This window comes from Pomacea canaliculata, linkage group LG14, assembly GCF_003073045.1.
Source record: "Pomacea canaliculata isolate SZHN2017 linkage group LG14, ASM307304v1, whole genome shotgun sequence".
Classification (NCBI taxonomy): Eukaryota; Metazoa; Mollusca; class Gastropoda; order Architaenioglossa; family Ampullariidae; genus Pomacea; species Pomacea canaliculata.
In genome coordinates this window covers 14,848,292-14,920,380 of record NC_037603.1, presented here as the reverse complement: position 1 = coordinate 14,920,380, position 72,089 = coordinate 14,848,292, and the positions used below count along the sequence as shown (strand labels likewise).

At 40.0% G+C, this 72,089-nt stretch overlaps 1 protein-coding gene and 1 long non-coding RNA gene across 3 annotated transcripts in view; one reads left to right on the top strand and one right to left on the bottom strand.

The window, feature by feature from the left end:
- The window catches only part of LOC112555838, a 9,501-nt gene extending 3,313 nt beyond the window's left edge, over nucleotides 1–6,188 (top strand). Inside the window, exons 3-12 of the long non-coding RNA XR_003097541.1 lie at nucleotides 327–437; nucleotides 1,116–1,215; nucleotides 1,347–1,445; nucleotides 1,742–1,867; nucleotides 2,011–2,153; nucleotides 2,421–2,686; nucleotides 3,022–3,069; nucleotides 3,854–3,914; nucleotides 4,211–4,304; nucleotides 5,730–6,188. This is a non-coding gene — a long non-coding RNA (uncharacterized LOC112555838). The remainder of the gene's footprint in view (nucleotides 1–326; nucleotides 438–1,115; nucleotides 1,216–1,346; nucleotides 1,446–1,741; nucleotides 1,868–2,010; nucleotides 2,154–2,420; nucleotides 2,687–3,021; nucleotides 3,070–3,853; nucleotides 3,915–4,210; nucleotides 4,305–5,729) is intronic.
- Nucleotides 6,189–21,577: 15,389 nt separating this feature from the next.
- Nucleotides 21,578–52,935, bottom strand: LOC112555695 (growth hormone secretagogue receptor type 1-like). 2 transcript variants are annotated; one of them, XM_025224185.1, is made up of 4 exons: nucleotides 52,165–52,935; nucleotides 24,368–25,109; nucleotides 22,335–22,920; nucleotides 21,578–22,272 (listed from the first exon to the last, which is right to left on the bottom strand). In XM_025224185.1, the coding sequence occupies exons 2-4, from the start codon at nucleotides 24,638–24,640 to the stop codon at nucleotides 22,136–22,138; spliced, it is 996 nt and encodes a 331-aa protein (XP_025079970.1). In that variant the 5' UTR covers nucleotides 24,641–25,109; nucleotides 52,165–52,935; the 3' UTR covers nucleotides 21,578–22,135. The 2 variants fall into 2 exon arrangements, with proteins under 2 accessions (XP_025079970.1, XP_025079969.1); XM_025224184.1 differs by having other exon boundaries at nucleotides 21,578–22,920; nucleotides 52,165–52,932.
- Nucleotides 52,936–72,089: the final 19,154 nt, after the last annotated feature.

Below are 72,089 nucleotides of genomic sequence, written 5' to 3'. Positions count from 1 at the left end.
CTCCCATTCGCTCTCTCTTTCTCTCGCTCTCTCTCTGGTATCCACCTCTTCATCTCTTCCAATCCTGTCATTTCCTGTCTCTGGAGTTGAACGACATCTATATTTATTTCCTGTAGATTTTACTAATGACACCTATAGCCACTCACAGGTGTACGATAGTTTGTAATGTAACCTGTGTGTGTGTGTGTAAATGTAACATTATCTCACATAGCTGTAAATATGTAAATATATTTTCTTAATGAGCTGCAATGTAATGCATTGTAATGAGATGTACACACATGGATACAACAATTGTTTTAGAGCTTATCCACTTTCTCTTTTAATAGCAAGCCTTACATCAGTGGAGACGACAAGCCAGAAACCTTCAGCCACTCACAAGACTACGACGACAACCGCCCTGACGATGACACGAAGGTCACGGTAGTTCCTCGACATGTGTAGGTGTATGTTCTACAAGCCTTGTAATATTAGTCCTGTGACTTCTGTAGGTGTATGTTCTACAAGCCTTGTAATATAAGTTATGTGACTTCTGTAGGTGTATGTTCTACAAGCCTTGTAATATAAGTCCTGTGACTTCTGTAGGTGTATGTTCTACAAGCCTTGTAATATAAGTCCTGTGACTTCTGTAGGTGTATGTTCTACAAGCCTTGTAATATAAGTCCTGTGACTTCTGTAGGTGTATGTTCTACAAGCCTTGTAATATTAGTCCTGTGACTTCTGTAGGTGTATGTTCTACAAGCCTTGTAATATAAGTCATGTGACTTCTGTAGGTGTATGTTCTACAAGCCTTGTAATATTAGTCCTGTGACTTCTGTAGGTGTATATTTTACAAGACCTGTACAAGACATATGTAGGTGTCTGTTCCATAAGACCTTAACCTGTATTGAAATGTGTAATAATGTAGATATATGTTCTACAAACTATATAATTGCATATAATGCAGTACCTCAGTAGGTGAGTAGTTTTAGAGAACTGTACTGTATGGCAATGAATACAATTTGTACATATGTAGATGAGTTTCTAGATAAAATGTATATGTATGCAATGTAGTCTAGTATAAACACATACCACGGTGAATGTCTACAATAATTCTATTCACTTTTCTCTTTTATTAGCGACCTCTTTAGCCTGTCAAAAGGGAACTCGTATCCCTCCGCGCCCTACTCTCCCGAGTACAATAAAGAAGCAGACGGCAGCAGTGACGTCGCAGTATAGGTAGGTACATGTTCTACAAGACCTGTAATGTCATGGAATGTAATGTTGTAGGTACTTACGTAGATGTATATTATTAGAGACATGTAATGGAATGTTCTACAAGAGTTCTGTCCTTTTCTTCATTTTACTAGCGACAACTATGGCGACTACAAAGACGACTCCCGGCCTTCCCCGTCATACTCCTCCGAGTATAAGAACGAACGAGACATCAGTGAGGTTTCAAGTTACAGGTAGGTGTATGTTCTACTACACCTGTAATGTTCTACTACACCTGTATGTTCTACTACACCTGTGTTCTACTACACCTGTATGTTCTACTACACCTGTAATGTAATGGCATACAATGAAGTCTGTACTTATGTAGATTGTCTTCTACAGAAATTTATATATTCAAATGAAATGCGTACAAATTTAAATATTTCTTTCACAAGAACTTAGTATTTTAATGCAATGTAATGTAGTATATACACAAATATCCACAGAAAACATTTCAGATGGTTCTGTCAACTTTTTTTTTTCTCATTAGCAAGCCCGACGTTTTCGGAAGAAAGAAGCCAGACATCTCTAATCCTCCAAAAGACCTCCTACCCATCCCTGCCATACCCTCCCGAGTACAAGGACCCGATGTCATCAAGGATGTTCCTCCATTTATGTAGGTGTATGTTCTACAAGAATTGTGAAGCAATGAAATGCAATGCATACTATCTTCAACAAGATCTTAATATAATTCAGTGTAATGTTGTATATATATATACGGTGAGTATTTTACAACAGATGTCTACCTTTTTTTATTAGCAAGCCCTTTACCAGCAGAAGAAAGAAAACAGATACCTACACCCGTCCTCAGGAGAGCTCCTACCCCTCCTTGTCATACCCTCGAGACTATGATAACTTTCCTGATAACAGCAGGAAGGTCGGGAAATATTTACGCAACCTAGGTAATTCTTTCAACAAAATCTGTTATATATTGAAATAAAATATGTACTTATGCATATGTATATCCTACAAAAATTTTATTTGTAATTAATCTGTAATTTTACTCATAAATGTACAGGGAATGTTCTATGAGACCTGTGTCCATTTTCTCTTTCATTTCTGCGTACACCTACAACTGTATTCTACAAAAGATTTAATTAAATGCAGTGGAAGGACACATGTACATTGAATATTTTGGAATAATATTATTTTCTTTCCTCCATCATCAGCGGAAAGAAGCCAGATGGTTTTAGACGCTCACAGGAGACCTCTGAGTCCTTCCAACCATATCCTCCCACATACGATAAGAAAGAAGACGACAGCAGCAGACATCCTCGACATCTTAACAACGGTCAAGACTATCGAGAACAGAATCCTTCAGGCTTCAAGTACAACAAACCTGAGTATCCCTTCTCACGCCTCGTCAAAGGAGCAGGGACAATATTTCAGGACATAGTCAAGGACCACATTCCTGCGCTAATCAAACCCTTTTTGAGTAATTATTTCAATTTACTTTGAATACGAGTGTTGATGTATACGTGTGGTAATATTATTCTTTTCATTTACACTAAGTATAACGTGATCAATTATTTTTCTAACCCCTTTTCATTTTTTCCCTCTCTCTGCTATCTTCTCTCTCATTAATATCTTTACCTCTTCTTATAATAAGTGAAGACACCCTACCAAAACCTCATTACCCATCCACTCTCTCCCTCTATCTCTTTTGTGACGACAATATCACGTGACACCTGTTTAATATATCCATGTTTACTATATTAAGAAAACATTTATCCATCAGTATTACTTTCTGTCCTCTTTAATCATCCATAGATGACAAGAGAGCCAAGAGACCGTCCGGATATTATGAAGATGACGAAAGTAAGTTTTTTTTATTATGTTTAGAAACATTCACATGTGTTAGCCTGTTTCTGCAAGAACTTTTAGATAACATGTCAATATTATTTAACACCTAGAAATATTTTTAAAAAAGCCCAAAACCAGTCGAGCTTCGAAACGTGAAGGGTGGAGCTCTCCTGCTATAGAAATAGAATTAGTTACGACACCGAGGGTGCGAACCTTCTTTCGTGTGGAGGGTTTGGCGTGCTAATGAATAGGTTTGATGGCTCAGAGATAACAGTTGGCAGACGCCTACTCTCGGCTGATCAGATGACTGGACAATGGAGTGCAAGTCTGTTGACAGAGACAAAGCTGTCTGCGAGAGGTTAGCTCAGCTCTGGAAGGTCCTCGTAGGTCTGCTTGTCCTCTGTCTCCTCGTCCTCCATCTCTCCATTCTTCTTGACAGATGGAATCTGTACAGCTACACACTGAATGAACGCGTGGACAACGCACGAAGACGATGACAATAATTCATTTAGAAGGATGATAGGACAAATATGTCCGTGTGACTATAAATAAGATAAAATTTTAGACTGCTAAAATGAAAAAAAAATAAAAGGTAAAAAATAAGGCAGAGCATATATACAAATCAGAGGAGGAGAGAGAGAAAGAGAGAGGGAAGTGTGTGTGTGACGGTTTAATGAAAAGCCTACAGCCTTTACCTACATTACTGCTTGTGTTCCAATTTTTTCCACCCTGTTATCTTAAAAGATTTCTCATGCTTTAAAAAGTCGTTTGACCAACATAAACTTTAACCTGCTGACAGAGAGATACGAAGACGATGAGAAGGAATACATCCATCCTCTGCCGATGGCTATAGAAAGCCTGTAAGTATTCGTCACCTTTTCCACAATATTGAATATGTTTGTATATATTAATGTATCTTTATATCTTCTTTCAGCCTATTATTATCCGGATGTAGGTTTTTCCCACGGTGTGTTCTGATCTGGGGTCTAGATATATCTACACCCGACTTGAAAATTGCTTTGATGACACGCCTATAAAGATGTAAAGATGTGCAAAGGACAGTGAGCGATTGTCTTGTGAGGAGTGAAAGGAAACACGTTTTTCTTTATTTATTTTTACTAATAATACACTCATACATCTGTATGCCATCTTGCAGGCTGAGAAAGAGAACTATCAGCAGTTCAAGAAAGGAGAATATCCTTTCAGCCCGCTAGAACTCATCAGAAACTTTTTCCCCAAGTCCAAGAAATGTAAGTTCAAAACGAAGGGGACGGTAGATGCCTGCATGGCTTAGAAAATGTAGAAAATGTAGAAAATGTGTCTTTTGATATCAAAACAGGCGTAAAGTGAAATTTTCATCTACTTTATCAAATATTCTTTGCATAAAAATATTCAGTATCAGTTAATTTTTTACCAACCGCCATTTTCTATTCGATTAGCAAATCTTCATAGAAATGTCTTCTTATGTAAAAGATTATTTTCAAAGTGGGTTGTGGAGAGAAAAATCATTAAAACATAAAAATTCATGAATTTTTGAATATTTATTTAGTCAGGTAAAGAATATAGAAGTCTACCATTATGGTATATCAGTTAAAGTTTGAGAAACTTTTCTGAGAGAGAGATAAAAAAAAAATCTCCCATCTGTGTGAATAACAAAACGAAAAGAAAACTTTTCACTTTCTAGTCTTTTCATCTGTCTATATTTGTTCATCCCTGTTAAAACTTGCGGAAGCAGAAATGGAGAGAGATGTTGGTAGGTTCGTCTGACCACGTGCAGAGGTGTCGTGAAGTGCAAGGGATGGGGATGGAGGGGATGGTGGGGATGGTGGGGATGTGGGGATGAAGGGGAAAGCAGACAGCAAAAGAATTAAGCTCTCTAATGACATCACCAGAACCTCCATCGCACTACTGCTCCGTATTCGTTCGCGGAACTATTTTGTCATGCTGACAGAGCACATCTAAGCTGACGAGGGTCTAAGGGAGTGCATCCCTTGTACTTTCATTCTGTCTCTCAAAAAGTCATTGAAAGTTCATTAAGTACAAGTGCTTTGATTTGACCCTCGTTAGCAGACAGAAGACTTTGGTGTAACGCAATTTACCCCCGTGTAATGTGTGGTAATGAAGGTAATGGAATGAAATGTTGACCAGCGTTTGAAGATAGTGTAATTGTAATTAGTCCTGATGAGGATGTCGAATGTACATGAATAGTCTCCTTCTGTTTCTCTTTCGTTCTTTCTTGTTTACAAGACAACGGTGATCTCCATCATGTAACCAAGGAAACCGAAATCATTCTTTATTAATTTCCTGAAGTTTCTGTAAAGCCACTGATGGACTTAGTGGTTAAAATTCGTAAAATGCGTAGAAGTGAAATCTCTCTTGTTAAAGTCTTTTCATTGCTATCACCTTTATCTTTCTCCTACCCTCATCCCTTCAAATTACAGACAGAAAAAAAACTGACAATTTTCTTTGAAAACCTATATTGATGCTGTCAAGATTCTTTGAAAAGAATTTTTTGAAAACTGATTACTTTTTTGTACGTAAATTAAAAATAAAGAAATTTTGAAAACTGAGATGTAGAGGTGGAATTTAAAAATGTTCTTAAAAGGTTCCTAGCTGCGCTGGCAAATTTCTGACATTTGCAGTGAAATTAAATTTCCTGTTGTTCTCTGTAACAGATTAACGTGGGATGACCTGGTGACGCAGTCTACATCAGAAAAAAGTTGGTTTCTGTCACTTCCATGTTGGAAACCAGCTAAGGATCCTTTACAGGGTGGCAACATTTCTTAAACTCGAAAAGAGGCATCAGACATATATACAAGTCAACGGAAATATAACTGGAATGCACTTTGATATCAGGACTATAAAAAGATTATAACACTAGGAATTTCAGCAAACAAAAACAAACAACTCATGGCCTGTATTTCATTATTCTAATGTTATTTAAATTAAAGCTTTTTCACTTTTTTTTCCTCATAAAACACACACACACACACACACACACACACACACACACACACACACACACACACACACACACACACACACACACACATCTATAAATTGTCTTTAAAAAATGTATTTCCCTCCTGTAATTCGAGACCATGTACAAGAAAAAGTAAATGAAAGTTATTCAATAGCGTGTCGTGTTGATTTTGTTAAATGTAATGAAATAAAAGGAACACATTTTTGCTAAGTTCATTCACTCATCTGATCATGCTCTGAATTATTCATCCCTTCACAGCGTGTCATGTTAGCTCTATAAAGAACTTCCATATCGAGAGAAAAATGATAGTGGTCGGACACGAGATTCGAACCAAGGATTATAAATAATTCGTGTTATGGGGACGTAATGCCAACAGAGGTCTGTAGAGATAGTCTACTGGAAGTCTGCAAACATGCAAATTAATTTTCTATTTAAATTTCGTTTATAATTCCGTCAACTGAGAAGGATCAACATTTGTTTTTAAATTATTGGTTCTTGCAAAACTGAACCTGGGTCTCAACCAGAGGAATGCCAAGTAGTTCTTGGTGCAGACATTGGCCACTCGGGTGTATTGACTTGCCACTTCAGTGTCAACAGTTGGTTCCCAGGGCTACAGCAGCTGTTGAGACCACTTGGCTCAGTGAACCACTTCCTCTACTCGCTGAGCCTTAACTCAACTTGATTAATTCCCCTTTTTTCACCTGAGTAGAAGGACCACTGAGGTGGGAATGACCAACACACATGGACTCACAAACGCGCGCACAACCCCTCCTATGAAGGAATATATATAATATACTTATATTATATAATATGCATTCAGGCTCACTCACACAAACACAAATATCTCATGCACGCAAACTTGAAAAAATGGCCACAAACTGCCATGGCAAATATTGCGAATTGGCACAGATGCTGAAATGTCAGACAACGGAGCGGACCTGCAAACGGACGAAGCATTTTCATTTGAGTCCCTGACATCACCGGAAGTGGGTTAAAAGCATGGCTAGACACCGTTTGTTCGCCGTTTCCACTCGCGGACCGCAGATTATTTCCAGTATATTATACCACAGCGAGAGTAATGTCATATTTTGTTGTGAGAATGGCTTGCACGGTTGGGTGGACAACAAAGCAACAAAACATTTTTTTTTTAAACTTTTGCACACACCTCTTTTCACGATGCAACAGAGTCCCAAGACATAATTAGTCCTGGTGATGTGGACATGTTTACCTGATTGTGTTGAAAAATAAATAATAATGACACATGAAATGAGATGCCTAATCTATTTGGGAAAGCTCTCCCTCCCCGATGAAGACAACCGCGACAGTGGCTTGATATTAATGGCTGCTGTCCAGACCGAACTTGTGACCCAGCCATGCACCACAGGTGATGATGTATAACTTGCAGTTTGGCCTTTAATTTGCTGAGTACCGTTCACACATAAACAGCTTTTCTGCTTCTGTAGGTGCTGCAGGTCTGGGTATCACACACCCTCCCGCCATGTTTGGTGAATACCGCCATCAACGCTCGTGACGTCACCACTGTACTTTTAAAGTCCTGTATTTACCCATTAAGACAAATAATACTCTTATATACTTATATACAAGTCATTTTCGCTGTATCTGTGTTCACTTTGCTATATTTACATTCGCTGGAGCTATATTCGTTGTAGCTGTGCTGACTTTGATATATTTGTATTACATGTTTTCTATGTTCACTTAAATTGTGTTCACTCTACTATTATGTTCAGATATGTTCACTGTGTTGGCTTCTTGTGTTCAAACGATTTGTCACCTCGCCACAAGAACTGTACGACTTTTCTGATCGATATTCTCCGGATAATGTTCACGAGCTGTTCAGGTCTTCACCTGGACGTTCAGTTTCTGAGTTTGTGTTTTATACTTTGTCCCCAGATGTCAATAAAATCATTTTCACCCTTTCCGAGAGTTAAAAAAAAAGAAATGCATTCGAAATAGCTCTCCTGGGAAATCAATGAATAATTTGGCCACTAAAATATAAATGCGAAGTAATATAAAAATAGAATTTATCCGCAGATCGAGTGAATGTTGTTTTAAGGGTCTAATATAGGAGTGAGCCAGAATGTTCGCTGATCAACAGTCTCTCAAGACAGACTGTACACCAGATGGCGTGATTTTATGTGGCAATGATGTGGGTAGCTACTGGCAATGAGATGGACACCATCAGCAAACAGGATAACCAATAACAGCTTCCACGAACATCTCCATGACATTCGCATTCAAGCCGATTTCCGATAGTTCGGGAACCTTCTCAGACCTTAAAATATTTTTTTTTAATCCAATGCCAACAAATAGATAATTAGTCAAAGAATTTCTTTTGACATGAGATAAGGCCAGATGACAGCTAGCTGATAAGACGAAGGAGAAATCGTTCATTATGACCGGAGACTAACGATCTGGCTTCCCGCTGTTGCCAAGGCGACCTTGGGAGTCGATCCTCTGACATCCGTACACATGCCACCAACGCGCCAAGAGTCGACTCTCTTACATCTTTACACGTGTGACTAACTCACCAAGAGTCGATCCTCTTACCTTCTTACCTGTCATCAACAAGACCCTGGGAACTGTAGCTAACATCAAGAAAGTTACCTCCCTTAGTCTCTTGTAACTGTCGTAAACGGGAGGGAAGTCGATTCTTATAGATTCTCGCAACTGTCATCGTCATGATAGATGAGTCTTCTTCTACCCTTGCAACTGTTCTCGTTTCCATACTTGTCCATCCTGTCAAAGCTTTGCAAAAGGATTTGATTTTAATGTCGATGTAAATATGTCTTCGAGCTGAATTACCACGACGAGAACAGGACCCAGACCCCGTGGGTACTGATTTACACCGAGGACCGCAGTTTAAAGATACCCTGAGGTTAAAAAAGTGTAGGTCAATATCCACGTACTCTAGGATTTATACAATCAAGTTTATCCACCAAGAACACCTCATTGTAACTACCACGTGACTTATTCTTGAGTTTCCCCGGGGTAACGACTTACCCTTGCTTCATGACCATTACCCTGAAAAAGGAAACGTTTGAACCGTTTATTGCTGCTAAAACCTGGTAAAAATCGCAAACATTATGCAAAATAGCATTCTAATCCCAAGATGTTGGAAAAAGAAGTTTCTAGGGCAATCATGGTGTTAGTGCAGGCTAACACTGACAGCACCTGACAACCTGGGTGGTGTGTGTGTGGGTGTGGGTGAGTGTGATAAAGAAATAGTGCTCACACGCTTGGCAGGCCTTTGTGTGGCTTCATTCTGTGTACATAAAGCTCAATTTGCATATATATTAAATTAAAATATAAAAATATATTTTTACTGGCTTGCACTGTGAGCATGAAGTGTGGTGACCACATCGCGCAGCAGTTAGCCCTCCCTAAACACAGAACAGGAGGAGGATGTTTTCGTCTTGTTCCTCCGGATATCCTCATTAATGACCTCACTACCTCGTTAGCGCCCCCTAGGGAAATCGAACTAAAACAACATTCGTTTGATTTCCTTGGAGGCAAACACCTAGGGAAGAAACAAATTAAGAAGAATGGACAAAAGTACGAACAACGCCCTATGTAACGAGTTTAATTTCAAGAACATAAAGATCCTCCTGTCAAGAATTGTACCTTACTACAACATACCACACAGACGTTCACACACACACATACACACACTAGCATAAACCCATACACATACTCGCATAAACCCATAAAATACTCGCATAAACCCACACACATAGTCGCGGACACACGCGCGCGCGCCGGCATACACATATATGTTCGCAAGCGCAGGCACGTATCCAGATGATTTGTCCTCTCCTTCCAGTTTGTTATTTTGTCTTGTCTTTCTAAATGATTAACCAAATAATATTTGTCTAGTTTTTTTCTTTCTTTTCCTCCCTGGTATGTCAGCTCGTTTGAACTCCCGTCACTTGAAACGTTCTTTTGTCGAAAAGTTGAAGAGAAAAGATTTATTTTTTATTTTGGAAAGGGCGATTCTTCATCTGAAAAATGTCAATTCTTTATAAGAATCAATACAGGGACAAAAAATCAGCTTTTTCTATCTTATGTATTCTTAAGAACTTCTTGTTTACAAGGATCAATAATGAAAGTTTGGCTCGGACCAGCCTGGCTGTTGTTTGAGGACTGAGACTAGGAAGATGAGGAATTGAGGTCACGTGCCATACAAAAAGCACTCATGTGTCCTCCCTGCTGTCCTCCAACTCATCGATCTCATCACAGGAATGTGGTGATAAACTAATTGAACTGGTGATGGAGAGCAAACACTCCTTTAGTCTCATGCTGCAGGTCGCTGTGTGCGCCTGGGCGCATCCCGAACAACTTCCACAACCACAGCTTTTGAAATAAGATGGTGAAGAGCCTCAGTCCCTTGGCATGGTCCACAATCAGGCGGAAACAAGCGGTCGTCGGGAAAGTTATTCTCCACAATGGTCTCGGCACTGACAGGTCTGGAAGGGTCTGAACATCACTTGTCTATTGGTCTATGTGATTGGTTTAATTGAGTTTCGAACGTGAGAACTGTAGGATTCTGTAGTCTTCATTTATCTTTGAGAACGAAGTCTGGGTACAATTCTATTTACGATACAATATAACTACCCATATTTTCAACTTTTTTAACATTATTTTTCTGTATTCCTCTATCTCTATCGCATCCCATACATGTTACTGTCTTTATTATACATGACAGAATATCATCGGAATACAATCTCTAACATATTTTCTCTATCACAGACACATAATATCTGCCTTGCTTACTCTCTCTGGGACTGATTTTAATTAGGAGTGGGAGGGTAGACACAGACCAGACTCTCCCCCTTGAACTAAAGCCCACATACCCAGGTAACACTAATTGATTGAACGTTTGGTTTGTTTTTGTAAGCCAAGGAAGAAGCCGAGTCAATACCCCGGGGAACTAGTCCTGCTCTGAAAATACTCTCCACATTCAGAGAGAATTTTTGTCAGAACTGAGATCAGTGTCCACAGTCCTCTAGCCTCCATTGAACAACTGATATGTTCTTTTTTTCTTCTTTTTTCTTTTTTTTTTTTTGTCATTTCTTTGCAACTGGACTGCTGTAGTTGAAGGTTGTCTGGAGCCATCTTTTGTAAAAGCTAATGTTTCGGCTCAATCAACCGTAAATATCTTTTCTCTACAGTTATAAAACTATTTTCAGACTACACGGGCTGCCTTACCCACAAGACCATAGTTATTAAACATTAGCAAAGATTATTCAGGGTAAGGTAGGACAAAACAATATTCTCATGGTCGAGATAGTCCGTTGTAACTATGGAAACCAATTTTTCGTGATTTTCCCATTTTACCCCTGGGCAACGATTTACCTTAACTGAATGAATATGGCTGCTCGTAAATATTAACAACCACCTTTCAAACTTTTCGCTGAACCCGATATATATATATATAACCCATGAGTTATTCCACCTTGTCTGACTGGTGTCAAGTGTTCTGCAGATCCTGATGCCATTCCAGCCGTCTTCAGACTGGTCTGGTCCATCTCCGGTTCTGCCAAAAAAGTGACCGGATAAAGTTTAATGTGATGTGTAGTATTAAGTACCCAGATATTAAGGCTACAATTACATCAACAGAGTCGTTGCCATAAGTTCATTGGACAATGTACTCATAATTCAACTTTCTCTTGAAATTCTAAGCGAGACAACACACAACACAAAGCATCAGCTACAGGCGAAGATTCTCCTAGTCATGCTGTGCAAGTCAAGAAAGAGTTGCATTCTACATGTTGTTATTGTTGCAAACTCATACGAGAACCATGGAGACAACTCTGCTGTTCTAGTTATCAGAGAGAAGACAACAGCTGCCTTTTCAATACCAAGGTAAAGGTTGACAAACTGATGGAGTAGACAAGCACTCCATTTAATTTGAAGACTAGCAGACTTACCTGGAGGTCATCTTCTATAAACCACTGACACTGACCATCATATCACCAGCACTGGAGAAAAACCAGAAGAGTTTCCATAATAGGACACTATGGATACAAAAAACAAACCAAAGGTTCAATCAATTGCTGTTACTTATGTATGGGGGTGGGCAAAAGAAAAAGAGGACTGAAAAGTGCTTAAAACGGTTTACCAAGTAACTGTAAGACCACACCTTTAGTTTGGGTGGCTTGACAAGAGCCAAGACACCAACAGAACCTGGACAAGGTACCAATCACTCAAAATAATTACTGGAGCCTTGAGATCAACCCCAGTAAAAAAAATTTGAACAAAAACAGCAAAACATTCAGCCTTCGAATTTAGGCGTCCCCCTCTGATGAAAGCAAAAATCATTACACTTTTGGTTAAACTCCACACCAAAACGAGAAAGTGATATTTCATTATCTTCTTCATCATCTTTGTGATACAGAGCTTTGGTGCCCCTGCGTCTTATCTGATGCCGGAATGAGGGTTACGGGTATCCGATGGTACCCGACGGTAATTACGTTTCCGGCTGCTTCAGCTGCCGAACTTCATTTTTGAGCCGCAGTACGAGACAGCTTCGCGCGGCTGCTGACGAGGGCGAGGAGGACCGTCTGGTGGTCGGAGCCTGTTTCCAGCGCGAGGCGTCCAATAGGTTATTGATTCTCGGTATTGAACCCTCCAGGACGACACCATCATACCAGTCAGCCTCCTCTGCGCCCGCCAATGCTTTTTCCCCTCACACCTTGATGAGTCTAGTTTTTGTCTCAATTATCAGTCTGTCAGATTTATTCTCTCTGTCTTTTTATGACTTCTCTCTGTCTCTCCCTTATATATTTACACATACAAGATACACGAGCTGCTTTTATTTTTTCTTAATTTTTCTTATTTTCTTTTTTACTCTATGAACTTTTATATCTTTCTTCATTGTTTTTTTTAACGTTTTTTGTTCTCTTTTTCAATCTTCTTTCAATCTATCATTTAACTATCGATCTCATAGATGATCATTAAAGAACAAACAGTGGCTACGCCACCACCGCTTCGATCTCGAACATTGTCACGACCACATAAATATCCAAGATGTCGGAAAGAATGAGAAAAACAGAAAAAATAAATGAGTGAAGTAAACAAGGAGACACAAAGTTGTAAACAAGTGTGGCAGAATGTCGAGGGATTAAGCGCTGAGACAGACTTAGCGACTAAACACGGCTTTGGCGGGTGGCGAAGACCTGGACTACCGTCCTCTGGCCTGGCAGCCATTAAAGGATGTCATTAAAGGAAGACCTTAATGAAGCTAAAGCAAGTCGCACAAGGATTATAGTCGCTGTCATGTGTAGACACCAAGCTGAAACTGTAAAGCTTCTTGCTAGCAGACCGACTGGTATCTCGTGTTATTTTCATACACAAAATTAAACTGAAGACTTGCTTGGAGTCTGCTCTTGAAGTTTTCTCGAAGTTTAATCCATCAGACAGGATAAACCTCTTAAGCAGCCTTGTAGACCCGCTTTGATTATCTTGTACCTCTACATACTAACTTTTATATCAACGTCTGATCTTATTAATTGTAGATGTTCTTGCTGTCTCTTACTTAGGGTTAATGTCGATGTGTGTGTGTGTAAAATCCTATCACAGTCAATTAGTCAGGGGAGAGCACAAATAACAATATGGTCGAGGGCAGAGAGGGGAAATGTATCTCACTTTTTTACAGCATTATAGAGATTTTTAACAATCATTAGCAATATTTAATGATATTTCGCCATTTTACTTATCTTAAGGGATGGTGCTGTAATTTTAATAATTTCCATTGATGTGATAGATCTTGATCGGTCTTTAAGGACCTTCAGCAATGTTTTAGCGATCTCTAATGATCTTCCAAAGGACATTTTTTTTCTTTCTTGAGGAAGGATAATAAGGATAAGTATCTACAGGATAATAATGAGTGGAATAATGCGTCATGAAAAAACATAGAGAAACAAAAGTGGAAACAAAAAGTAAAAGTTGCTGAAATGTGACTAAACTGTTGCAATGTACCCAGGCTTCTGTAATGTCACCCGATACCGACACACATAAACTGTGTAGAAGAACAAAAATTTCATAACAGTAGTCAATATCTTGTCTCGCGACCTCTCACCTACTGCGAGAAGTTCTCACCTTTCTTCTCAATATCACTTCGGTGCGACGACAGATGTTTTCTTTCCGATGAGAGTCGAGGATGTAAGATGTGCTATCCCGCCTTTGGAAGTATTTGTTTTCCCATAAACTTACCACTTCGACAACCCCCTAAGACATCCTAATCGTTCTCCAAGCCACACTTTGGATTTCTTTTTTTTTTTTCTCTCTTCCTTCCTCTCTCTTATATATATCTTCCCGACCATCTTCATTGCCTCTAATCTTGAACCAAACAAAAACTAGGGTCAGACTTGTATTTAAAAGAATTTATTCTCATCAATTCTTCTTTAGTTTATCTTTCCTCTAACATCCATTTTCTCTTCTTGTTTTCCTTGTATTTTTTTATCCATTCTTGACTTATATTCAGCGGGCATTTGATGCTAGCTTCTAACATATAATATTTGTCTGGAGTTCTCGAAGTTTATTGGAGTACGGTGTGACTTTCCTCTCACAATCATATAGTTTACTGTCTGATGTCATTGTAAATGCGTTTTCAAATCTTTACAGATCATAAAAACTGTCTTTTCAAAGTTTTTCAGCTGACCAAGGCATCTTTCGAACAAAATCATTAGGGAGCTGTAGGGAGTCGCACAGGGTGCTGCTGATGTGAGAGTCTTGTTTACTACATTCCTGTTGATTATAATAACAAATAAATTGTTCAGGAATATTGTTTTTCTTGATGTGCAATATGGCTTGTGATTAAAACCGACATTAATACTCAGCAGCATTGTCTCGAGAACAGAAAAATTTCGTAACTCGAGCAGACATGTCAGGCAAGTTAATATTTATTTTAAATTTTTTTGACATTCTGCTTCTTCTCCCAAAGTTGCGAGTAAACATGGCGGAGCAGTTTCTCTCCATGTAAAAGTGTAGCTTAGTTTGAAAGACAGGTAATTTGATATTGATTTGTTTCTCGAAATTAGAAGTTTTGTAATAGAGGCATATTAAAGCGCTGATTCATTTTAAATTACTTGCATAAAACAGTGAAATGAGAGATAATAGCTTCCTTCGCCTAAAAATGTGACATTCAAACATAAAGTTTCTTTCGCTTTTCTGCGCAGTAAAAGGACAAAAAACTATTAAAGACAGTGAACGGAGGAAATAATAAATTATGTTCATTTGTGTATATTTTTTACGTGTAGTGCAAACCATCTGTGTGAGCTTAGGGCATGCAAAAACCTTACTTTATACTTTAAAACTGTAAATTAAAATTTGTGAAAAGATATTGGTAAAACCTGTTTAACTCTTGTTTAAACAGGTTTTTACCAATATTTTTTCAGAAATTTGGACAAAATTATATTGAGTATTATATGTAGAAAACAATGTCAAAATAAGCGTCAAGAAATACTTCAGAAAAAAAGGACAAGCAAAACCTTCAAAGCAAGTTTCTGATGGGATGCCTTCTTGTCGCTCTTGTTAATAAAAATGTTTCAGTGGATGCACTAACGGGTGGAAAGTAACAAAAAAAAAACCTCTAGCAGTCAAACAGACATCAGACAAATCGATAGGTAGTAATTAATTTTACACAAAGACCTCTGATGAAAACCTTTGAATGATTTGTGTTTTGCAATTCTAAACTTGTGGGCATGAAAGAAGACCCCTCTCTCACACACACACAGAGTGATGAAAGTAGTTGAATTTCTAACATCTTTTACAGGTGCAGAAAAGTATTGCTGTACCCTGTAAACCATTTTACATGACAGTTTTTAGCTACCTCAGGCCCCTGAAATTGCTTTGCTATCCTCAGAAGCAAATTAATCACCAACATTATGTAAAATCTCTTTTGTAACATCTGAGGACGAAAATTAAGGATTAAGCAGATTAGAAATTGTCTGTCACGTGATGCATCTAAATAGACGACAGACGGGAGCGGGACCCACGAGTGAAAACTTCAATAGACTGGTAACTGGCGTCATGGCAACAGGAAATGATCTCAGTGAGTTGGCCGAGGGCTTTGCCGGCAAAAAAACCATAATGATAATTTTTCGTAATGCTACTTCAAAGTGTCTACAAAACTTATTCAAAGATAAAATATTAAAACCTTAAAGAAAGGAGTGGAGCGAGAAGGAAGAGAAAGAGAAAAAAATAAAGAGAAAAAATGAACTAGCTGATCCCTCCGATTTTTTTTAAAAATTGCCAAAGAAAAAAGCAGCATTGATTTCTAATCTTAACATTTTACACACATATAAAAGGACATGATTATGATGATTACAAGATCTTAGGATCCTCTGAAGCAACAAATAATCACAAACATGTCAAGAAAACCTCAAGCTCTTGCTACAATTTGTAGCTTCAAGAGGAAGGACCTGCTGATGTTCTTCAGTGCGGATAGTTCAGGGCCCGTGTCCCTACAATTATTCCACAATTACACCAACTCTCTTGTCTAATGTCTGTGGAAGGTGCTAAGAGCTTAATTAGACATTAGAGAAAATAATTATTTTTACATTACTTAGATAATATTAGTGTAAATCTCTTGATTTCAATATTTCTAGGAATCGGATGGCCTGCGTCTCAGGGCGAGGGCGCATACACCTAGTTGACCCAGCTATTAAACGGGTACCTGACCCCTTAAAGGGCTTAGGAAAGGGAACATAGCGAGGAAAGGAAGACACATAGAACTAACGAGTTTGTACAAATGAAAATTCTTTATTTACGAGGATAATAAAATAACCAAAAGTTGTGTTTTTTTACATCTAAACCTCGGACAAGAAGTACAAATAAAACCATTACAGTAATTCAAAACAAGGCATGAAAATCATAAAGAGAAATTATGATATATACAAATATGGTGGTCGACAGTTTGTCTGAACTGACAGTTTTTTTTTTTTTTTTTTTTTTTTTTTTTGTTTTGTTTTGTTTTGTTTTGAGGGGGAGGCTAGAGCACTAACAATGTGGTACATTTTTTTTCTGTCGGTGCCATTAATACATTATTAATTTGGGTAGGAAACCTCTGTAGATAATCAAAGGTTTCCTGTTAGTATTTCAGAGACGAGAAAACGTTTGTTGAATTTGGTCTGGTTAGTAGGGGCAGAACCCTAGCGACAAGAAATTTCTGTCTGTACTGTTGGTTTGAGGGACATCCATCTGATCGCCTTTCTATGATCGCTACCACGAGGTCTGATTGAAGTATCGCTTGAAGAGTCCCGAGGGTGAAAGTGCAATCAATGTTGGACTGGATATAAACTGTGTACAACAGTTTCCATGATGTAGGATTTAAAGTGTTTAATTCTTGAGAGGAGAAAGGTTTTTGGTGCCACGGGTAGGGTATGTGTGGACCAAGACAAAATTTTGTCAAAGGTATCATCTAGAATTGTTCCTCTACAATTGTTCCTAGGTTCCTCTACTTCCAACAGTCAAACGACTGCTGGTCTTAATGGCCACCTGACCCGGTACGACTCCCTGTCAAAGGAGGACTGACTGAATGAATACGAGAGTAGAACACTCGACTTAGGAAAGGTTTGAATGACAGCCTTTCAAATTTCCGTTTCATGGAACGTGACAAAGGCTTCTGATTTCTGTCAACGATATTTTACAAAAAGTTTCTCTTAGTTCTAAGTACAAAACCCCATAGATTCTCTACCTCCAATAAGTGAAAATCAAATCACTTTGATCATATGCTGTTTATGTGTTTTCAAATAGACCAACAGACTCCAGGCATGAATAATGATCTTTATCCTGCGTGTTATTTTCAAATATCACCGATCGCGTGAATACAAGTCGTTTTTTTGTTGTGGGTGGGTCGACCTATCCTTTTCCTGTCGGTATGGAACAAGACTACAACTTAGCATCGACTGGTCGTTAAAACACAATCACTAACATCTCCAACCCCTTCTTTCTGGCTGAAAGCAGGAATCTGTCCAAGCGTTCCCTGTTATTTATTCAAAACATGCGTTTCTTGTTTCTCATTGCTGACAGAATGGAAAGTAGAGGACTGGTATCGACAGGCCGCGCCAAGCTTTATCACCCGATTTTAAAATACATTAATTTTTAACTGTTTGGCTACACGCAGAGTCGGAGTGGTGCTCCCACTGCTTCTAGTTCCTTCTAAACAGTCTAATTCTCATTCTGTTCGCAAAGAGCATTTCAGGAACTGCTGGCCGTATCTAAAAGCAAAAAAAAATTTCATTTGCGTTGTTAAATTGAATGGACATGTTCAAGAGAATGAGTTTCGTTGTGGAAAAGACAGAAAACAAATACTGTGAGAGGAATTATTATGCAAATGTAGTCTTCATCCTGGGTCAGGCTGCTGGAAGAATGTTTACTATCATCATCGTCGTCATCGCCACCACCACAACCACCAATGTATGCTTTGCTTCGAGAATGTTTGTATCTGGTCAGAAAGAAATGGAAAATTGTTATGAGCAAAAAAAAATGAAATCAAAGCCTATTAATTTTTTCTGATATTTATTAATGGTGCCACTGAGGTACAGACCCTGATCCGGGCGAAACACTGGAAGAAAATAGTTGCAACAGTAAACAGCATCATTGACCTTTTATACAAACTTTATGGAAACACCGTAAAACCGAACTTGTGCACAAATACTGTTTGTGTACCAAACACTTAAAGAATTGTATTGTTTACACCCCGAGACATCACAACGTGAGAAATAGCAAATAATAACATTCATCAACAAGGCATAAAAGATCATATGTACAAATTAGGCAATTTCATCTTTTGATGAAAAGTCGAACAGGGAAGAGTCAATGAACCTTTCTGCATCCTGGAAAAAAAAGCAAGCATTGTCTTTCCTTTATGTTTCCCTCTCAATAAAAGTTCTCTTCCCAAAATTGTTGTAACTTTCAATGACTCAAAGACAATGGACAGGAGACAGACATCTACAGAGGTAGATGTGGCCATGAAAGCAGAGCGGCTACCTCAGAGGCAAGAAGGCGAAAACCTCGGTGGTCTTGCATTACCTTCAGTTTATAGCAGCCTCAGAGGTATCAAGGCATTAGGTGCATGCCTCCAATCCCTGTCTGTTCCGATGTTTACAAAACTTTCAACCGCAAACTTACATTACTTTCCCATTGTTTACACCTTTGTAGACAATGACAATATTAGTGAGTGTATTCTTAAAACTTTAAAAATGATATTAAAGATTCAGATTCATCAAACTGGTGTATGGAAAGCTGATTACATTCGTCCAGAATCACAAACATGGCTTTCAACTCAATCTGCAATATGTACAGTATTTTATTTTTTCAGACATAAGCTGCTGGAGAAATATAAATGGAGAATAAAGTGACATGACAAAACACTGAGATGCACTGACAAGACACGTGTATGTTAGTCATACATGTGACAGCATCTGGAATATATTCTGATGGCCAGAATGTGTTTTAGTCACAACAAAAGATTTGTTTTTGAAGATCAGCAGACACTTTACCGTACAGTACATCACAGGCTCAACATGACGATGGGAAAAGTACAGAAGAGGTAGAAAAAGGTCGCCAACAGTAATGAATGCATGCCAACCCCACAGTAAATTCTAATCGGAATGTCAGATCCATTCTGTAGACCACGTGACCAAACTTCCTGTTCTACTCGAAGCACCTGGTAATCACCCAGTCGTGGGTCAGGTCAAGAATCATTAACGAATTTACACAGCAGCCAATTATAAAGCCATGATGGCCAACGGGACAGAGAAAGGCCTTTAAGAATACAACATTCTAGAATAAAGACCGGCGAAAACAGGTAACCGGAAGTGAAAGCCGAGGTCATGGATATCCCGAGATTTTCTTGTCACTCAGACCGTCGTTTGTCGATATTCGTGTTAATGGCGACGGCTGGGTGAGAAATGTTTACCCGGTAACAAAGATCGAGATTCCTGTCGCCATTGTAAAACGTTTCCCCGCGTTTATTTTTATTTTAGTGTTTTTCTTTTGGAGGGCATGGCTGGCTGGTTTTATTTTGTTTTGGTTGTTTGATTTGATTGGAGACATAACCGACAAACAAACACACACACCTACATACACACATACATGCACTCAGACACATATATACACACACAAACACACATATATATATATACACACACACCCCTACAAACACGCAAATATAGACGTATATATATATATACACACATACATACACAAACAGATGCAAGTTTGTATACACAAGTACATACACACACACACGGACACAGGTGCAAAAACGTAAAACAATTTATCCTTTTTTTGCATCGTTTTTCCCTCACTCTTTGTCTGACAATCTTTCTTCTCTTTACATCTTCCCTTCTCTGTCCTTTTCTTATTCTTCCCTTCTCACTAATCCTGTTACTCCTTGTTGTTTCCTGTTATATCATCTACCTCAAGTTTTTATATCTTCAAGTTAGTTTGTCTATAAGAAGGCTGCAGCAGCTGTTCACGAAGTTGTCGCCTCAGTCGCCGATACAGAAAACTCAGTGAGCGTCAAGACGGTCAAACTTGCATCTGTGAACTTTGACCCTCAACAGCCCAATAATGGTCAACCGGCTTCCTGCCGACTAATGGCGCCGGCAGTCTAAGCTGCTATTCACATACAGAAGTAAAACAAGTTATGCTGCACTGCCAATCATCATACATGTTTAGAAACACATTACCAAATAATATTATGATAATGTTTTCACAACAGGAAATTATGATCCGCCAATGGTGCGCCGCCTCACACAGCTCATTACCATGACTAAGCCCGTAAATAATAACTGTTTACAGCACAACGACCAGCGGATTCAGATTTCGTTTGGTCAACAATAAATAAACAAAAAAAATCTTAACTTCGAATCTGAAAGTTCTCGAGTAAAGAATATTCATCATCTTCATACGCATGGAATGTGTGTGATATAGTTGCTATTCCTCTGTACCTCCGACGACATGATCACGTCAATATTTCTGGTAAAAGGAAGTTTTCTGACCACAGGCCTCGAACCAGCGACATTCCAACTCCACAGTCGACACAGGAACCACTAGCTATTTATCCTGCAAAGTTTCTTCCATATGTTATTTTACGATAGTTTGACAAATGATGAAGAATTTGAAAGGTAAGGTTGGTTGTTGTCGCGTGTCAGCGATTGTGCTGTCATCCTTGTGGATTTGTGTAAGATCAAATTAGAATTTTAGCGAATCTTATGACTAGTCCGATGGTCAGATATATGTATCGGTGTGAAAATATTATTTTCGAAATTGAGCAGTTTCAGGACACGACTGTTGATTGTAAGAATTGTTTTATCTACAGGCTTATTTTTCGTTCTTCTTCACTCTTCCACCTGTTGCTGTTTTTCGCTCTTCCTTCGTGTCACCGTGTCTTCACATCCTTTGTTCGCATTGCTGTCCGTCATCGTGTCGAGCGTCCACCCTGCACCATCATCATCAACTTGTATTACTGGACTGCTGGCAGACGATTTTTTTCCAGTTAACTAATAAAACGAGGCAGGAGTGTACAAAGCTTCCGGTTTAGTCATATTTTTTGCTTAGGCTCGCCGAAACTAACAGAGGAGAACTTCGCAAGAGGCTAAGCGTTGGTCTTGGCAGACAGCGATCCACCTATATACATCCATGGTTACATCTGGACAAACGTACTGGGTGGCAAGTGTTCGGTTAATTTTCAAAGCTGGTCGGGTGTCAATGTATGCAAACCACGCATAATTTCAAAAAAAGTTCCTTTTGTGCCTAGAGATCTCAAGAATGACACAGATTGTTCCAAATGTTTTATATAAGTAAATAAAAACACACACACACAAGGGCTCTGTTATAATTTTCTCACCCTCGGAGAAGTTTCAACATGATATTTTCAGAACAGAGTCTCCATTTTCTCTTTGTACACTCACTTGGCAAAACATGGATTACAAACCAGAAAAAGATGCAACCCATCCACACTAGGGTAGGAAGAAAATTTAATGTAACAACTGCCAGGAGGAGCAGTAGGTGAGTAGTGATGAGATGATCCTAGTCTACACAGCAGTAGGTGCAGAGTTTCTCTTCTGGCTAACCATTGCCTGTACTGTCTATACACGTTTCTCTGATGGAGCGCCGGAAGTTCTTGCTGAAGGTGAGGAAGAGAATGAACTTGACGGCGTAGTACAGATAAGATCCGAACAAGAGCACGAGCTGCACCAGACTGCCTCTTGACTGATCAACATGTGGCTCTCACCCGCTCCCACCACAGTCCCACCACCACCACCGCCGCCCATAGTGTGGATCATGTCATTGATCATGTAGTACAGACGACTCACGTGACTGGGCAAGTTCATGATGACGTAGGAGAGAGAGAGGGCAAAGAGCATCTTGGCGACTCGAACCTGCGGGATGTCCATCAGCTCGGCCCGACGTTTCTGGCTCCCGGGGCTGGAGCGCCGCCAGCGGTAGGTGTTGATGATAGACAGAACTATGGCTACCAGCATGATGGTCACGCAGACGAGAGGCAAGAGGAGAGTGACGACAGAGTCGAAGATGGACAGCGCCTTCATGACGCTCATGAAAGGCTCCCCCTTGCGCTCGCACATGCGCTGACCGGTTTTGTCCGCGCGCACCTCCGTTGCGGCGGCAGAAGTGATGTAGACGACGAGAGAGCCGCAGGCCAGCAGCGTCACCACGATGAGGGCACGTGAGCGCGTGCAAAAGACGTTGACCTTAGTCGGGTGGCAGATGGCGATGTAGTTCTCGATGGTGATGCAGACTGTGTACCAGACGGACAGGAAGCTGCAGGCGTAGGACAGGAAGACCAGGAACTGGCATGCACCCTCCTCGTGATTTACGCGGATGCCCAGCACCTGCAACACCAAGATGGAAAAGTCTAGAATTCACTTCCGTGCATCAAGATGTAGGAAATGAGATTTTTAGAAGAAAAAAAAACAAGAAAAACGAAGGTTGGACGAGAGCTTCCATTTTAGAAGAGAGTACTCAAGATGCTCATTAAGAACCTAAAACACCTGGTATGTAACTCTTAATCAGAAACTCATATCAGCCTAATCTAAACTATTTTCAAATAATCTAAATGAAAACAGGTTTGTATCACTTTGCTTTCAAAAATATCTGCAAGGCTTACTTTTTCGTTGTTGAGGTTTTATGGAATGAACAAGTAAGCATAAAAAAAATCCAGACTGTTATCGAGTTCGCTTTGGGACAATGAAAGTCCATAAAACTTAACTCCACTTAAAAATGCATTCCTCATAAATGAGGTAGGACCACAGTTTTCATTTCTTTGTTTTTCTATTCTTCTTTATTTATGAGAAGGTTGTCACGTTTAAACCAATGTTTCAAAATATTCGCAAAACACGACTTCACTACCCTAGTGCGTTTTGGTCCGAGGTGTCAAACGTTGGTCATAGCCATAGTCAGACACTACTCCATTTTCATTTTTGTATTCCTACGCATGAGTTCTAAAAATAGACTATTTCTAGGGGTGGGAATAGGTTTTAAATTGATACAAAAAATGGACACTTTCAAGGCAACACTTGCGCTAAAACTGACTGTAAAACGTTTGGCGAGCGATTTGTCATGCAAACCAACGACCCACTGGACTAATATTGGTATCAGAAGATACTGAATTTTTTAAACTACGAAACTAGCAGGTGTGTTGACAAAATAATTCCCTCGCGTCGGAATCTGCTAGGAAAATAGGCCGTGGTAAAATTACATTAAGCTCCATTGCCAATCGCCACTTTGGCTGACAGCGTAGCTGAGATCAATGTTGATGTCATGCCAATTATTACAAAAAAAAACATGCAATTTATATGAGGTCACGTGACTTTCACCTTCTCACTGGCTTGGAAAACAAGAGGTGTGAGGTGAAGGGAAAGGATTTGTAAAATAAGAGAAAAGACATGTTTTTATTCTTCACTGGGCACAAATGCATAGTTTTTGTTCTAACAAGGCTAACTTTCTATCTTCCTTTCTTTCTTAGTTACTGGCCAGTTGACATGTTTGTGCTTGTTATTCACCCAGTTGTCTGACTTCTTGATAGGTGGTAAGCATGGACTGCAGCAGGCTAAAGACATCAACAGTGCCCTGAAGAACTGCCCCATCACCAACAAGCTAGCAGAACAATAATTTTCAGTTTCGAGTATAAAATTATCCAGCAATTAAAATATTTTTAAAACATAGCTTAGCAACTATTTGAACTATAAAACACTTGCTGTCACGAAAAAAATATGTTTCTTGTAGTAGCATGGCTGCTGACAAAGTATAGCGAGTCCACGAGAAGCCCACGAGCCTTACCTCAAGCCAGAGAAAGAGAAGGTTGATGAGGAAGCCGATGTCTGACATCAGCACGGCCAGCACGTAGACCGAGGAGGAAAGGCGCCGGAGGTCACGGGTCAGAAAGACCAGGATGGACACCACGTTACCCGGCAGTCCCGTGATGATGATGACCGGAAGGACGTACTTCATCAGGATTTTGGCCACCGTGTAAGTCCAGTGAAGAGAGACGTTTGGGGTGTCATGGTCCAGGCTGCCAAACGTCCCATTTGAAGTTTGGTTTTGCATCTCCATCACGTGATCATAAGCTAGGCTCCACGTAGAAGATGAAACGAGGGTTGGAGTCACCAGACGAGGGGTGGAGTCACCAAGGATCAGTTGGAACGCCGAAGAGTCTTCACGTGCAGGCGATTCACAAAGACACAGACCACCATTCTAGACACCAAAAAAACTCGCTGACTTAAATATCTGAAAGTCTGGCATCAAAGTCTGTCCAGCTTCCAGCCGCATTTTAAGGGGCATGTCCCCTATGAAAGTTGCAAATAATGTCTGTACGTCTAAAGAAGCCAAACATATGCCATCAATCAGACGGTTAGGATGCTGAAAGGAGGTTGAATTCAGTTCATAAGATTGGTCGAATCCAGTGTCTACAAGTGACCATTGGTACAAGTGCCATTCGTCTCCAAGACTGGAACACTGATGCCACAGGCGCGAAGTCAGAATACCATGAAAACTTAGAATCTCTTTTTTCCCTCATTCAACTCTGAAACACAAGTTCAAGCAAATGAATTTTTTAAAAATTCTAATCAATGTACCATTTGGCTTACACAGATAAAGAGAAGAAAATTGTAAAGTATCTTTTGCTTAGCTAGGTTCATACTTTTTTTCTCTCATTCACTCAAATTTCTCCACCTCTGGTGTTTGCCGTAAAGAAAGCTGATCATCAAACCTTCTCCTTGTAATCTCTGCCTGACAGGGTGCATTCTCTCCTGTGACACATTGCAGTTGTTGATAAGGTGCAAGCAGAGCTGTAGGATCAGAGTGCGATAATAGTTTGCCAAACTACTGCGGAATGTTCCGGCGATGTCACGTGCCATTAACTTCCACACTCAGATGATGCAGTTAATTCACATTCCTCGTGCTAACATTTGCCTGTCGTCTTCTAGTTGCCAGCCCTCGCCATTCTTCCGACTGAATAACCTGCTATCTCATTAATGTTTGGGTGTGTGTGTTCGTGAATATGTGTGTTTGCAATAAGGATATGTATGCATGTGTGGACAGAGAGGACCAGGGTGAATTTCTGTCTAAACTTTTTTTTTCAAATGCTGAAAGATGTCTTGTGATAAAATGATGTCTGCTGCATGGATCCGCTCCTAATTCAGTCGAAATTAAATTATATATTTCTTGTGGAAAGCCAGACTAATTTTTTAAACTACTCGATGTATTCTGAAGTATGTGTGAGGTTTGCCTTATACGCAGCTTAGTTGCTTGGTCCTGTCTCATGGTGTCCAGCGGGGATTTGTGAGTCATCCCTCGCCAGCCTCCTTAGATTAGTCGCTGGGAAACGGGACCTGGTTCACACTATATCAGGAATCGTGAAACATAGTCCAAGTTTATGTAAGAGGGGCTTCATTTAATCTTGTCGTTTACAACGATCAACGACTTGTACTTCTGCTGCGATCAGTGTTCTTAGAAGGTTTCTTGAACAGAGACGGAAGGCACGTGCGCTAAAGAAAAAAGCTAACGATGTTCACGATAGAGAGAAATGAAGGAAAAAGTGTCTGTGTGTGTGTGTTTGTGTGCGTGTGTACCAATTAAACACACTCCAGACGCACTAATTGACCATTGCCGTGTTCTGCCATGTTTGCCCGGGGCCGCGCCTGCGCACTGGAAGGCGCAAAGACAAACACAATGCCGACGTCAGAACATGATCCTGGACACACCCAGACCTCGGGTCCGGCAGTAATCACGTGGATCTGTTTGGTTGTCGTCAGAAACAGACGTCTGTGTCAAAAGAGAAAAGTTGACGCGAGATCTAACGAGAATTTACGAGGTATTTGTACGCCGTCACGTGACAGGCGAAATGTACTGCAATCGTAAACAAGTTTGGTGGAAGAAAAACAAAACTCCACTTGTATCAAATCAAGCAAAATAGCCTCAGAAAAGATGTATGCTTGAAAAGCCCTTGAAGACAAAATGAAGCTACGTGTTTCAATGCCATCAGGTGAAGTGCACTACAACTACAATCAGCATTCGTCAAAAATATCTAACCTTAAAAATCCATTAAAAACTCAGAAAAAGAATTTGCAAAGAAAAAATTTCTCCTGGAACATAAAAACGCTTTACGTACGCTTTCGTAGATTCTTACAGCAAAAACAAAAAAAATTAAAAGCATTAAAATGTCCTTCAGAACCTTATTTCAGGATGATTATCTTTCACGAAAGCCCATCTCCAGAACCCGTAAAATCTTCAACAAACAAGCCGTTAGCAATAAATGACAGTCTTCATTTACCCTACTACCCACCATCCCTCTATCCTGTCAGCACCCTCCAAAGAGAAAGGATGTTGAAGGAAGGTAATGGGGAATGTATCGGTGGAAACAAGGCAAGTAACATGACTAGCACCACCATCCAGTATTTTCCTGCTTTTACTAATGAATACTCCGATGTTATTGTTTGTCACAATCAAGAGAGATAACTCAGATAGATAGAGAGATAGACCAATAAAGCCCACAGGACAAATTAAAAATAAAAGTTGTAAGAAACAGAGCTGCGCTAAAAATTATTTCAGGTCGAGGACAGACAACACACAAGAATACAAAATAAATAAATAAATAAATAAATAAATAAATAAATAAATTACTGAAGTCACGAAGAATATAGAGAAAGAGTTCTTACGAGGAATTCTCACATTTTTACAACAGTTTTCTGAAATATAGCTTCACTTGACAGTGTTTTTAGAAGACATAAAAGTTCTGCTCTCCCTTTATTCATGGAATAGCTCACGTGGGGTCAAAGTGTAAACAAATGTATATTTTAGCAGACGACTTATATCTACACTAGCAATCTATCTGAAGTCTGGAAGCCAATGCTACCTTGACAGCCAGCCTCGTTTTAAAATTTTCCATCTCATTCGTTTGGAAAGTGTGACAAATCTTCCTGGACTATGAGAGTTTGGAAGTTTGATGCTGTGAGAGTGTGGAGGGTTAAGAAAGCCTTTTAGAGTTGCCAGGTCCTGACTTTTCGCCTCCCTTGGGTGTCTAGGTCGACGCCTCCCTTCATGGCGACGGTCCCCAGAAGACTTGGCAATGGTCTGGCCACACGGAGAGGTTTTTATTTTCATCATGGAGGAGATGAGGACAGTGCGTGCACGCGACAGTGCATCACGTGATCACCAAGGCACGAGTGTTTGTGTGCGGCAGATTGATTCTGTCACGAATTATGACAGAGCATCCTTGCCTCGGACACACTCAGAGCCCTACAAAGCAGGAACGAAAGTAATCAAATATACAACGACCCTTTTATTCGTCTTTATCTGTCTATTTATCTCTCTATTACCAAGACACGCACGCTTATTCGAGAACTATATGTACATCAAATATACACCAGAGTTATCATTACTACCTTGCAGATTTTTACATCTTAATATTTCATGCAAATTGTTATAATATTTTACTGATTGGTTGGCAAATTACTTTCCCTCTTAAGGACAAGGGCTGGATGTTAAAACACGCACACAGCTTACTTAAGAAAATCTAGTTCATAAAGAATTGTAATTCCATGTCTTTCTTTCTATATATATAGAGAGAGAGATAGAATCACCTTTATTTTTTATATTCTGTAATCGCTCATCTCTGTGCTTTGCAATGGAAAATGTATCTGATATCCGAGGCACTATATTCCTGTAAGACACTCAGAAACTTCCAGACCTTTTCCTACAACATTTCTTCACATTCGCTGACAGAGATAATAAAAATCTAATCAAGAAACACTTTACCAGAACATCAGAAAAGATTATGCCCAGGCTTCTTACGGGGACAACACTCGAACCTTAGGATAGGAAGAGACGCTGCTTGGGCGAGATAACAGAACAGGGGAGACAAGCTAGAAAAAAGGGAAGATAAGCAAAAGAAAAAATGTCGAGAAATCGGAAGGACTTTCAGCAGGAAAATGAGAGGAGAGACAAGATATAAACGGATGAAAAACGATGTATTGCAAGATGAAGGAGGCTTTACGGAGGAAGAGTCACAAGCAATAGAGAGAACGAGGAGAGAGAGAGAAGGTGAGATGGAGTGAGAGAGGGTGAAAGGTGGGCGGATGAGGGATCTGAAAAGCACGTGCATGCTGTGAGAAAGGGAGGAGAGGTTCTGAAGGGTGAAGAAAAAAAGTGAGGCCACTAACTGCAGAGAGAGAGACAAGGGGAGTAAGGAAAACTCATTCATCTTCAGAATTAGCAATAATCCTCACCATGGTAACCGAGTCAGTGTCTAAGACCATTGGGAATGGAGGTGGAGGGGGAGAAAAAGAGTTGGACGAGATACTCTGAGAACAGTAAGTACCAATGATGGAGGCTTTGTCTGTCACGTGACTATACACTGTATTATACTATATGTCCACAGCAGCAGTCTAACATTTCGTAAAACTTTTTCCCTCGGTCTCTCTCCTCCTCTCTTAATTTTTTTCATCATCTTTCTCTCTCTCGCGCAAGCATTCAAGTAACATTTCTCCCTCTTTCTTCCTGAAATATTTCGTGAAAATTTCTCCCTTTTTCTCTCTCCAACAAAAACAAAACTCACCAAGTGCTCCCCTAGACAAGTTAATGGATTGAATTTATCGCATGTATCGTCTCGCCAGTAACGGCATTAGTCTCCCCCTGATCGCACCAACCCTCCCAATAATGCGGAGGACATTGCTCTGTCTCAACCAGCCATTGGACCAGCCACTTCAGGAGGCAAGGGATACAATTAACCAAACATTGTGCTGAGGATACATTTAACAGGATGGAGAACCTCGACACCGACACTCGTGGTGCTAAGACCCTCGATTTGGGGGGAGGGGTAACTCCTCTATTATTATTATTATTATTATTATTATTATTATTATTATTATTATTATTATTATTATTATTATTATTATTATTATTATTATTATTATTATTATTATTATTATTCCAAGCCATGATTGACAAACTATAGAGAGTTTTGACCTCTCAACCTCTTCTCATTCTGTCTGCACGCCGGACACAAACTATGGAGCTCACTACCATTCTCTGTTCGAATCACCAACATAAATTTTTGCCTTGGAACTTGTAACTGAAGAATTATCCACTTTGCAGAAAAAAAGGAAAAAAATCAATCAGTTTTTATCTCTGAAGGTTTAAGCTTTTAGCTGGCGCGTGTTTGTGGCAAAATGTCAGCCTATCTAATTAATCTTTATTGATCATCTCTTGGAACTATTTTTGTATAATTTATAATCTGCGTTGACTTTAATAATTTCCACAATTCGTCATGGCTGTCCAAGGTCGCTTTGACATGAAAGCAGTTTGATTGATGTGACTACCTTGATGAACGGCCCGTGGCGTGCAAAGCTACCCGGATGTTGACACCAGCATCCCGGTCCTTTCAACATGCGTGCACAGGTCGTTTTTCAATGTGAGGCGTGAATTATGCAAGCGAGCTACGTGTGTGTGTGTGTGAGTGTGTGAGAGAGAGAGAGAGAGAGTTCTTCAACTCTCCTTTCCACTTCATCTCTTCCTCGCCAAATCTTTTCCAGCAAACTTCAGGACCTTTGGTCTTCCAACACATTTTTAAAATAATTTCTTCTTCTCCTTTCTTCTCTTTTAGTGTGTGTGTGTGTAGTTTTGTTCTCCCCACACAGCTGTAAACAACTTTGGCATAAAAAGAAATCACAAGTCCTCCACAAGCTGGTCCCCCGACACAAAAAAGCTGTTTAATGAAGTTGTTAATCTTGGCATCAAACTGTGAAAGCTGTAGAGAGGGTGACAAAAACCTCCTGCCGATAATGATGCTATAAAACAAAATGTTCTGAAACAACCTGGGTTTTTATTTTGGAGTAGGGATTTTATCACAAACATCCTAAAAATCATTCAAGGGTATAATTTCGGGTTAGGTCCTATTGTTTGGGGAAAATACAGTATTTAGTATAAAAGTTTTGACTTTTACAAACAATTTTATAGGAATGCACTCGTTTCAAATACGAAGAAAGAAGAAAGAGATACACCACATGGAAGTGAATGGAGAAAATAAAACAGAATGTGAACTTGTTCTGAAAGGGCTTTTTTGGTTTTGCAGTAGAATTATGTGCTCGACAATCTGACAGTATTTTCCCAACAAATCTAATATTCCTTTCCGTATTTTTTTTTTTCATTTTGAAAAATGGCAATTGTCTTCATCCAATTTATTTGCTGCCCTTATTGTCGAAAACGTCCTCTTAACTACATTTTATTTTTCAAATTGCTGTCTCGTCGAGACAGCTTCAAGTTTTTTCGCTTTTCAGACTTTTCGCAAAAGTTTCTAAAGGATGTGCTGAAGCGTTCATTAGAAATTCTGATTTCATTTGTAACATGTCTTGCAAATTTCATTATTCGTTAAAGGTGGTGAACATGAGTATATGCCTAGGTTTTGAAACAGCAGATATTTAACTCTCCAGAAGTTACTAGTAAAGACCAGACTTTTTTCTCTTTGTTATTTAAAGTTCACGGACGTGCATAGTAAGTCAAAAATACGAAATTATTATGGTTATGAAAAAATCTCGAGAATATGAAATGAATATAGCAGAGGCTTAAAAACCCTCCAAACAATAAATTGTTATTGTTTAAAAAAAAACAAAGAACGAAGCTTCGAAATAAATAAGATAGTAATAAGATATAATAAATAATAATAAATAAGATATAAAAAGAGATATAATTACAGGAGAAGAAATGAAAAGGGACGACTGGAAGAGAAACTATTATGGACGAGGTTGACCCTAACTAGAGCACTGGGAGAGAAGGGACTGGGGTCACGTGCACCTCGGGTACCCTGCAGCCAGGAAACATCAGATGAGTCAGACGAACTCCAGCAGAGCTCAAAGGGAGGCTAGTCACACAGTTATCTCCCTCAGGCCTTTTGTGAAAGTCTTATATTTCTCTTAGTCAGAAACTAAGCCTCATCTCTGACATATTTCCACAAGCTGGAAAAGTTCTATCAAGCCTATATAATTAAAGAAAAGGTTATATTTATACTTAAAGGACTGGCGGAATACAAAAATCAAATATACTACATACTTTATAGTGCAATACACTACTTCAAAAAATCTGTGAGATTTCCATCCTCTTGTTTCAAGATAGACAACTACAATCGTTACCAAGCGTCCATCAAAGGTATGAATATAAGAAATAAATACAGAGGAGAAAAACACACAAATCACTGGCACTAGAAGGCAAACATTAATTTTAAAATTCACCAGTGTATTCTATTCATGCACATAATATCCTATGTAACCTGTGAGGTACAACAAAGTACAGATAATTGTTATTGTTATTTTGTTCATAATTTCTATCAGTTTCAATTGAACAACTGTCACAAAATCATTTAGTTTCTAAAAGTCGTCAAAAGTCATCTAAACTTTTTCTTCAAAGTACTAGGTTGTCTCTGAACAAAATATTATTTCACAAAATAACGAAATTTTCTCGAAATACAAGCCTAATATACCACCATGCACACAAAGAATTCAGAACCACAGAACATCCCAACCATCTAAAATATCCTAAGTCATGATTGACAAACAGACGGACCCAACTCTTATTTTGACTGCACCCTTGACAACCAAAACATATTCATTTTCATTTCTGAGGTCAGATATGTTGCATCCTGTATCTGGACATGGTGATGCTGCAGGACTTTTTAGTTTGAAAACAGGTGGGGATAATGCATATACATTTCTGGAAATGCTCACCCACTCATTTGAAAACGAATATGTTTTTGTGGCTGATGTTTACGTTCCAGACAGCAGTAACACGAGTGTCCTGTCTGTGAAATCTTCCATTAAAAAAAAACAAAAGAAAAAAATGTCTATAATTTAATCGAAATTCGATTCTTTGCGTTCCATTTTACCGTCCTTTTTTTTCTGACCATCGGAAAACAACTCCTTTGTTTGTTCCATTGTGCCTAAAGTCCCGAATATCAAACTAACGGGGAGTCATCCTGCTTGGACCATCATCCTCAGCCTGTTCACTTTTTGAATTCCATTTCCCACATCCATCGAATGGAATAATAACCTCCCTGCTAAGGAAATGAAATACGTGAGGCAATTTTCCCCAGTGAGTCAATAATGTCCAATTCTCTTTTGTAGTGATAGTCCTTGATATTCGTCTGGCACAAAATGAGTGAAATCAAGAAATATCACATTTATGTAATATTTAAGGGAATTTGAGAACAGAGATGCAGAAATATAAATATTTAATTCGGAGCTTACAAAGAAACAGAATTTAGTAAAAGCTGTCGAAGAACAAATACGGTAAAAAAACATTATTAGTAGGAAAAAAGTTTCGTATATTGCAAAGTAGACTTTGATGTTCTTATTAACAATAAAAAAAATTCCGGTAAAGGTTTATTTTAAATATTGAAATAGCAGTCTCGTGTATATAGAAGAGAAAGAGAGTGCTAGCATTTTTTTAAGAATCCCCATGTTTTTTTTTATTATTATATTATTATTATTATTATTATTATTATTATTATTATTATTATTATTATTATCGTTGTTGTTGTTGTTGTTGTTGTTGTTGTTGTGTTGTTGTTGTTGTTGTTGTTGTCGCACATAATCACGCTTACGAAGGAGCAAAATAGTAGGAGACATGAAGGACGGAAGGAGAAACAACTATGCCGAAAAATAATAAAAGACAAATATAAGAAAGACAAAAACATTATTATTATTATTATTATTATTATTATTATTATTATTATTATTATTATTTGAAGATTCGTAAACACAGAAAAAAACCAGTACTTACAAATTAAAAGAGGAGAATTTTAATACTCCGATTATCTGCAAGGGAGTTGATTTTACTTACAAACAATCTTTTATAATAGGTATTTTTGTAAACTCAGACCAAAAAGAAATCAACACATTAAAGATGGTTTTAAATTGATGGACAGGCTTTAACTCCCTTTGCGGAATCAAACCTTTTTCTCGCAAATTCACTTACTCCTTGTTCTTGTGCACCGCTTTATTATTGTCATGCCCTGGAGACATCCAAGCAAGCTCTTGTCTATGATGACATTACTGGTGACATGTAATAGACTGGAGGATGTTCTTACACGCGGGAATTTCTCCTGCGATGTCCAAGCTTTTGAGGGAGAAACCCTTTGACACCTACCCTTCAAACTGTCGGCGCCATTATTCTGGCATTTCAGGTTTCTTGGCCTTTTCTGCCACTAGATAGTCCTGCTTTGTTTTCTTCTCTCCCCCGGGACACAGAGTAATGGAGAGAAGGATGGCCACAGAAATGTGTATCTGTTAGTTTTGTCTCCTTGGCGTGTTCCTGGGGTATGTTATCCGAATGGTATTGGTTATCTCATGTTTATGTGTGAAATGATGCAAACCAGGACATGACTTTTGAAGCATTGGGACGTGGCTTTGTATTTCAAGATTTCAAGATTTTTTATTAATCTCTCACTGTGTAATGAGGCATTGAGATGTTCGAAAATATAAACATACATGATGACACACACATTCCTATTTATCTTTTTATACAATATCACTTACACGTAAATTATTTCTTTTAATTCTTCTAGGTCACTAGAAATCAGGTATCATCCAAAATGAGTTGGTCTGAAACATTAGAGCCTTTGGGACTTGGGATAAAATTTGTTGATTGTCAGTGGTCTCCGTTGGTCAGCAACAGCCGAAGCATCACTGTCCAGTGGGACACATGATGGTAAACAAAATTGCTATCAATGCAAATGTGATCATGTAACAGGAGAGGTTTGCCAGTCCACTTGGTGGCTGTTATGCTTTGGCACGAAAGGTAAACCAGTCGAAAAGTTTTCTCCGAATATAAAGTCGCTCATGCCTGCAGAACACTAGAATCACGAGCTGCGTATATGTCAACGATAAGTGAGTCTTTGCGCTCCACAAAACGTTGACCTTTGCCCTCTGTCTAGACTCCCGATGAAAGGGTCAGCTCTGTCTACACGATTGATAATACATCAGCAACAACCAGCTTATCTCCTTTGTATTGACTCGTGCATTGACGGAGACAAGGTCCTTCCTGAATCCATTCATCCACGAGATTCAGGTCCAGCCTCGGATGAAGTCAGCATCACACTTCCAGAGATACCAACCCTGGCAATTTTTATTTATTTTTTTTAATTTTTTTTTTTTTATCTTATTTGAATGCGTCGTAGGAAAACTACTTTCATAAAATAATCCAACGAAGCAGTAATTTTCCACTCCTGCAAAAATATTTCCTCCGACTTAATTTGTAATGAATACTAAAAATTATTTGCATCTCAAATTTTACGGCATTGTAAACTTTTGTTGCTGGCCTCTTTCTCCTTAATAACCGAGACTAAAATATACGATAATCATTTTCATATTACCTGGGGCACTTAGCACGGACGTATTTAAGTCGACAGGGGAATTGATTGTTTCTTAACATTTCCGTGGACAATGCAGGAAATTTGCCAAATTGGGGTTGAAATTAGAATGTAACACAATCGGTGAATCTATCTTTTCTTACTTCCGACAGAACAGCCCAAAGCAGTTAATTTTTCTTTATTTTGTGAAAGGAAATAGTATAGGGAAATATATATGCAAGAAGAAAAGAGAGGTAAGGATAACAGACATTCAAGACCACATGCCTGCGGAAAATACTAAAAATTTCCTAAATAGAGCTCAAGACAAAAGATTTTGTATGGAACACAGACATTTGCTAAGAAAGGTCCTTAAGAACATTCTCGAGCAACAGTTTATATGGGCAACTGTAGTCAGTCTTCTTTCATTCCAGAAGAGGATCAAAACCTCATTTTTCTATTTTTATATATACATGTATTTGTACTTTTTTCAAAGGCAACTAAGCTCCCTGCTGAGTGAAGAAATGTTTATTATATGTTGCTGTTGTTGTTTTTGTAGTCGCAGACTATGAGACTGTATTCAAACAGACTAAAATAAATAGTGCACCCAACTGACCCACCAAACAGCTGAAATTTGAATACGAAACCTGTTCATTTTGTGTATCGTGTGACACGATCGGTTTCTGCCTAATGGGAGGTATTAATGAGTGCTGTAGAAAGAGCAGTCGGGGTGGGGTGAGGGAGTGGGTGGGAGGAGTGGGCCCTGTGGCAAGACGAGAGAGGAAACCTGCTCCTCATATAGTCTCTGCGAAATGGCGAGCAAGAAAACCCACATTAAAGCATTGTCTTCCTAAAATGACAGGCGCCTGCAGGAAGTGAGCCTCGCGCTAAATAGGAAGAGACTAGTGGCAGGCTTCCTGTGCCAGTAGGGAGGTCATGACCTCGTGAGCATCATCCGCTGGACCGAGGAGAAGTAGGGAGGGAGATGAATTGAGCGTGAGGATGATATAGTAGAGAAGTGAGCATAAACAGTAGTCAGGAAAAGGTTGATTCGTATCTTGTGCTTGAGGGAAACGGGTATCCGAATGGTTAGAACATCGATGCTGGAGTTCGGAGACTGGCAACACTATCCAGTTCGATTCCCGTGTTGCGCAGCGTACTCGTCCTCTTTTCCCACCCTCCAACCTATTTGAAACACAGCTGTTGAATGGATACCTGGCTTCGAAGAGGGTTGGTGAAGAGAGAAAAAGATGCAGGTGACTGCGTGTGCAGCATCAACTGGGTGGGCGTGAAAAAAAGGTGCGAGCTCTGACATTCACACACACACCATCCTTCAACGACCGAACGGTTAGGGACTACTTTTTGTTTATTTTCTCATCTCGATCGCCACTGTAAAGACCAGAAAGAAGACATGAAAACAGAAGAACATGCAAACACTTTTGTTGTAAAAGCAGATCTGCACATGGCGATGTTTATTAACTGTGAGTGTAGCTTTCTCTGCAGCCTCTCGTCATACTATCCCCCAGCCACTTCTCCTCCCAACCCATTTTCCTCCTTCCCGCTTCTAAATCATTTATTTCTTCACTCTTTCTTTCTTCTCTCACTTTATCATCTCCATTTCTCCTTTCCTCTCACTCGCTCTTTTTTCTCTCTAGCTCTCATTTCTCCAAGATAATTCAATATTTGCGTTCTTAAGCCCTGTAAATGTTTTGCTTACTTTCGTTTTAAAAATAATCGTAGACAGTAGAATCCTTGATATTTCAATATTTTATTCCCTTAACACAAGTTTTTACTTCTTTGAGAACATAATCTGAAGCAAGACCAAATGTATTTTGTAGATGCTGGTATAATTTGTGTCAACGCTGGAAAAAAACTGTATTGATTCTTGTATAATATAATATTGTATAATCTTGTATAATATTCTAGTAGTGCAAATATTCTTTTGATTCTGCTACAATACCGGTAAAATAATATCTCTTCTGATATAATATTGCAGAGAAGCCATTATCACACTGTATTGGTCCTGTTTCTGTACCAGAAGGACGAAGTTTGCCACCTTCTTCGATTCACTTCAAAAGACTGAAGACAAAAGGAATAAACAATCTTTCTCTTTTATCTTTCTTTGCCCTCTCGTGACTTTTCTCACCTTTCCGAACTTTCTCTGCCACCCGTCTCTTCTCATCCCTACCCCTTCATCACTTACATGGCTCAGCAGCAACCAAGGCCAGCCGGTGGCAGACTCCGATTACTTACCCGAGGTCTGTCCTGAATTCTTTAACAAATATTTCAAACCCGGACTCTCGACACAGCAGGCGCACTAGTAAATTACACAAGCTCTCCCCTCCTCTCTTCTTCTTCTCTCGATGTTGGTGGAGGACTGAGAGGGCTTCTTTCTGCCATCATTTCTTCCTCAACCTTTTGTTGTTTTGCGCCATCATGCTTCGTCCCCGCCATCTCTGACACTGGAACAAAGCGGCTTCGGGAAGTCTCATTACTGTGGGAAGAGAGCGCTCCCTCCGGCGACCCGCCGATACCCTCCGTGTTCAGAGCAGGACGTAAGGGGCCCCGACTCTGGTGTGGCCAAGATCGAAGGATTTTTTTTTCTTCTCTTTTTCTGCGGTTTCTGCCATTAGCGTCCTTCTTTTCTTGCGGTTACAGTCTTGTCATGAAGAGGGTTTCATTCCCCCGCCCCCTCCAAAGCCCTCCGTCGTTTTTCTCGGTTACGAGTCTTTGGAGACGAACTACAGGGGAGAGGAGAAAATAAGACATGTAGTATGCGAGCGAGAAATAGACAGAAGATATAAAGAATCGCAAAAACAGACAACAGGAAGGGAGAGAAGAAATGAGGGATAAAGTCGGAAGTAGGGAAGAAGAGGGTGAAGTGGGAATTAGCCGGGGTCAAGTCTGAGCACGACGGTTATGGAGGGGTCAGCAGGAGGGTTATCCAACTGTCCCTTCGCACAGACAAGGAGGCTCGTCATAGCTGTTACGTTCTGTCGAGGGAGTCGTAATATTTATCTTTCAAGAAATGAGCGAACTGGTCGTCGAACGCTAAACAGGGATTGGTGGGTGGGTCTGGAGGAGATGTGTGGGTGAGGTGGGTCTCTGGACCGTGGTCTGGCAGTGGATGAGTGGGAGAGTCAGTGTGCTTGGTGTGTTTGTACAAAAATGCTTGTACCTCTCAGCTTCCCCTTTCACACTACAGGGAAAGATGAAGAGGGTGAGAAACCCAAACCACCCTGAAAAATATTAACCCTTGTTGTTCATCTCTCTTAAAATTGTAACATCCACAAAGAGAGAAAAATACAATGACCTCTGATCCAGGATGGCTGTCTTTAAATGGCACTATACTAGGAATTAACCCCTCACTGCTGCTCTACCCTACAACACTGCTGTTACAACCATCACCGACAATATTCAATATGCAAGGACAGCAGGCACACACAAAGCTCTTTTGAGTTAGACAAAAAGTCTTTGTCAAAGATTTATGTTTCAACACAGCAGGTGACAATGCATGAGCCTCAATTCGCTTGTTTGTGATATTACAATCTCTCATTTTTGCGGGAAAGGAGGGCCTGGGGGTTGAGATCAAATGAATATTTCATGTGAACAATGTTTGCCTCCCTTTTCACGCTTGTGATGTTATGAAGCGCACAGACAGACCAGTCCTTTCACTTTTTGAATTTGAAAATGTTCATATCAGTCTCCTGTTTGGGTTCGCCATAAAAAAGGCTTCGCAGACGAAGACAGTTTCCGAGATTGTGATGTTTATGAACTGTTTTTATTTTTATTTATACTTTCCTCTGTCACCCCCACCTCGCCTCGTTCTCACACGTAACACAGTGTTGGAAAGTCCATTTAATGTGCGAAAATCACACTGTGAAGTTAACTGAAAATCACCTGTACTTGAAAAGCATTGTCTTTTCTGCACCAAATTCTGGCATTTTAAAAATCCCATCCTTAATACCTGGTTTAAAATTTCCAGTTAAATTTCCTTCCTACGTGAATATCAAAGAGATATCAATTGCATGAAGTGAACTTTGCGAACTCCGAGAATATTTGCCTTTCCATTAAACACCTTCGCATGGTAATCCAATGTCTGCACTTTTTTACTTTTTAGCAATCGTGTCGACGGCTTGTTCATTAGACATTTGTCATCTCAGAATGTCTCAACCGTCCACTCAACACCTCGCTAAAATAGTTATGGAGGAACAGAAAGGCATCAATCACATTTATCTGTATTTTTAAAATGTCATGATGCCATTTCATGTGCTCTTAAATAATGAAGTTCCTGAATGAATTGTGCTCAGTCCATTAAAGATAAAAATAATTATTAAGTCCAACGACAGTGAACAATAACTGTCTTCATAAATTAAGGCGAAAGGGAGGTCACTCTAATGCGTCTGAAAGGAAGAAAGGACAAAAATCGAAGGACAAAAGAGAAAAATTAAAAATGCACCTGCTTAAATTGCTGGAAGCAAAGTTCCTGTGCAGTTTTCAAAAAACTTTCACCCTTTTGTGCTAACACGAGCGCCAGTTTGTTTACATTGACAGCAGCCACGTGTGTTTTTTACGCCAACTTGTTAAATTTTTTTTCGTTCATCCCCTGTTTTCCTTCCGTGTTCCTTTCCTTGATCTCCTTTGGCCAGCAGCATTTGATTTCTGCCTTGTGTGAGCCCCGGCACCTGTATGGGGAATCGAAGCGAGGAAGTCGAGGTTTTGCTTAACTCCTTTTCCTCTACATGCCTTTTCACAGTGGATTATTTCCCATGCGTTATTTAAAACATGCCAAGGCAATGGTCTAAATCACATCAAGGACATGAAAGCCACCGCAAAAGATCCCAAATCCATCCTTAAAGACCTTGGCATTGATACTGGCAACTGGATAACCCTTGCCCTTCACCGCCCATCCTGGTGCAACACCTCACCCGGGGTACCCGGGCACTTGAGTTCATGGCAGCAAGACAAATGCACAGGTCGCAAGGCCAGAGTGTCTTCACCTACCACACTACACATCCTCAAGTAAGCTCTGCATGTGAGAGACTCTTCGGGGTCCAGATTGGCTTCATCAGCCATCTCTGAACACATCACCATCGACACTAAGCCATTCAATTTGTTTTACTTTACTTCATACACTTCAGTACTATTCCAGACTCCTTGTCCTATGCAATGGCTCAATGAATAGAACTGATTTTTCTGAATGGAATGATCCAAAGTCTTTTGACAATATGAATATCTTCCTATTCATGAATGCACCTACAAACATAATTTATAAAGTCCAAAAATTTTAGTATTCTTCTGTCAGGTTTCGATCTCCAAAGTTGTCGGTTGCTGTTCCTCGAGAAGAAAGTCGATGCTAGTCATTCCTCTCAAAAGTCATTAATGTTATGTATACATCCGATGTTAAGAAATAAAAACTAAAGTACTACTTTCTAATATTAACATAATATTATAAAAGAAAATTAAACATACAAACAGCATGTAAAGTTGAAACCTACTTTGTAGGTAGACGACACAATACTGCAAAAGAAAGTTCCTTGAAAAAAAATTGCCGACGACAGACCAAAGTTTGAGATTATATCTTGTCCCAGACCGAAAAATGTCATGCCATTCACGATCGCCAAAAGCAGCCGGAGACACTTGGACAATCCATCATCATCGCTGCTTCTGTCTACGGGTGGTTACGTAACAACCCCGGGTGTCCCTCGGCGTCTTATTAACTTCACAATGAAGAGGTCTGTCCTCTTGCGCCAGGCTTGTCAACTTTTTGTCAACTACTTTATTTTACCTTGGTAAATGGATTTCAGGTCATTATTGATAAGACGAAAAGCAGTCAAGAATTAAAAGTTTCCAATCCAGAGAAGTTTTAGAAATAAGTTATTTGATTATTGTTCCTCTGTGTTAAAAGTTTTATTTTACATTAAATGTCATAAAGTGAGTTGCCTGCTCTACAGTTAAAATAATCACAATACGCACATCGTTTGATTTCAATTAAAAGCCATCCTGATTCAGTGAAATGAAGGTCCCTGAGGTAAGGGAAAAAAAAACAACAAAATATGCTAAAAGGAAAATGTTTTTGCAGACATGCTTCGATCAACGCTCGGCAAATCCGCCATTTTGTGGACAAAAATAACATGATTTAAATGAGCAGGCCATTGAAAACTTCAGTTCCTGGAAAAACTGAAGAGATATTGGTTGTTTTGTTTTGTTTTTGTTTTCTTTATCTTTTTGTTTTTGTTTGTTTATTTTTTGTTTGTTTGTTTGCTTGTTTTTTGTCAGTAAACATAGTCGGAACTTGGCAGCACTAAGTTGTTGTTGTTGTTGTTGTTGTTGTTGTTGTTGTTGTTGTTGTTGTTGATGAGAAGATTTTGAACATTGAATGACACAAGGCAGAAAAACAAATGTCTGAGCATTATGTTTTGCAGGATGTAATGGGCTACAGAACTGATACAGAGACAGAGAGAAGGAGGAAGCGGATGTTGGAGAGTGTAAGTACTAACAAGAATTAAAATTAAATCCCACGTAGCGTCTGTGAAATGTTCTGGTATCCTTGACCTCTGTTCCTCAAATAATTTTTTTTTTCCTCAATCGTACTTTTTCTGCCCAACACCAAAGATTACATTACTCTCATCTGCACTCTAAAATTGGAAGAGAACTTTTTTAAACTTCGTCGTTAGGCCGAGTTCCAGTGTTTTCTTCTATTAAAGGTATCGGGTGGCATGCAATCTTTCATCGACCCACGGTTTTTTTCCCCAAAACTTTGCAAAAGTTTTCATACTGGTCAGCGACTGGATCACCAACTTTCTGATACTTGAACTTTATCTAACAATATATTTATAGTGAACATTTCACGCCTTTTGGCATTATATATATGATAGACAGAGATACAGAGTGATGTGTTTATGACAATAGACAATAGTGGACATATACGTGAAACTGTGTTCATCCTTCCATCATTCATCCCTGTTTCTTCCTTGCGGCGATTGCGAAGATTAATTATTAATGTCCGCCTGTGGATATTTTCCGCTCGAGTGGCTGCTAAGGAGAGCCGACAGTCCACGACTGACGAGGGCAAAGTCCAGCAGCTCCTTACAACATTACAAACTCACTCAACTTTAGGACCTTGGGGCATCCAAACACGTTGAGAAGAAATTTCACATTTCAGAGCTTTTTCCGTGCAATGACTGTTTCTAAGACAACTGTCTTTAGTGGCATCTCTTTATTGTCAGATTGTCATCGCCAAAAATTTCATTCTCTGAAATGTCATTATTGCCCTGGAAACACAGCTGCTGTTCACGAAGGATAAATTGGTATTCCATGCTATTTTCACGGTAATAGAGTAGAAAAATGTAGTCTATTACTCTTTTCTAATTTCTCCAGCTTAAAGAATTTAGGACGGAACAATTTTCTGTTACTCTTGTAAAAACAACAAATTTAATTTTCTATTTCCGTTTATAACTTTCTAATAGATGGTGGGTTCCAGTTTTGTACTTACAGATTGCATAAATATTCATTACCTCAAGGCTGAATGAAATGTACGGTTTGTTCATAGATTAAAGACAAATTCAGTTCTTGCTAAACCCTTTTATATACATAGACTGTTATAGCATGTAAGTGAATGGTCATCCCAGCAGATAACAGCATTAAACTCAAGATTTAAATTGTCCAGCGGATCACTTTGATAAATTCAAGATTTACTTTTTCTAGAATATGATAAATGGTCTTCTCTCTACCTATTATGTCCTTTAATTCAAAATCAAAAATCAAAATCAAATCAAAACAGACTTTATTGTCTGCCCAGGAGGACAGAAATTTGTCTTTGCTCACATACACATACAGACATTTAACAAACAGTTAGGAGTAAAAGTGAGGAGTAAAATAGTGTTGATTGCACCAGTCCATCAAGGCAGTGTATGTTTATCCTAACAACAAACCTTGGGTGACCAAGGGCCTAAAAGCACTGCTGAACAAAAAGAAACATTTGTTCATCACGGGCAGAAGCCCACGACAGAAGATTAGTACATAGAGAGGACCATGATGCTATCCGTTGGGTGGGCAGAGGCTCTACGAGCATACTAGTTAGTCCGCTTTCAGTAGTTTGCCGGTGGACCAACGAGTGTCGACGAGATTGAAACAGAGGTCGAGTGAGCTCTCGCCAAAAACCCGATGTGTCAGAATGCGGCTCGTGGTTACATCTTGAGCTCGCTGGAGGGACCTGCCAGACGTCGAGTTATGATGCTTCCGCATGACGCAAGAGATACGCCGAGAAAGATCTTGGGTGTCCTAGTGGAGGCGTACGGCGAACGGAAGGATGTCGACATCAGTGCCACAGCAACGTGATGAGGTGGTCGACGAATACGCCGCGAAGCTCCAGAATTTAAGCAGGCGAGGTAGAAGGCGGCGCAGAGCGTCGAAGTGGCGGCGATTGACACCATCTCGGAGGACTGCAGCCCGACCGTTCAGGGAAAGTGACTGCCCCCGTCGTGCGTAACAGGATGACAGGGAAATAAAGTGTAGCTGGCCTGACTGGAAAGTGTCCGACGGCGGAGGTTGTCATTTATGGCAGTTGAGTGATGGCGTTGCTCGACACCGGCAGTGAGGTAACGACGGTCACTGACGAGTGGGCACGAGGGCACATACAGGACTTACAGCTAAAACAAACTCAGGAGTGGCGGTGGTGGACATGTTTACGGCCAGCGTCTGAGGACGTTCCTATCCTGGTGGTCAAGGACCTGGTCGATGTGGTCACAAGTGAGCGCAGGAGGCGCGTGTCGCTTCTACTAGGGAAGAACGTCCTTGATCAGATAATGGACTCTACCGAAGATGTGGCGCAGGCAGTACAGGCAGCCGTGCATGAAGCTCATCTTGAGAAGACATTGTCAACAAAAGGACTGGCTAGGGCCGCTGGCAACACGCCCGTTCCAGGATGCCAATGGGTCTGACGTCCACACCAGCCACTTTCCAGAGGTTAATGCAGACCACCATGCCGAACTGTTTAATTCAGTCCTTCTTGTGTACCTAGACGATCATTTGGTATACTCCAAGATAAAGGACATTCAACTGCGGGAGGCGCCATACCTTCAGGATGACGACAGTGAAGAGGAAACGCCAGGGTGGTATGCTACTCTTCCAAACCATCACCACAGAACTCTTGTGACAATGCCTGTGGTGCCAGAAGTAACAGTGTCTGTGGTGTCAGATGACACATCTTTCTTGTATAAATGTGAACGGCTGTCTCAGAGTGGATGACATCGTTATTTTAAAAACAATCATTGTCCTAACAGATGAGGCAGGGAATGGTCATCTTCCAGCCGATGACATTACACTTTAGACAGATACTGTCGGGTAAACCAAGTTTACAACACGATCTAAACTTTCGCACGAGACAGCCATTCGAACCTCATTGCGAATCCTCATCTCAGAGCACTCCTCGTTTATCAAGCCAGCCATTCCATCTTGTCTGCGCATGCGTGTCTCTTGCCAGTCTACGCATGCGCACTTTGAGTTGAGAATAGCTATCTCGTGCTAAAGTTCCGATCGTGACGCCGACAAGCGGAAATTACTGGTATTAAGAACTTACTTTGTTTATTTATCCGATTGGATTTGTCCTGTAAAGGAATGATGTCTGTTTAGGAGACTAAACTGAATAAAAAGTAAGAGTAAACGAGTTTTCTACTTTTTTCGTGTCACAGTACCTTTTCAATGTGAACAAAATATATTTTAAAAAATTTTCACTGAAGATGGTGGTTTGGATCAAATGATCACACTGCTTGCCTGCTTCTTCCGATTTTTTATTCATCCCTTGCGTCCTTCTCTGATGTCACATTGTGTTGATTCATTGCAGAATAAATCAATATTTGTTTTCTGCCTTATTTCGCCTTCTGCCTGTGGGAGCTATTACAATAAAAAAAGAGAGAACAGCACGGTAACCATAACAAGATGTGATGTCATTGTTCTTTTGGGGCGACCCCTTGCGGTGTTTGCGGTCTCCAGCTATTGAAAGCTTTGCTGCCAAATTCAAAAATTTCTTTGCGAATGGCCAATGCTTTATGATATGTGTATTTAATGCTTTCTTCAATTAAGAGTGGATAGCTAGGTTTCACACAGCAGGATTAGGCGAATTTTTCATTTTGAACCTTCTGTTCTCAAGATGTATATATAACCCTACACAAAACTATATGTGCGGTTCAACGTGCCAAACTGTGTGAGTGGACCAAACTCAAGTAACCGAGCCGTACCAGTGGATGAGAACCCAAACTGTATAAGAGGATTGGGTCAATGATGCCACGTGATTGCGCGTGACGTCAAAGACGGTTTACAGACAGGTGCTCTTCGATCCCCCGACCCAATATTTTGCTGTTTACCGCATCTGACAAAGTGACGGACGGGCAGATGTGGACGTTACAGCAGCAGGTGCTCATCTACATCCTCAAACCGTTTTTTTTCTGTTTTCAAAGTGCTAGATTTTTTTAGCTCAGATTCCACAAAAGATCTGTTTTTAACCTCCATTGTAGTAAAACCTTTGGAAAATTTCTGAATCGAAAAAACAGAAACTCTTGACCAAAAAGTCTTCTTTCTAAGGGTTGCTCTCATCCCAGGTCTTCGCAAACTCATTACCATGACAACAACGACAAACGAGCAAATAAGGATGTCCAGAAAGCAAGACGCGGGTGCTTCACAGCCTCCGGGAAAAATGAATCGACCTTCGTCAGAAAGCAGACGAAAGCGAGGAGAAAGAAACCCTCTCACCAGACAACATCCGGTCAGCTCTCTTTCTTCCTCCCACGAGAATCTGTCCTCAACTGGAAGAATTTTTCGGAAAACTGACAGAGGAGCCTGCAGTCTTAACTGAAGTTGCAGCACATCCTGTAAATCTTCTAAGATTTCGTCCTGGTTGGCAGGAGCTCAAATGAAAACAGACTTTCGGAGTGTATCGTCTGGTGGAGCAAAGAAATGTGAGCCTCCTCCTGGGCAGCAGGGTGCTGGTGTAATGTAATGGATTACACGGGAGTCAGAGCAAGTCACGCTTGGCAGACAAACCCGTTAGCAGGATTATTAGCACTTTCTGGGCAAAAAGATAGCCCCGCCATCAGAACAGATAAGACAGTTCCTTTAGTTTGGAAGAGACTAATAACACATATTAGCCAAGGAGATAACACTTCCATTAAAGCTAAGCAAGCCAGTTAGTCTTGATTAGTGGGCTGTCGGCATAAATTAGCTCAACATCAATGGAGAAATGATTTGGGAAAGTTGTTGTCAGATTTCCTCTTTTTTTTTTTTTCGGATAAAGTTTTATATGATACACTCTACACCATTACCGTTGGCGGATATGATTTGTACTAAGATAGCAAAATATTTCAGGACCACAAACCCCTTTTGTACAATGAATCGAAAGGTTTACAATAAAGTCCAGTGAGGATGGTGTGGTGGTGTTGATGGGCTTTATTGTCATCGTCTACTCAGAGAATAATCATCTCCACAAGCGCTAACAGAAAAAATATTTTTTGAAATAATTTAATTTCTCTCATCTCTAATTCATTTCGGCAAGCTGTTCTCTATTTCTCTCTCTCTCACACACACACATGCGCAGAAAGTGTTGAATTTTGAGGATTAAGATGATATCACTCTCAATAAAACATTTTTTTATTATCCTGGACTTCTCTTTTCAGATGACAAATGAGCCTCAAAATAAAACTGTTAGCAGTCTGCCATCTGATGCTGAAGAGAACTGTATCCTTGCTACCCTAAGCCGGATCTGATGTTAAGACCATATCTGTTATCCGCAAAAACCGGATCTGGTGTCACGCAAGCGCAGACGTGATGTAACGAGAAACCGGATCTGATGTCACGCAAGTACAGAATCCTTCGCAGTTCTCTCTCAGTTTTTCTCTCTCAACAACTCATCATGCAATTCCATTTCCTTTTCAGAATATCTTACCACCCGTCTAATCCTTCAGGTTTTCGAAGATTTTTATTCAACCAAAACATGTCTGAGAAGAATAAAGGGATATGCATTTCTAATTGACAAGCTCTCTTTTTGTAATAGATGGCGCACGTGGAATTACAAAGCAGCCTACGAGGCTTCAAGGAAAAGGTTTTGAGCAAAATCAAAGGAAGAAAAAAAATATAAATGATCTGTATTGTTGCAAACTTTCTTTTCGTCTACAGAAACATTCGTCGCTCTCCTTTCTCCTTTTCTTATCACTCCCACGTGACATCTTTCTGCACCAGCGTGTGTACCCACACATGAAAATATTCTTCACTCTCTCACTAGTTCTGTCTCCACTGACCCATTCCACCACACACACAAGTAAACACATGTACACACATTTTTCTTTCAGACAACATACATGCATGCATACTCACACAATTCCTACAGTTAGTGTCATAACAAATATAGTTCTAATAATTTATATAATAAATCTCATTTTTCTGAGTACCTGCTCTACCACTAAACTCAAAAATAAACATGTTAAACCTGAAGAATACTTTTTTTACATTCTGCAGACAAATGATATTATAAGGATGATTCTATGGAATCTTAGAGCCAAGGAAGATAATTCTTTTCTGATGACAATCTGGAGATTTCTTGAACAAAATAATCCCTTTACATAACATAAAACATTTTTTACATCGAATGAAACTTATTTTATTTTATTTTATTTATTTTATTTTATTTTATTTTATTTTATTTTATTTTATTTTATTTTATAAGTGTACGTTCCTTTCTTTCTGCGTTCTTTTTGTGTCTCCTTCATCTAGCACAGCCTTCAACTCATCTTAAAGTGCTGAGCAGCTGAGGAGGCTGAGGCCCTGATAATAAAAATCACAAGCAGCCTCAAAACAAGCTCGCCCACCTCGGTGATAAAAAATAAATGTAAAAATATGAGTAGGCGAAACAGTCTATCGCAATGCCGTCTTTTGTTAGCAAAAACTATTCAAGGAGATTTTTTTTAAATACAAGGATGAAATTTTGATGTTAACAAAACAAGCATCAGAGTTTCTACAAGAAATTCACAGTAAAACGTTGTTTACGATGTTTACGATGAAGAAACAGCGAAGAAAACGTGTTTGGCTGTCGTGTCTTCATCTGACAACAAGCGGAGAGTTGTTTACCTTGTTTCTCACGGTGTGTACTTTATATCGCATTTCTTAGCGAGCTGGAAGGTGAGACTGAGTAAACTCCATGCAGGCTCCCCAAGTGATGATGCTAATAGCCTCCCATGGCGGGTGATCAACTTCTAAGTAAAGTTCAGGCTCCACCGGTCTGGTTCATGGACTTGTTCATGGACTACCGAGTAGTGGTAGTTTAATTTACTGAGGTTAAGGTGTAGGAAACTGGAGGAGCTTCATTGGAATCAAAGGGTTGTAAGTGGGTAAAGGATGTACATGGATCCCAGCCTCGAAGGATTATGTCCTCACTGTGATACAAACCAACGTGGAAATGATTGAGCGCCTCACAAAAGCCGTGAAAACAAAACCAAAAAAAGGTAAAGTTTGAAATGCTCGCTTTCAACTAGAACCTGTTAAGGTGAAAATGGTTTCAAAGGTTTAGCATAAATATTGTCTGCGTTTTCCCAATCGTGACACTTAAATTCCGCTGAGCAGCTCTGTCAGGCGATTGTGTAAAAAGAATCTTTAGCTTCGTACCAGTCACGACTCGAGGAAACAAATTTTATTCCTCGAGATAAGCGCTCAGCTCCTCTCCCAAAAACCACCAGCACCACCACCACCACCAGCACCACCACGTGCTTCGTAGCGTCGTAAGTCCTCCTGACGGTTGTCCCAGGTCGCCTGGCCCTATTATTGCACACAATGATGCAGATGGAGGGAAGATCCTGGACTAAAATTGCTGGGTTGGAGGCCATGTTTTTGCGGAGGCCATTCCCAGAGCGCATCATCTTGATTAAAAAAGACAGCGGGACAAGGCCGGTAACTCGCAACACTACGCCACCAGCGAGACTGGGCGATAATCTTCGCGAATCTCGCGGTGCATTGTGGGACATTTTCAGAATTTGTAAATTGCGTTGGCGGCATCTCATTTTCTGAAAATAAAAATAGAAAGAAAGGTAGAAAAGAGAACAGGATGATGAAGGGAGGGACAGACGGTCCGAAGGGGAGAACAAAAATGATTAAACTTGCTTTCATCACAGAGAGAGAGATAAGACCAACGACACCACAGTTCGGGTTTCACCTAGCACATCGATCCACTAAACTGTTGAATTATTTCTCCTTTCCTCCACGATTGAATAGGTTCCAACCTTACACCCCGCTTTATAAGTCAATCTCCCCGCGCACCTACCGTGTTGATGTGGTTTACACCCTGTGGTACCAGACAGTCCCTCCCACCTGTCAAAGGATGATAATAATTAAACCCTCCTTTGAACTTCTCATTTCTTTTTCACGTGGTAAAGGTGACCACACCTTGCCTTCTTCTACACCTTAGTCCTTCATCATCTTAATTTTTTATATTTTTTTAGAAACCTTTCTCATTTCAATCTACAGTCCACAATATTCCAAACACTTCACCTATGATGTCTGGCTTCACCAAAGGTCTGCTCTCCTGAATAAAGATGAAAAAGGCAGGAGATGGAAAGAAAGTGTCGGTTAACTGTCTGTCTGCAACCAGCTTTCGTCGATAACATACACAATGGTTTGGCGCGGGCGGTGTGAAACCAGATAGTCGAACCAGCATCAGACACCCAAATTGTTTTGCTTTTCCTTTGTGTGCCGTCAAGGTAACAGACGGCCTCAGCCACTCTCCCTGATTCTTGTCTCTGAGTTGACTCCGTGGGGTCCCCTACCCCCAGAAATTCTCATTCCTGCCATTTATTTCTCTCTTATTACAAAACGCTTGAAAAATTAAAAAAAATATTTCTTTTTTAATATTTTCTAACTCTGACCTTTCTCCACTGACAGGCTTTTTTATTTGTTGAACACCTGGCTGCTGATGGTAGGTTGATAAGAATAAGGTTGTCGTTAGGGCGGTGAAGCATAGGACTCAATTTTCAAGACACGCAAAATGCTGTTTCACGCTTCATTCCACTACATTACACAATATCCATGCATCCAGCTATTTTCACGAGGTTGTTTTTGCACCGAGCAGCAACAGCTGAAGCCGTTGGCACAAAAACATTTTCAAGCAAGTGGAATGACACTGGGCTTAAATGATAAACTATATTATTTCACATCGTTTCACAATCTCTTCGTACAAAAATTTCTGTTGCAAAACAATCGTTTTTGTTTTTGTTTTTGTTTTTGTTTTTGTTTTGTTTTGTTTTTTTTTGTTGGTTTTTTTGTTTTTGTTTTTGTTTGTTTGTTTATTTTTTGTGAAACCTTGTCTAAGACATAAGTCTGTGGCGGTTGGCCGAATCCGCCATGTGACGTCATCGAGACCACAATGACGGTTAGAAGCGTTCACTTCTAGTCTTGTAAGTCCGGTGGTCTGAACTTCATGGACCAAGGGGATGGGCGAGATCATTTCTAATTCAGCGAGGAAGAGCTGAATGAAGGAGAGAAGACTGGCTTGACAGAGTTACCTTTCTTGTCAAAAGACGCCTCCTACGTCATGAAGGAGTTGTGTTTCCTTGACGACCGCGCACAAAACATGGCGGGAACCGATAAGTGAGTCGCAGCTGAGTTTGAGACACGATGGTAAGTAACTGTTCATTTGAACCACCGAAAAAATAAAAAATCATGTGAACTCATTGAGATTTCCTTTGACCTGTTTCAGCAGCTGGCACAACAACTGAACACAACTCAGTACTGCTAAGATGGAGCGTCGTCAGGGACCAAAGAGGTGAGATAGTTCAGATAGTTCAAAGGTCACCAAGGAGGTTTCGTTCATAAAGAATTTTTCACGGAAGGAAAGAAAAGTCAGTTTTGATAATAAACAAAAAAATGGTGTTCCGCACTTTCGTCTTTCCTTGTCATACTCTTCCGATGCCATGAATCCGTTTAGGTGAGCGGCTTCATCTCCATTTGTCTGCTCCTACATTTGTGTTTTTTGTTTCTTCCGGACATTTTGTTATTTCTTATTTTAGCTTTCTATTCATTCTGTAGGTTCGTATATTTTCCCTTCAGTAATCCCTCCCTGCCAATTTTTATCCTTTCGCATTAAAGTCTAATTTTTTTCTCATCTATAGTTTGCATTTTATGCCTTTTCTTCTCCTCACCGGAGATAGGCTTTTACACCCGCAGGCAAAAATTTCGGGTTGGATTTTCTGCCTAATTTTGCATACATTCATGGATCTCTCTCTCTCTCTGTATCCTCCCCCTCCCTGTGTGTGTTTGTGTGCGTGTTTGTGTGTGTGTGGGAGGGATATGCGTGCGTGTGGTTTTTTTTTCCCTTGCCAAGTATGTAAGCGATTTTGTGTGCTTCTTTTTCTGAAACATTTTTCTTCCATCTTTCTCCTAACAATTTTCATCTTCTTTTGTCTGTTTCTCACACCATGTGTCTGTAATTTTTCTCCCTTTTTTATTCCACCTTTTATTATGAGCATTCTTATTTGTTTGCTTTCATGACCCAACCCACATTCTTTCTCTTCATTCTTTTTCTTGACCTCTCTCTCTCTCTCTCTCTCTCTCTCTGTTTCTCGGAGTTATGTCCATACTGTGAAGATCTGAGATTCTTTATTCTTTTACCCTCTCAGGGTATTAAGTCTGAGCAGGGTACCAACTACCCTGCGAACATCTAGCAGGCATGTAAAAAACATTTATTTTAAATCACGGTCGCTGAGTACTACTCAACCTATCAAAGAAGCAGTAACTGTCTACCACTCTCACAGTTCTTCATCTGTAAGTCGATCGCACCATCTCTGTATAATCCTATTATTAATTATTATTACTTAATTAATTAATAATTAGTATTATTGATTCTTTGGTGCTGTACCAGGCATTCAGTTTAGTTCTAGACAGGGTTATCTACGGATCTTCTCTTTGTCTTTCGTTCTTTTTTTTTTTCTTTCTTTTTAAGTCCTGTCCCTCACTATCGTCCTAACATGACAAAGTGACTTCCACACAGCTTGGCTGTTTATCAATGTTTGGTAAGTTTCCATAAGATAAGATAAGACTTTGATTGTCCCAGAGGGCAATTCTGGTTGGCAATTGGTAATTCATGAACCCTACTTCGCAATCCTTTGAGTTTATAAAATCTGTGGAGGATACACAGGTCGTATTAATCACATCAATAATAAAAAGGACGATATTCAATAAAGACCAGCTTTAAAAAAAAAAATTCTCATACCTTAATGTTCCTTCCTTCCCGCGGCCTGTCTGATTGTCTGTCCTGGCTGGGACCATGAATAACCAGTGAATAATCAAAGTCTTCGAACAATTCCTCAAGCCCTTCATCGGCGCTCAGTGACCTGTTGCCGACTGTGACGACTGTGACGACTGTGAAGACCACAAAGACGAGGACTGGTGTTGACCACGCGGCATTGGCGCCAGACGACTGGCGTTGGCGCGACGTGGGAGCGAGGCCAAGCCATTGGAAACAATTGCGACCTCACGTGCATGGTCGGCGTGGCGCTCGCTCGCCCGCGCAACTCATCTGTGCACGCGCGTGCGTGGCGGAGCATAAAATTACAGGGCGGAATGATGGACTTCAGACACAGCAGCGCCTGAAAGTAGTGCCCGAAGTAATCCGATTGCTTAGTGGGACAGAGCAGCAAACACATTAATAACTGATATGGTCACGTAAACCTTTTGTTACTCGCTACACCCGGGGTGGGCAAAGTATGGCCCGCGGACCTCTTTGGACCGGCCTGTCTGTCAACATCTACTCGGTTGTTTTTGTTTTTTTTTAACCTAGGTTCATTTGAATAAATTTAATTTGTCAAATGCTTGTTACAAATCGCCAGTCCGTGACATTCTAGCACAGATTAAAAGATAATAAATAACAGACTGGCATATCTGATGGAGTTGTTAGAGAGCATCGTGGGCGGCTGCCTCCAAAGGGAAGGTTGGTTTTAAACATTTAATGAGAGGGATTTGAAACAGCTTTAATTTACAAAATTAATTCGGAAAATGATCGCCATTTTATACTCATTTGTTGTCCGTTCCATTATCACTAGGTTTGCTGGGTTGTCACCTGGCGAGGGTCTTTTTATATTAATTTTTACTGGACCTCCACAAAGCTTAGATTTTTTTAGACCGGCTCGTAAAAAGAAAACTTTACCTACCCCTGGTCTACAACAATTGTATGGGAAATTGGCTTGGAGAACCGAAGGAACAAAAAACTGAGAGAATGACAGACACGGTCTGATTCCGGAAGAATAAAAAGCTTCAGGGGATTGGACATGCGCGAGACAATTGCGGAAGGTCGGAGGTAGACAACTCTGTGTTGTGTCACTGACAGAAAAATTGAGGTATAAAGTGGGTGGCACCTCGTTTTCTCCAGAGGTCTGTGAAGACATGAAATGTGATGATGGGCTATTTGAAACTGCGGAGTTTTCTGTGAGTGACGTGGCACTTTGTTATTGAATCCCAGACTCCAATCACTGGCCACTTTCATATCAGGGTGGCAAGGAATAGAGCTTAGTGGGTAGATGTCTGTCTGTCCATACTGCATTTACGAATAACGATGTGTGTGTGATTGTATTTGTGTGTGGGTGAGTGAGACAGATAGAGGTTTATGTATATGTATATCAGAAATCGGTCTCTAGGGGTCACTTGTTTCATTTACTTTAATGCCAGGACCGTCTGGTTGCAGGTAAAACAGAAATGAAGACGGAACACGCCAATGATGAACTGACTCGTGAAACAATGTATAATCATTCTTCTTCAGTAACTTTTTCTCTGTTCTGCTCTTTTGTCAGTGTGGACGGGCATACCTCAACACAGATGCTGCCATCTTGTAGCATCTCCCCTTCTATCTCGCAACATTAGCCCTTGACTAATTAACATAACTATGACCTTTCACATCTGACCCCTCATTGACTGTTCGGCAGTTATGATGTGCTTGCCTTTCCATTCTTTCTCCTCTTCTTCCCATCTCTCTATTCCTCTCCAGGGCCCTTGCCTGCGCCATGTGTAGTACACTTCTGTCAATAAATGAAAAGTATCCTTTTTCCCCTCGTTAACTACCTCCGTTTCTGGCGGGCTCAGTAATACGAAGATCTTTGGACTGATAAACACCTGCTCGGTCCCCGTGTTCTGCCATATTTTACACTGATTCATGGGCGGGCAAGACATTTCCATTGTTCGTCCACAGTCTCCTGTCAAGTGCAAAACATGATTGGTGATGATAAACATCTGTTTCGCAGACGAAGAGTATTTTATTTACATTTCAAAAATTTGCAGATTGAAAACTTTTTTCTTTCTTTCCTCTTCTAGGCTTGTTAAGGTCAAGGGGCATCATCGACACCGTCGGTCAGACTAGGGATGGAGGTCAAAGGGGATAGGAACGGTTGATGCAGACGATTGCAGAAAAAGCCAGAGGGATCTGAGAGGAAATGTGTCGTTATATTGATTGTCTAGAAAGTTGTGTGCTTGGGTGTGTATGCCTCTTTTTTTTTTAGAATATTCTAGTGTACACGCACTGAGAGTCAGCCCACAAGACAGAAGGACGAACAAGTGGCCATGAGAAAGCGATGATCAACTGTCATCTTCAGCAAGCCACGAATACCGGACAACAACAGTACATCAAGAGACCTTAGGTACAAGAGTACAAGGGTCTTACAACCATCTCATGCCACACTGTGTACAGAGTTGAATAAGTCTGACACCATTGAAGTTACACATCAAAAGCTGACAACAAAGTCCCGGATGTCCTCAAGAGAAATCCGCGAGATCACGCTATCTTCACGCAGAACACCAATAAAAGCCATGAAGTACAAAAAGGAAGAAGACTTCTCCAGTAGATACAAAAGTGAAAAATATGGTCGTTTCCTCAGCCAACCACAATAATAATTGCAAACGACCCAACAACCACTGCGCATTCCAGCTTCTTTCACATTTTTCACAGCCGACCTGACTGTCCACTAACATCCTTCAGGGGGTATATTCCAACCCTGGGAAAACAGAGCCGCCATGGCAAGCTCCAGGGACAGGAGGGGGAGCCAGGATGGTGTCATGTGACGTGTCACCCGAGACCAGAGCCCACAGACGCCATAATTACTGACGTCCGTAAAACGAGGCCCTCGCTGCGAGAGGACTGGTGTCTGGATAGGAATGGGGAAATTATTCAAATTATTATTCACCACCTTTGTGACTGGTCCTCCACTTCGTTGTTCTGTCTCAAACACTGTTTTCGCTGAGTTCTTGTTTGTCCCTTTAATAGCAGAGAGTGTTCACGTTGCGATCACGTAGGACCCCCGTGCATAAACAAAAATGGGGATATTACTCCTCCCAACGGTCTCCTGAGGTCGTCTGACCGAAAGTCTGGGGCTTTGTGTATAGGGTTGTCGTCTTTGCTATTTATAGTAGATTAAATGGCTTCTCCCTGTTGCTTTACTTTGTATTCTCATTCTTGACCCCGTCGTTCCAGGTCGAGCTTTCCGGATCTTTTCGTAATTCAAACATCACTGAGGTTACTAGGGACTGGAAAGGTGAAGGTCTCCCCTAACCTTTTAAAGACATCGTTAATGTTGGAGACCTCACTTTTCTTGAGGCCAGATTTATGTGCTGGAGGTACCCATCTCCTGTTCCTCTCTTCCTTACCGTGCTCAACCCTCTCTATGTAGTCAGGTACCCGTTTCCGACAACTGAGTCGACTGGCGGAAGTTTGCTGCGCGGGTATCGAACCGGCGCGCCTCTGAGTTCGGACGCCAGCACTCTCTAACCACCTGGCTATCTCTTTTCACACTAGTTACTAGTCTTTTAAAAGCTTAGAAAATTGGAAAGAATTAGTGGAGGAAAGATTCGAGTTCGCAAATCAGTTGAACAGTATGTTATCTTGAGTCACTTGCTTGTCAGATTGTTGGACTGTCCGAAAAAAGATGCTAGATACAAATGAAGAAAAATTAAAACTGAATGAACAATAAAGAAGAATGAAGGAAAGAAAGGATACATCTTTGCCCCTTAGCCAAACAATTGTATATTGTGGAGAAAATGTAGAAAAGGTAGCTACAATGGTTGATCCAGTCTCACACTTCTTCAGCTAAATATCGATGTAGACACTAAAAATACATTGAAAACCCACAAGATTGTAGGAGCACTTCCTGTTCTGACGACTTTCAACATCGCAAAGTAAAACGGTTTTCAATAAATTTGATAAAAAGCCGGAACTCAGCAGCTCAGAAACCACTTTGCCCGAAGTACAGATTGTTTCCCAGTTACGAGAAGTTCTGTTCCTCAGGCTGTCTTCAAGTCGATTTGTATGCCGAAGCTTCTCTCAACCTGTGTTCCGAATCTCCAAAGTCCCTAGTGTTTGCTAAAGCCAGTGGTTTCCTGAGACCTTCACACACAACTTTACCAAACTTGATCAAACATTCGACATTTGCTCGGTCAAAAAACCAGCCGGACTAGGTTTGGGTGTTGTTTTTTTTTTATTTCTTTGTTTGTTTGTTTTTTCAGCTATCTCAGCTTGTCAAAGTACATTTTGAAGTGCAATCTGCCGGGTCCAACAAGTCCAATCTTATTTAATTGTTCTTCAACAGTTCCAGCTGCAACAAGGACCAGTCTAACCACCTGATTCTTATGACCACCCAGACCTTTGCCCACCCATTGTTCAACATGTCCAGGTCACTACTTCTCAACATCTCCACCCTTAATTTCTTTGTCATCTATCGTCCATCTCTGTGTTCGACCCCCTACACGTACACTTGAGGAGATCCCATCAACATTGACTTTGATTACATGGACCTTGTCTTCCTGTCTTTGGAAGATCATCCATCACCATCACCGTTTGACAGTATGTGTCTTCCATTCACCTTGTTCTACCAGCCTCAATCCACTGACATATTTTAGTATTTCTTACCTCCTTACTACCGTGTGTGGTATGTCTGGATATGTCTTTTGGTTTGAGTCTTACTTTGAGTAGGACCCAGGTACACCTTTCCCTAGATAAGTTTGTTTCCAACATCCGCAGGACTAGACTTCTCATATCTTCGTCTGAACATATGTTATATCAAAACTTGACTAGCTGTTCTCTCTTGTCGGGATGTTTCTTGTTTGTTCTCAACCAACTCCACCATCGAGAACTCTGGGACAACAAACTCCAATCACGTGAGCCAGGTCTTGCAAAACCTCTTCTCCGTATTCTCCACTGGTTTCCTGTCTAGGCCAGTATAGAATACAAACTTTGCTTTCGGTTCTTTGCAGGCTCCCCTCCTTATTGCTTCTACGACCTTCTAACTCAGTTGAACTCCCAGCAGGCATCTCTGTACTTCTGCAGATACTCGCTTCATTTCCGTTGCCAGGATGAGGATGAAAACCTTTCTGTCAACGCACGCTTGGCCATTCAGCATCCATTTAATTCCCTCCCTCATGTGATACACTATCAGCAGACAACAGTCTTTCACACGTGGCCTTAAAACTCACAAATAAACATTTTCTTTGTATATGCAGCCTCACCTTCAAACATACCTCTCTTCCCCGAACTCAAGCAAATTTTTCTCATTTTTGATTACAGATGCAACATCCTTTGCTAGCGGATATCGTATAGAGACATGTCCATTCTTCAGTAAATTTTCTCCCCCTACCCCACCCCACCTGCGCTAAACTCTATCCCCACCCTTCGATTTTCACTCTATTTTATCTCTCACCTCCCTCTGTGATGCCTGCTGGGAGATGAAGTATACGATTCCGGTCACAATGAGAATCACATTGCAGCTGCTGTCTCCAATTTCTGTTCATCTGTTTAATGTTGCCCCCCTGCTACCATCACCACCAACCCACCCTCAAGTTCCTAGAAAAGTCCAAAAATTTTTCGTGGACATTTCTCTGCCAAAAATGTCAATCAATTCTCCCACGCTTAATGAACTGCCAGACATCATTAATATTCATAAGTTTGACCAAACTAAGAGTGTGCAACAGTCAGTGCCATTTCTTTTTTCAAACATGTTTCTGGTATGGACAGTCTAAAGCAGACATCTCATAAATGTTTTCAAAAGTAAAAAATAAAGTAAGCTGCAGCTCAAAACACATTTTTATGTGAAATGGAAATGGTGAAATATCTCCCTGGCAACCTGTCTTCATTTGCAAGACAGAAACACGAAAAAACCATCTTTTCCCATCAGTACAGCATCAAAAAGCTTTCATGGAAAATGATTCATGAAAAGATCTTGTCTTCAAGAAGATATTCTATGACTCTCTCGACATGGTTTTGTAAAATTATTTCATCTTAATCCATAAAGAGAAATGCCAAAGGACTAGAAACAAGAGTAGAAGCTCTGTATAAATCTTCTCCAGAAAAATTCGATTTCGGATTGAAAAAAAAAGAACCCAAAGATTATGTTCTCAATGGTGACTGTATTATTTGTGGGGATTGGTGGCAAGAAGGCAGAAAGACCACTAACTCATACCCGCTGTAAGAGAGGATGCTCAGAGTTCACCGGCATCCAGTTTCGTGGCGGCCATATTTTACACCTTCAGCAAGTGACAGAGGACATTATCTTTAATCTTGTATCATCGTACACACCAGCAACATCTTATGATAATAAGTTGATAACAATGTCTAAAAACTAAAACCTTCTCTCACTCTCGAAGGTTTCCTTAAAAATGTCATCGAACCTTTCCCCAAGTTTGGCAAAGGTTTGCTGGGGAAAAGGGAAACAATGGTGTTGGGTTCGAGACATTGGAGCCTGGCTGGCTCATCGCATTTAACAAACACAAAAATAAAAGGAAAGATAAATTCCTGAGGCTCTTTCATTACAGTTAACGGAAGATTTGGTAGCTGCTCTGCTGGATGAAATTTTCTTTATAACCAAGATAATTTCAAATGTGCAGATCGTAAAGGTGTGGTTCCTTCCTTGGCGAACGCAGAAAAGATTAAGTAGTCCATAGTAGTGATGACTAGAGAAGTCGTTACGATGTCAGGTAGAAAATATATCAGCTTCTTTATATATATATCTTTGTTTTTCCCTTCCCTTCTTCCCTCTTAGTATCTCTCTCTCCTTCTTCTACACTCTCTCTATCCCTCTCCAGGAAAATTTTTATTGACTGTTCTCTTTATGAAAAAAAATTCTTCAGTAAAGCTTTCCATCTTGTCAGTAAATTCACAAGTATGGTGTCGCTAATATCTAGTTGCAGGAATATAAATCGAATAGCCAGGAAAGAAGACTCAGACTCATGACCACTGTAAACAGTATATCTTCCAATTAAAGTCCATCTGGAATGCAACATTATTTGAAGATGTAGGTTTAGCTCATTTTAAAACATTAATTTCAAAACTAGGATAGAGCAATCATTCCACTGCGAAATACAATCCTTTAACATGGGGACTCAATATTGCATTTTTGTCAGAAATCCACACTTCCAATCCCTCTACCTCGTTAAATTTTCTCTGTTACGGTCACGCTTCATTAAATGTCTTCCAAGCACTCCAATTCGCTGCGGCCGCCGCAAATTCAAAACCAGGAATTCTGTTTAGACATTCTGTATTTTTTTCCACAAAATATTTAATCAAATACTGCAAAGAACTCACGATTTTTTGGTGAAAATCTAATAACAGCAAACAAATTGCTAGTCTGTCAGAAACTTTAAATTTCCGCTTGTTCATTCTCGGTTGCCTTTAATGTTTGGCGAAACAGAAATTAAAGGTTTGAGGGTAAAACAATGGAGCGGGCTGGGGGAGGGATGCTAGAAGTTTAGGTGATCAGGTGAGAACTGAACCACTTTCCATCATGGAGTATGAAATGGCAACCAGCTTAGTCTTAGGACTGCTTTGAATTCTGTCTTCACTGTTCTGGTTATCTTCTTTCTAGAAAGTTAAGATTGGAACACGAAAAATCAAAATAAATAAATAAGCTAGCATCGTCTGCTAAGTAGGTCTAGGATTGTTTAACTATTTCCTTAAAGGGACTTTAAAATTAAGATCATGCAAACCAAATGAACAGACTAGCATCGTCTGAATGATGTCTGCTAACTAGGTCGAGGATTGTTTGTTTACTTACTTTCCTTTTCGGCATCGCCAGTAAAGGTCAGGGTAGCAGTGGTCTTACCTCCCACAGTTCTTTTGTCGAGACCTTCGCATGGAAGACATCAAATGTTAGTTTGTGGTTCCTTAATGAAGATTTTTTCTGTAATTTTGCGTTATTATTTGCAGGTTTATTTTATAATTTTGTAGGCATGCTTTGCATATTTTTGAAGTTGTCGGTTTTATATTGTTGTATATTTGTTTTATTTTTTTATTTGTTTGGGGGGACAGTAGGTTGAGGATTTTTTGGTAGCACAAGTTTTTGATAACTTCAACCATTTTTCTGCACTATACAACCTCATTACTCTACTAAAATAGGTACAATGCAAGAATTAAATAGTTTGGTTACCAAGCAATCCAGTTAAAAACTAAACATCATTACATAAATCCATCCTTGAACATAAACACTGAGACGGTTATGCAATGTAACTTTATTTTTGAAGGGAAGACATTTAAGATACTCTTGAAACCTGAAAAAACTATATTTCAAATACACCAATGAAGATGGCAGAAAAAGAAAATGAAGAAGTAACTTCAGACCCGCTAGGATTTCTTATTGAAGTCTAACTGCAATATATTACAAGAAGTTGCACAAAGCTCAAGATACGGATTTCACCCAAGCTTCAAAATCTTCCTGGATCATTGCGTTTTCCATTGATGGCTGAGGAATTATCCGAAAATAAAAAGATTTAATAGTCGAGACATAAGCTGCTAAAGTAATTAAAGCATAAAAATGAAAAGAAAACCCAAGAAACGGATGGATATACAGTTGTTCATTCTTTTGGAAAGATTTGGGGACATTTTGGATGGGATCAGTTGACGAGGGTTTTAAAGACTGTACTTTATTCACAGCACTACAGCAGAGAATTATTACACTAATCCCTAGATGTAAATCCCATCTAATTATGCTATAGAATGGTCTTCTCTTGTATTTCCAGCAGAATAAAGTGTGTCCATGGAAACATTATCCATAAAGATCAAACAGGACGATCAAAAGCAGAAAATATTAGACTTTAATATTTTGTATTAACTTATATGAAACAGTTTAAGAACGAGGCTTTTATCGCTTATTGGCTTTTGAAAACGCTTTCTACTCTATGGCTCATTCATTAAAATCTTAAATCTTCATTTTTGGCCTAGACATCACTAGATAAGTGAGATAAGTTAGCACAAAATATTGAAGTGAGTAGTTCTGAATGAAAAGGTTTCTGAGGTTCTATGCACAGTGGGGATGTAAGCAGGGAGAATTTCTACTACCTAGCAATAACAACTAAATAAATTTTTGTCATTGGTATGGGAAAAAATGTGTTCTTATCCACGGTGGTGGTCAATTGTAAAAGAAGGAAAAAATTTAAAGCTTTAGTCGATAGGCACATACAAGATTCCCTTTAATTTAGAAAGGAGTTCGGAAGCATAGTAACTTTGTAGATCAAAGTATATTTTTTTGAAAATTAGTTCTTAGTAGATGTGTGCGCATAGATATCGAGTAGAAGTAGAGTACAATGTGTCGAGCAAATAAAAGTTTAAACAAGAGAGAGAGAACGAAAGAGTTCTTGCCGCCCCTCTTAACTAAAAGAAGAAAACAAAACCCTAAGCAACACTTATCAATAACCTTGGTGTTAAAAATAGAGTGGGCTCAACATAAACAAATCAGTCTCTAAGACACACTACTTCCGGTGTTGCCTTCTACGTTGTTCACGAGCTGATCGGATAAGTTTTCATGTCCTTTACACAAATGTACAGACGCGTCCTACTTCATCTCTGCTTGTTATTTTATATGTCTACTTGTTTTATATTTCTATTTGATATTTTGAATGTATTTATGTTTGCTGTCTGTCTGTTTATTTACATTGATTGTAGTATATTTTAAGGTGTCCTCATGAGCTGAACAAACAAACACCAATGGTGCAGACTCGAACGTCCAGCGTAAGTCTGAGGCCGCGACAAGCGCCGCCACTCGAATTACCGCCCTTTGCAAGAAAATCAAGCAGCAACAGCAGACATAACTAAGTCGCGCCCCTTGCTCGTCATGGAGGACATCCATCTTGTCGCCCTTAGTCCCGGACACCCACAGTTTCTTTGCCTTTCAAAGCACGTGCGCTGTCTAATACCGGAAGACACACAGCAGTCTGCGGTGCCGCGCCCTGTGTGAGCCTCCCCGTGACAATTTTGTGAATGCCTCAAGAAATCAAGAACTGTGAAAAGTCGACAAGTCCTCATTTATATCAATATTTCTTAGTCACCAGAACCGTCTGTATGTGCGTGTGTGTGTGCATGCGCTTAATTTTCTAACTTTAAAATCATGGAGCGGCGGAATTATTTTTTTTTTTGTCTCGGAGGATCTGTTCTGCCCGCAGAGTTTACAAAATGTAAGATGGAAAAAGAGCCAACAAGAAATAATAGTCTTCTGGCTCAGTACAAATTTATGTTTTGTAGCAATTTCAGACTAGAGGCGTGCGAGACAAATGAATGTTGAAATTTTAAAAAGTGACAGTTTTTGTGGGAATACAATGAATTCATCATTATATATATATCTGTGTCGCCTGAAGATTTTAAATGGATTTTTACTGTAATTTGAATCCGGATAAGTACAGGCTGTCGGCTAAATTACACTATCCACTTTCTTTTGTCACGAGCATGAAAGTGTTGAAAGAAATAATAAAACATGTTCCATGTATATAAAATATACTAACACTTAAAAAAACTGCTACTAAGTTTGTCTTCACAAAAGTAAACAAAATCGTAGATGATGTAGGTCCTTCTCTGAAGCAGTTTCAGGAGGTAAGCATTCGGTAACTCGAACATCCTAATATCAAAGCATGCCTCGTACTGTACCTGTCATTATCTGGAGAATAAAACACTAGACAGTCATTGAAATCCCGATTTACTTCCTTCAATGACAACAGATTTCCCAGCTTTCCAGAGATTTAATTTGTATTTGACATTTGTATTTACCAGTTTTTTTCGTTTCCAATTGCAGTTATCAAGTAATTATCATGGCGAGTATCGTGAATTCCCGGCATTTTTGTGGAATAGCCTCTCTTGTTTATGACGCTACTTATCGACCCTTCGCTTCCTCCCTCTCTTGTCTCTCGGACTGTTTTGAATCCGTGTATGGAGTAATCACCGAGCGCCATCTATCATGATTCGCCCAATTCCGCCTGGCCATCGAACGGTACTCAGCGAGACTGAGACGATTGCTGCTAACAACAGCTTACAAAGTACAGAGACATGTGTACATCACTTTCTCTTTCACGTCTTCCTTTTCTGAAGGTGGTTGTTGTTGTTGTTGTTGTTGTTGTTGTTGTTGTTGTTGTTGTTGTTCTTCTTCTTCTTCTTCTTCTTCTTCTTCTTCTTCTTCTTCTTCTTCTTCTTCTCTTCTTCTCTTCTTCTTCTTCTTCTTCTTCTTCTTCTTCTTCCGTTCACAGTTCAAGCTATTTATAGTTCAGACCTGCAGTCCATGAAAGCAATGATGTCCTCGGGTCACGACATCACAAATTTACGTACGCCTTCAGCGGAAGGAGGTTGGTCTCTCGTGATCTTTTTCGTCCCTCAATATTATTCTTCTCCTTCCACATTTTTTTTTTCATTTTCCCCTCCCTTTCAATCTCGTGTCTTCCATTCATCCATTATTCTTTCCTTCTTTCACCCCATACTTCTTCATCACTGTCCTTCTATATCTTATTTGTCTTCTGATTTGTTTTTTCGTCTATATCTTCAAAATATTTCTTAGTCTTCTAGAAGAAAGGGTCACATCTTAGGAGCTGCCCCCATCCTTTATTGTCTCCCTTCTCAAGGGCTTGTGACATAGTAGATTCCAGACTAGCGGCTGACAGGACGGAGATGTATCACGTGAAGACCGAAGTTAAATGAACTTGCCATCGACCTGCTAGACCGGGGCTGCAACTCCTCGCAAAAGCAAATTTTATTATATCCCTGTGAATAAAACAGACAAAGCCTGTGCCCTCATTTGCATGCTTGAATAAGATCCATTCAAGCGTGGTTTTGAACATTCATGAGTCCATTTTTATATGAGTCTTTGTTGTTTTTCTGCTAATCCTATCGTCCTGTCATTCCATTGCCGCACGGGTTTAAAAATTCTCCATTCTCCACGAAAACGAGGCCGAGGTTTTCATCACGAATCCCCGGTCATTGACCTCCGGCCAAAAAAAATGGCGCAGTAGAGAGAGGTTTGCTGAAGTCTGTTGGAGAGGGTTGAAAGGAGCTCTTGAAGTGAAGGAGGAGTCGTAAACACACTGGCCTCCCACTTCAAGCGGTCACACACTCTGTCAGGACCATGTCTCGCTATGGTTAACCTCTGCTCTGTCACAAGTTCCTGGACCTCTTGCCATCGGCTTTTGTTTGTCCAACAGATCTCTGGTCAACGACAACCACGAACACTACACACTTGGGGAAACAATGTTGAATGTGCAACCGAAGATACATTCCCATACTTTCACCTTTAACAGAACCTGAGAAGGTGTTTTCAGGGTATTCTTTCAAAGGAATGCTTCTGTTTTCATTGGCGGAGTGTTGACAGGCTTCATTGACCGACAATCGACTGCTTGTCACAGTCCAGCAACACGAGAACCCAACATCGCCCTTCTTTTAAAAAATAAATTCAATCTTTCCGAAACAGGAGTAATCTGTTTTGAACTACTATATTATTGGGCATTTCTTCTGTATATTACAATATTTTATATTTATAGTGTATTATATTCTGTTATTGTCTCTTAGCTTGGTTATTGATAAACAAGACGTTGGAGTGAAAGTGGATGCTAGCTCACCAGATCTTAAAGGATATTTATTTTTTAATTGTTATTTTCCAAGATAGTTTTGTTCATATGTACTGCTTCTCTGTTTGCAACAAAAAATAATGATATTATTATCGGAGGCAATTTCAATAACTAGTGCATCCTATGATCGCCACTAGGCTGTCGAAGAGGCGATGGGCTAAACTGACACTTCAGTGTATCCCACGACTGTGCAAAGAACTCCAGATAACTGCTGTTGACAAAAGGCAAATAATTATTCAGTTGGCTTTGATCCTATTAGCGGAAAATGGAGGTCGGTTAATTGCGCTCCATTCCATGATGACCGCAGCCTGAGGTCTGGCATCAGAAGAGACATTAGTCTCAGTGCATGCGTACTGAGTATGTCATTATGTCCAGTCCAACACCGACAAACTGACAAACAGACGAGGGGATGAACATGATGAATAATTGTCTGTTCGATAAATCAGTGAGTAAAGAAAGAGAAATCCAAAGGTGGATTGGAAGACAGGAAGAATGCGATCCCAATCAAATTTCTGTATTTTTTTAAGTTTGTGTTAGTTTTTTTTTTCCTTCCAGTCAATAAGACCAGACCTGATTATTCAATGTCACACTAATCAGCCTTCCAACAGCACCTCATTATCATCAGCACTAATATTTTTTTGCATAAAATCAATCTTAATATTGTATCGTCTTGTTCAATTTTTAACTGCGGGTCAAACACAGTTCGCATAAGTCTCTCGTCCTGTAAACCAAGATGCTGTGCTAAATACAGAGATGATAATTCACATTTGTCACACTAGCCATGGACTCTAGCTACTAGCAAACAGTATCATTGAATTGGCTTAGTCTCAGCCCTCACAAAAGTATTTTTTAATTAGTGTCGGTAGACATGTTTCCCACAATGCACCACACCATTATATCGACTTCATGCTCAGGTCGTGCTATACACAGGGTGAGATACTGGATGAACCATCTTGTGCCTCAGTCTTGGAAACTCTTTCATGGGCACCAGAGTGCGAGACCTTTCAGGGATGCAGCCTTTTTCCGCGGAGTTCATTTCCTGGTACATGGCTACCACGTTCCCATGGCAACCCCTTTGTGAGGAGGTAATAATACACGCGTGGAATGTTAAAGGTCACCCGCATGAGTGTAACGAAGGAAGATGTGGGTGTCCACTTCTGGCATGCCTGTTGGTTTCTTTTGTTGTTTTTTGTTTTGTTTTGTTGTTGTTGTTGTTTTTTTTTTCTTTGTTTTGTTGTTGTTTTGTTTTTTGTTTTTGTTTTTTGTTTGGTTTTTTTGTTGCTTTTTTGTTTGTTTGCTTTTGTTTTTGTTTTTGTTTTTTTGTTTGTTTGTTTGTTTTTTTGGCAGGAGAAGTGGGGGTTTTTCGTTTAAAAATGATTTAGGTTCTCGGTGACAAAAATGAATTTCTGTCATAAATCTGTCTCCTCCACGAACAGCACGATTACATCCCCTTACTGCAGCATTGTGGGAAAGATGTCTTGTTACTTGGCCAGGATTAAAGCTGAATTCTCTCCTGGTCGATGATATACTGAAAATTGAATGAAACCGTGAAATTTTGAGACACAAAAATGTAGATTAACGGCTTTTTTGCATCCAAGTCTTCCTTTTCCGACGAGGAGCCCTGCAATGGTTACTCCATCAGGTGAGACGATTGACCTAACGAAAACGAGGTCATGATGAGAGGAGCACACAGACATCATCAGCTGACAGTGACAGAAGAACAGTCACCAAGTGGTTGTGCATAGCTCTACTGAGTCAGGACTACCCCTGGGGCAGCAGTTTTGAAGTGCTGGCTAATTCCCTGTGGCAATGTCGGTGCAAATCGCTATTTATGAACGCAGGCCAGACGCAGGGTAACAGCCTCGTAGTCTGTTCAGGGACCAGAGAAGCCTCGTTATGGATTTCCCAGGATATAGCCCATGCACGTTTGGGAAAAAAATGACAAACCTTCAAAAGAAATAGTGGGAAGCAGAAATAATCAAGTGCTCTTAAGGGAAATTGCAAACGAAAAAGACAACGCAGCTGTCCGATTTATTACTAATCAAGCGAAGAATGCATGGCGGGAAACAATCACAGAGAAAGTATAAATGCATACGGGATCCATCACAGAATTGAAGAGAATGTTCTGTTAAAAATTGTATCCAGAATATAAGGTGGCCAGCCACTGAAAACCACGAAACCACTTAATAATAAAATTTAGCGAATAATGAGAGCAGATGGAAATCTCACAACTATGCTTCAGGTAAGTTTTTGTAGCTCGCTTATGTGGCTATCCATGAATATTGTCTTATCCACTCTTGTTTCCCTCCATCCTTGTGTATGTATTATATAGTGTATGGTCAATGGCAGCGGCAAAGTAGGGATCAATGTGAAGGGGGTACAACTCAAAGTGGTCAACAGTTTCAAGTACTTAGAAGGCAGCTCCATCCCAGACATCCGCATTAGGATTGCGGCAGCAGCAACGGAGATGGCTAAGCTGGATATAATCTGGGACAACCATCAGGTTTACTACAAAGTAAAATCCGTACAAATCCCTGGTAATACCTATCCTGCTCTACGTATGTGGACTTGTGGACTCTGCTCTCCGAAACGAAAAGGAGAATCCAGGCATTCGAGAACAGGGCTGATCTGGATCTCATAGAAAGAACACAGAACCAACGACTTTATCGCACTCGTACGACACCAGGAACCTCTACTTTCAACAGTTAGGCGAAGTAAGTTGGTCTTCTTTGGCCACGTGACCCGGAATGACACCCTGACGAAGACTATCCTTCAAGGATCTTTTAAATTAGAAAATTCGTCCTTATTGCCTTATTAACATTCTGTTCTGCCAACATAATAACAAAACTGTTATTAATAACACAAGGATTTACAACCTTTCATCCAAACAATCCTACCGACATGCATCAGTAAATGCAAACCTGTGGCGCTTCGTGTCACTCTTGTCACCAACAGGTGGGCTACACCAAAATGATGAGCACTAGAGACAACCGGCATTCCACAGGCCACGCATGTTATCAGCAAAATACTCGTAAAATATTGACCTCGGCTCCCCTGGACCCCACCATGCACACATTTGGATGAATATGAAAGAGACGGTGAATGGTTTATTACTAGAAACTTCGTCCCGACACACAATGAGCGGACGCACTTCGGGGATTGTTTGTCTAGCCGGGTAGCTGCACGATCTCCTGCACCCGATAGTCTAAAAGACCGCAGAGGGAATAGAAATCGCTGGTGGCAGGCAGTCTGCGAGTGTTAATACCAACAGAACATGCATCCCCAGGCCGTGGAGAAATGGGATCGGTCTTTTGGTGGAGCGCCAGCCGAGAGCATAATACATGGATGTAAAGTGTGGTGTCCCAACCCCCTGATAACATTCTGTGCAAATCAGAAAAAAATGCCGAGTGCAGAGATAAAACAGGGCCATTAACAGATCATAGGCATTAATAAACTCTCTCTTTCTCTCTCAGGTGTCTGACGCACTGATAAATTGTTTCAGAAAGGAAGACTGACATTGACGACTGGAATAAATATTTTTAAAAAAATGGTCAGACGATAACAGTTGCAAGTTCTCTATGACAGTAATTGAATATATAGGTAAGTGGAGGAGAAATTTATTGTACGTCTGCTAAAACATATAAACTTTGGAGCATGCATTCATTGTCACGTGACTCACCATTCCAGAGGAGGACGTTTGTACGGCATTGCAGGATGTGAATGATGTGAAAGAAATACTCTGACTTAGAAAATTACGAGTAAATTTCGGTTATACTTAGAGAGTTTCTGCGTGTCGGCAATGAAAATAAAGGACAGTTTATATGAACTAAGTTCTACCCAAGTTTCAAGGGGTAAAAAAGTAGGTGAGTGATTGGCTCTTTGCCGTCTCTCTCAACTCATGTAGACATCAGACTATTTTAAAATTTCCTTTGGACGTGCAGCACAGCACTTTTGCAGAATCATGTCTTAGAAAACTCCGGTTCAGTGAATGTCTGCACATTGTAGACAACATCAGCAAATTACAGACGCCGCCACATCACAGACAACGACAGCAAGAAAAAATAGGAATCCAAATTGCAGTTTCGGTTGACTAGGTAGAGGAGTGAAGATCGAAAAAAGACGCAGTGTGGATAATTCTTCTGTCCTTAAAAACCTTGAAATCATCGCTAAAAATGAAGATTCCTCTTTTTGAATAAAAAAAACAAACGTTTTCCACATAAAATCCTGATGGTAACATGGACGCAGAAGCGGTGAACTGGAAAGGAGCGACTGTTTCTGGGGAAGCAAACCCCTGCAGTGATTCCTCAACCACCTCGTTGAGTCGTTTATTTAACCCCTTTAACTGTAAAAATAGCTTCCCCAAACCGCGAGATCACATTTCCAACATTTTTTTTTTAAATCTTTAGTTTGATATTCTCCAGAACGTCAAATGTCTTCAATGTTAATGACTGCCGAAGAAATTTTTTTTAAAAATAAACCTGAAAAAAAAAATTTCTTGAGCTGAAAATTCCCAGAACTAAAAGGAGATGCAAGCTGCATGAGCATCAGTGGACATATCATTAGATTACTTGGATTACTGTGCGACCACGCCACTTAGCACATGGGTAAAGAAGGTCAGAGCTTCATCAGAAACGATCACAGGACATCAAAAGATGCAGGGTGGCTACCCGCTCAGTGGTTTTCAGTTACAGACTCCAGTTGCAGGTTTCCGATGCGCGGCAGTCATTACCTTGATCCCACTTTTCGGCGGTGAATGCAGGAAGCCATTTTCCTTCATAATTTATAAAAGCCGCGCGGTTTATTAGACTTCTGCACACGGCCACGTCACATCGGCCGATTACCTCCCTTCCGTTTCCTCCATGCGCGCCAAAGAAATTGCGACTTCCGGCGTTACACTTGCGTCCTGCGTGTTGTGACGAAGGTGAAAGTGTTTTGTCACCAGTGACAATTGCAGTGAGGTCGATAAAATCGCAGACTTTACAAATACCTTCACAAGTCATTTATTATATTTTTGTTTGAAAAAAATGTTACATTGACATTGGCGCATTACATCTGATGCTGACCATCTTTCCAGCACTTCTTAGTCATAAGTAACCAGAAATTATAAGAAATAAAATTTGCTTTCTTTGAACATTGGAAAAGTTTCTTACAGCAGTTGGCAAATTTTAAATGGTACGTAATTTAAAATATTATTAATAATAATTATAGTGTGTTAAATATACTCCCCGCGCACAACACATACATACACACACGAACAAATAACTTAATGTCGAATAATTCTGTAAAGATAAGCTTAAAGGTATTTTGAAAGTACCTGTGTAAGTCTTCAGTGCACTGGCATGGAGTTTCAAACTGTGGGTTCAAAAATACTTCAAAAAAAATAGCTTGCCAAGGGTTGAAATGGAGAACTTTTATTTATTAAACCAGAAATCTCAGTACCAGTGGTGGTTTATACTGGTAAATAAGATTAGACAAATAATCTTTCTGTGTTTCAACCTCCTACAACCTCCTTTCCTCCACCACGTCGTTGCCCTCGTCTCCTCCTGACCCGACTTTATCTTCAACATGGGCGAGCCGGCGGCGCAACGGTTAGCGCCTGTCACCAATACAGTGAAGGTTGGCTGTCCTGGGTTCAGTTCTCGTCTCTTGCACGCATATTTTTCTCTGCATGTGGCATTCGCTTAATAGGCTAGCTGCCTTGCCGTGATATAGCTTTAGCTCCTGACTCGGAGTTTAACACCACTCCACTCCCCAATCTTCTTGTCACGAAATACACACTGAAACATTCCTGACTCTAGAGTAATCAATGATTCTCTCTTTTTCCTCCTTCCTCCTGCTGCAAAAAACAAACAAACAAACAAAAACAAACAAACAAACACAACAAACAAAACCAAACAAACAAACAAACAAACAAATAAACAAACAAAACAAAAAAAGACAAGATAAATAAAACAAGTCCTGAATCCCTAACTACAATTTACGGCCTGTGAAATGTACGTCTCATCGACTTCTGCTCAAAATTGATTCAAACGTTAAATAAGAAAAATAAAAGCTTGGCATGTAATAGAGAGTGGTGTACAGGGAAAACGAGCAAAACTGTAAAAACAAGCAAAGCAGAGTTTGAAGAGAGATTTACAGCACTGGGAACCCCGGGTGGAATTATACTTTGGTCTCAACCCATGCTGCCCCAGTCAGGCTTCATGCCAACTCTAGTTCCCAGTCGTCACAGTTTTTAATATTTCACTCATCGAAACGGGTTCTGAAATAATTATTTCTCCTTCCCATCAACAGTCCACGGTAATGACTGAGGAGTGGGACAATTTTCACTTCATTTCAGAATATTTTTTATTTATCGCTGTTTTATTCTTGTTTGCTTCATTATATGGGAAATCAATTTAAAACATCAAAGAGCAGACATCGTACAATGAAAGGATACTCCGGGTCACAATTTTAGGTAATTTTCATCATCATCAGCCTCGGGGATGTACACATGTTTGTATTTTTTGCCGGTTATTTTTCGGTTGTTTTTAGTTGGGTTTTTGTTTGTTTGGGGTTTTTTTTTTTTTGTTTGTTTGTTTGTTTGTTTTGTTTTTGTTTTGTTTTTTTGTTTTGTTTTGTTTTTTTGGTCACCATGCGCGTCGATCTTTTTCTTTTTGCTTGTCCCGCAATGATCTCAAATGGCTGGATTTGATATCTTAATCTGATGTTAATGCTTTAATTTTCTTTCATATTTTTATATATATATATATCTAATGTCTGTTGCTCGCGTGTTCTCGCCTTGAAATTGTACTTTAATAAACCAGTTTTGTCTCTCCCTCCCCTTCTCTCTCTCCTCATTAACTCTTTCTTGTTGCAGTAGTAAAAACACAAAACATACCCATTTACATAAAAGCTTTTGTCCAGAAACAATTTTGCCACTTTTACAGGTTCGTTCATTGTTTCCCTGTAATAAAGATGAGTTGTGTCATCAACTTCCGTCGCTTGACTGTTTTCTTCTTCCTTTTCTTGCCTGTGCGTCGACGACCTTCCAAGATACCCTGAATGACGGTCTTAAGGGTATCGTGCCGGGTCAAAAGGCCAAGCCACGCCACCTTACACCAGTTCAATGTTGCTAGAAGAGGCTCCTGGTGGCCCACGATTGTGCTTCTCACGAAGTCGTTTGTTCTGTATCCCATGCAGGAGATTCGAAGCAATTTCTTCAAGTAGTTCTTCTCAGCTGCCTGTATTCGTCTCTCATAGAGAATAAAAATAGTTCTCCCATCTAGTCATACACCAAGTTGTTTACCCGTAAGGTCC

What these genes read in the sequence shown, in the direction of transcription:
- LOC112555695 (XM_025224184.1), bottom strand. Translation starts at nt 24,640, where the DNA reads ATGGAGATGCAAAACCAAACTTCAAATGGGACGTTTGGCAGCCTGGAC. An exon ending in TTCTCTTTCTCTGGCTTGAG is followed by an intron (nt 22,921 to 24,367) that starts GTAAGGCTCGTG and finishes TTGGTGTTGCAG; the next exon opens with GTGCTGGGCATCCGCGTAAA.